We start from the raw sequence: 72,089 nt of genomic DNA, 5'->3' as shown, positions 1-72,089 counted from the left end.
CCATTTTATTTACTTATGTATTTTTAATCAGTAAATCCCAGTGATGCTTCACCTGTTTTGTCTTTATCTTTTCTGGATGACTTGCCTCTTCTCCATGTATGACTGCTGTGTTTTTGTTTGTCCCTTTACAATCCATTACATAATACTGCTTCCTGCATTTTGTTTCCCAAATTGCTTGAATGTATATGTAAAAATGTTTATTTCTTTTTGTTGCTCCATACTACTGATGAAGTTTCCTACACAGACAATACACAGTCATTTCTTTACAAATTAGATAATTTCAGCTACTGGTTGTGCTAAGACTTTTTTGGAGCCTATCCTAGAATCAGTGGAATTCATTTCTCCTTTGCAATAGCTTTAAAAATTGATTTTATTCTCTCTTTTAAATAAAACTTAATGTATAAGTTTCATAAATGTCTCAGTACATCTCCTCTCATTGTAAATAACTTTCAGTTGCCATAACTTCCATTCAAAAAAGGCTCTATCCATATACTCTGGGAAATTTTCTTTTCCTTCCTCCAGCTTTCATTTCTCTTTCCTTTGTTCCACTCAGCTAACCATCTTTCCTGTCTACTGTAACCCTGCTTACTGGTTTTCTGACTCATATTTCTCACCCTGCAGCCCATTTCTCCAAATTCTTCACTCCCTTTCTCAAAACCTATGGGAATGATTATGTTTTGCTATAGATCTGTTCCAAGTTCACCGACCTAAACCTCCTGAATTATCTTTACTGTCTCTTTGAATATAACTCTGGTTCTTCTGCTGAAGTATGGTAGCTTATGTCTTTTGGCAGTATTTCTGACTTTTCTCATGACAATATTCTTGCTGTAGGTAATGGCATTAGTAGCACAGATATGGGCTTCGGACTTCCTCCAAGGTGTTCAATCAGGCAGATGTAATGTAAAATCTACAGGCAAAATATAGCCCATACAGATGCTTACCTGGCTTTCCAGGTTTAAAGGCAGGATAAACAGGTTTTTCCTAATGACTGTGTTCTTCCAAGGCAATGTCAGAATCAGCCATAGAATCAAGCCAATCATAGAATCACAGAACGGTCTGGGTTGGAAGGGACCTTAAAGGTCATCTAGTTCCAGGCCCCTGAGCAGGTCATGGGCAGGGATATCTTTCACTATATGTATATATATACTTTGCTCAAAGCTTCATCCAGCCTGTCCTGAACATTGCCATGGACATGGTATCAACAGGTTCTCTGGGAAACCTGTTCCAGTGCCTCACCACCCTCACAGTAATGAGTTTCTTCCTTAAAAAAACTGCAGCTCTTAGTGGCCTCACCATAAGTCTGTGCAGTACCCGTAAAAACTCTGAAGTCATATTTTGTGTCGTTGGGCTGACTTTGCAGGTGTCTTCCAAAGGAACCCAATTAACTCCCCATCCCCAAAACTGGTATGTAACATATGCCCTGAGTTGCAGGAACTGTTTCAAATAATCCTTGTTTGTTTAGGGAGGATTCCTTCTTGAAAAATATTTCTTCCACAAAGGGGGGTGATGTGTATTTTTATGACTTTAACCAAAAGATGTGTTCTGAAAATACATTTTCAATAAAAATAGTTTATTTTGGACTGACACAGCATTCATGTTTTTTAGCATATTAGCAAAGTGATCTAGTATTTCTGAGTCCTTGAGCATGCATCCGTTATTAGTTTTTTTCCATTGCAGAGAACATATTAAGACAAAACCATTTAAAAAGGCATTTAAGTGACCTGAATGTGAGAAGAATTCAGCTCCTTGACCTATTCTTACTTGAAAGCCGTATTTCTTTCTCCTCTCCAAACCAGGAGACCCCAAGTCTATGTGACAACCAATTCACTACCCCCCTGCATCTTGTTCCTCTACTCGCCACTGGCTGGCCTTCTTTGCTAGTCCTAAGCCAGAAGTGTAAGTAAGTCTGGCAATGGCGATCTTCCTGCAGACCCTGGAGAGCAGACAGAGTCACTAGCACATACTACAGCATGTATAAACAAATGTAGCAAATTTGAGACTTTACACAGAAGACGCTGCTCCTGCAGTATATGCCTAGGGCTTTGAAACGTGTGGTTCTTTCATGGCAAATGTACCAAAGCTTGAGAACCTTTGGTATGAAAGCTCAGCTATGCTAACTGCTCTAGACACAGTAATACCCATCGCACAGTGAGGAAATAAGAATGTGATTGGAATAGCAAATAAATATATACAGAAAACAAGATGTTTTATATTGTAAGAGAATTTATTTTCTTCTGAAGTGTTTTCTGAAAGTAAAATTAGGCTCTGTGACAGCTGGCATATTTCTGTGAACTATTTTTATCACTGTAGACACTGGAGAAACAGAAAAACTGTCTAACATTCCCTGCTCTATTGACTCAGCCTGAGCCTTTTGGAAACACTTTAGAGTCATGCAACAGGTGATAACTTATTTGATGCAATGTTCCTTTTGACCAAGAAATCAGAGATCTAAATCCTAGCCACAGAAAACACCAGCTGTAACTTTTCAGGTCTCAGTTCCTGAACAACAGCAGGTCAGGTTTTCTGTGTAACTGAGACATGAACAGTCTCACAGGTGTAGGGCACTGTATGTCTGGTATGTAGGTACTAACTTACCTATAGTTTAGTTCCCTTTCCTGCAAGATGAAAAGAGATTTACTTGATTAGTTCTCAAGACTACTGTACAGCTTAATAAATAAAGCATTTTGAAATCATCACATTGGAAAATTCATGCCTAGGTTAAATATTTTTTTAAAGAACATCAATAATTAGTTGCAGAATTGCATTGGTAACATTTTAGCACTGAATACTCCTGCACTTTTTCATTTATTTAACTGTGAATGTGTCGCAATAAATAGAACACTGAAGCCAATATTTTAACATACTTCCTATGTAGAATTTTATTTAGCTATTCAGATAAAATCAAAATGATGCTACTTCGGAAAAACCCAAACCAAACAAAACATCAAAAGTAATTACACCCAACCTGCTTCATCATATAAAAATAATTGCAAAGTATAAAAGTAGTTCATTAAATAGAGTAGTTAGTTAGCTCCACATTTTTCCCTGGTCTCGTAATATTGAGAAATGGCTATTTTTCATCCCTAGATTATCTTTCATTTGCTTTGCTTTGAAACAACAGATGAACAAAATGGCAGTGTGACCTGATTAGGCAGGCTTTGTTTCATCAAACTAAGCCATATATGTGAACTCAAAGAAAAAAGGCAGCTTCTCCCTTTCCCAGTATTGTATGCTTTCACAAGCACAACTCTGGGAGATGTAATAAAATAAACAGTTTGTTTTTAAACAGATGTTCTTGTGCTGGTCTGCATGGGAACAGCTGATATATGAGGGAATAGTCTAAGACCCAGTACAAAAATAATATTTAAATTGGAACAAGTGCTTTTGTGATTTACACCTAACTTTGCTCTCACTCTGACAACCAGCCAAATATTACAGAGAAAATATCCAATGTGTGTTCTCGTTTTGAAGCAGCACAGAAGATCTGTAGAGAGAAAAGCAAGAAGGTGAAAGACACCACACAGTTACCTTTAAGATGCAGTTCACTGTAATGGTCATGTTGACTACAGCTTGTACAAACAGCTACTCTCAAACTTTTTAAAACCATATATATTTTTAGTAACTAGTCTGGCTTTAAGACTAGGAGTTTCAAAGGTGTCTAAGAGAGCTAAATATTAAATTCCTTTTGAGTTTGACTCTTGAGTTACCATTCAAAGAATCTGATCCAACAGGTCCCCTGGGAGCTTAGAGCACAGAGGATGTTGCTGGACCAAATTTTATGTCAGCTTCTAAATCTGTCCCACACTGTGCTAGCTGCTAAAGCTGCACTCCAAAGAGAGATCACCTTATCTGTTAAAAGCACACTTTTAGTGCTCAAGAGAAGCAAGAGAATCTACCAGATGGAAAATCAGCATGGGGGATACTGGAATAGGTTGTCCAGAGAAGCGGTTGATGTGCCATCCTTGGAGACATTCAAGGCCAGTCTGGGTGGGGTTCTGAGCAACCTGGTCTAGTTGAAGATATCCCTGCTCATTGCAGAGGGGTGGGACTAGATGACCTTTGAAGATCCCTCCCAACCCAAACTACTCTATGATTCTGATTGTATGATCCCATGGAAGCATGAATCAGTGATGGGTAACATCGTGAATACAAGAAAAGTTTGTCTCACGAAGGACAGAAGTACAGGTGAGCACAGGACATGTATGGAATTGTAGAAGAAAAGTAGGAGAGCTGTTCCTGTGAGTCTTCTGTTAAATTAAACAAAGAAAATGTGCCCAAGCCAAGGCCATGCTAAATGGAGGGACACACCAGTCCCCCACTGGATCCAGTCTGTAACACTGTGGGGCTGGAACTCAGCATGCAGAAAACTTTATTCCAGGCAGGACAAGGTTGCTCAGATTTGGGACAGGCTATAGACTACATCTAATTTGGCAGAATTATTTAGACTGATCCACAGTGCAGAGGACTAGCAGAAAGAAATTAAATTCCCCCAAAGAGAGAATTTCAGTAAAGGACAATCTATAAAATCCAATCTTACAGTTGGTCATTAGAGTGCTAATACATAAATAAAGGTATAACCATGCAAGTATTTAAAACTTTTTCATTTTGGAAGACTCTGTCATGGTGTATGTGCTCTATTCATTTATGAGCTCAAAGTTTGATGTGATGAGTGGCAGTATAAACGTAATTATAAGTGTAAGTAAGTGTAAGTGTAAGTATTTGTAAGTGTAAGTAAGTGTAAGTGTAAGTGTAAGAAAGAAAAGGCCTGCATTCAAATGAGAGAATTTTCTTAGCTTTATTTTATGAACTCAGACATTTCTTAGAGCTCTGCAATGAGCTTTTGTAGAGGTTGACTTAGAGATCAGGTCTGATGGCAGGTCCTAAGTTAATTCTCTAGCTGTTGCAAATCTCTCAGTGTGTCACATTGTGCAGTGCAGCTAACCTGGACTCTAAGGAAGTGTTTTAGTAATGTTTCTGGAGTGGCTAGTGCAGTGTATGATGAAAATGCCCGTGCCCCTGCCAGTATGGACCCAAACCAAACATACATAAGCCTGGGTTACCCTAGAGTTGATCTTATTACCAAATATCCAAACAAAATTTAAAATATTACAACTTCCTTTTTCCTCACTTTTTAAAAAATATTGAATGAACTTTTTAGAAAGGAGAGGGGAAAATTATAAGTGTAGAGAAAATGTTGCATGATCCCTTAGCTACATGTCTGGAAATCAGTCAGCCCTTGAGAAAATCTTGGACTAGAGATCTGATTCCTTTATCTTCTTTATCTCCTTATTCACGAGTCTAGTTCATATAAACACAAACCAAACTCAAATGCTACCTCTGAAGACCCAGAAATGTATTCCAAATATTTCTGATTGTCTTTCTTGGTTGGCAGGAGATGGCAACCTTGGATAAAATTATCTTTCTAGTCTGAGCTACTCTGCAGTTTGCAACAGAACTGGGTTTTTTATTTGTTTTTCTTTTTAAAGTGAGGATTTTTCAGGAACATTGTTGATTCAAATCACTTGGACCCATTTTGCCTCCTGCTTTTCACCTCCTTAACCTATCATTCCACAAAATCACCATGAGATAGCCAAAACATTCACATGCTCTCTGGACACAGTTCTCTAAAGTGCTCTGAAGAATGAGAGAGAATGTAGATTTTGCCATTTGAGCTCTGTGTCACAGATTTTCTTATAACCCAGGGTATGCTACAGGAAGTTCTTTTATACTTCCAGAGCTGAGGAATCATTTAAATAATGATCCTACCTCTGAACAGTGATGGTAAAAATGTAATAAAGAACTGTATGTCTTTCACATGGACATAATCTTTCCACATTATTCAGAGGAAAAAAGTGCTATAAGATTCTTATGCTCATTCACAATTATTTTTCTGGTTTAATTTAGTAATCTGAGCCCTGTATGTCATCTCACATTAATATTATGTTATTGAACAGGTTAGTTGACAAAGACATATTTAAGAACCTGAACGTGCACAAGTCCATGGGACCTGATGAAATCCATCAGTGGGCCCTGAAGGAGCTGGCAAATGAAGTTGCTAAGCCACTGGACATCATATTTGAAAAATCATGGCAGTCAGGTGAAGTTCCCGATGACTGGAAAAAGGGAAATATAACCCCCATTTTCAAGAAGGGGAAAATGGATGACCCAGGGAATTACAGACCAGTCAGTCTCACCTCTGTGCCTGGCAAAATCTTGGATCAGATTCTCCTGGAAGGCATGCTAAGGCACATGAAAAACAACAAGGTGCTTGGTGACAGCCAGCATGGCTTCACTGAGGGGAAATCCTGCCTGACAAATTTGGTGGCCTTCTATGATGGGGCTACCAAAGTGATGGACAGGGGTAGAGCAGTTGACGTCATCTACCTGGATTTGTGCAAAGCGTTCGACACTGTCCCACACGACATCCTTGTCTCTAAATTGGAGAGACACCAATTTGATGGATGGACCACTCGGTGGATAAAGAACTGGCTGGATGGCCTCCCACAAAGAGTTGTGGTCAATGGCTCAATGTCCAGCCGGAGACTAGTAACGAGTCGTGTACGTCAGGGATGGGCATTGGGACCGGCCTTGTTCAACATCTTTGTCAGTGACATGAACAGTGGGATTGAGTGCGCCCTCAGCAAGTTTGCCGATGACACCAAGCTGTGTGGTTCGGTTGATACGCTGGAGGGAAGGAATGCCATCCAGAGGGACCTTGACACACATGTGAGGTGGGCTGCTGGCAACCTCATGAAGTTTAACCATGCCAAGTGCAAGATCCTACACCTGGGTTGGAGCAATCCCAGGCACAGTTACAGGCTGGGCAGAGATGAGATTCAGAGCAGCCCTGTGGAGAAGGATTTGGGAGTGGTAGTCGATGAGAAACTTAACATGAGCTGGCAGTGTGCGCTTGCTGCCCAGAAAGCCAACCGTATCCTGGGCTGCATCAAAAGGAGCGTGACCAGCAGGTCGAAGGAGGTGATCCTGCCCCTTTACTCTGCTCTTGTGAGACCCCACTTGGAGTATTGTGTGCAGTTCTGGTGTCCTCAACATAAAAAGGACATGGAACTGTTGGAACAAGTCCAGAGAAGGGCCACAAGGATGATCAGGGGACTGGAGCACCTCCCATATGAAGATAGGCTGAGAAAGTTGGGGCTGTTCAGCCTGGAGAAGAGAAGGCTGCGTGGAGACCTCATAGCAGCCTTCCAGTATCTGAAGGGTGCCTACAGGGATGCTGGGGAGTGACTCTTCATTAGGGACTGTAGTGATACGACATGGGGTAATGGGTTAAAACTTAAACAGGGGAAGTTTAGATTGGATATAAGGAGGAAGTTCTTTACCATAGAATCACAGATTCATAGAATAGTTAGGGTTGGAAAGCACCTTAAGATCATCTAGTTCCAACCCCCCTGCCATGGGCAGGGACACCTCACACTAAACCATCTTACCCAAGGCTTCGTCCAACCTGGCCTTGAACACTGACAGGGATGGAGCATTCACAACTTCCCTGGGCAACTCATTGCAGTGCCTCAACACCCTAACAGTAAAGAACGTCTTCCTTATATCCAATCTAACTTCCCCTGTTTAAGTTTTAACCTGTTACCCCTTGTCCTATCACTACAGACCCCAAGGAGTCACCACCACAAGGATGGTGAGACACTGGAATGGGTTGCCCAAAGAAGATGTGAATGCTCCATCCCTGGTGGTGCTCCGGACCGGGTTGGACAGAGCCTTGGGTGAGATGGTTTAGTGTGAGGTGTCCCTGCCCATGGCAGGGGGGTTGGAACTTGATGATCTTAAGGTCCTTTCCAACCCTAACTATTCTATGATTCTATGATTCTAAATAATACCAATACTATAATGTAATGTGTGTAAGGTTCATTCAGAAGATTCAGGAACTGTTTGATAAATACAATCTCAGTCTGAAGATGCATTTCCCACAGGTTAATGATCATGATCAAAGGTGGCTTTTCACATCTCGGGCTATTATTGCCTGCTACCTATACAGTCTAATTTATAGAATAGTAAAAAAATTCACCTTGCAGTGAAAAATTCATTTTGAGAGTGGCAGTGGCATCCAGCAGTTTCTTTTGTACGGAGCTAACATCACTTAGGTAGGATGTGGCAGATTTGTGATGTGCTCAGTATAGAAAATGAACAACCAAAGAGATGGACCACTTAAAAGTACCCAGGTGTTGATGGAAATGTTTCTTCCATAATAATTCTGTGGCTTTTAGAATTATAATATGGAACTTTAGCAGTGATTTAAAATATCATTCAGCAGAAAATTAAATTTGTGTCACAGGGATATCCAGTGTTGGAAATCTTCACTTCAGGCTACTTTTACCACTGTCTGTGGGTGGAGTTTGAACGTATCAAACTTCCTTCCAGTTGTCACTTGGCAATGTCAGTGTAGTATCATCACATTCAAACACTTGAAGGAATGCTGATGCATTTTACATCTGATATGGCTCTGTGTGCTGCCATCAGTTTGGGGTAATTGTTTTTTTTTCAGATTTTAGTAATTATATTAGCTATGCTCATTACAAAGTGTTTTTGAACTATCTCGTCAAGTATTTTTCAGCTTTTGAAGCACATAAGTTACAATTAAGTGCCGAAACAAGAGCAAAAAAGACCTCTTCCTTAGTGATGCCAACCAAGGTGTGAGAGTAACAGCACTGAATTTCAGCTCAGGTTTCCCTCAGTTCAAAGAGAGATGAAAAAATGAAAGAATAGAAGAAATATTTTTCAGCACAAAATTTGGTGTGACATAAATGGTATTTATTTTCAGCTTGTTAACACCTTCTTATAACCTTCTTAACCCCTATTATTTTAAATTACCTAGTTAGAAACATTTTAGAATTAAATTACAAGGGATACTTCCAGTTAATATTTGTAAAAGGTTGGTGCTTCTCCTTAAGCCAGTTCATGCGTCATACTGCTTTCATTTGTCCAGCTGCTAATATAAATGATCTGTTGAAGTGCATCCCTCTTGGCAATATATAAAGCTGGCAAGGATTTCTGGACAGTTGCGTGCATTTACTTTATGAACAAGCACACCATTCTGTATACCAGCACTCACTGCATTGCATTAAACAGTCTTGCAAATACAGAGTGACTTTCTGAGAGATTTAACTGAGAAATCTTTAGTTGGAGGGATCTAAGACTTGCAGCGATTGTGACTTCTGTTTTGCCAGGGCTGACAAGTTTCTTTGAAATTTTTGAAAGGGAGAAATTAAGCTAATTTGAGAATGAACAAAGGAACAAATGGCCTCCATCATATTTACCCTGTACCATATCTAGACTGACTGTAAATATATGGAAAGAACCTATGGTCATATTTAACAACAGACATCCTTTGACTTCAGTGAATTCCAGACAACATCATTAACATATAGTCTTCTCTGTTCTTAGAGCAAATTTCTGCTACCACTGGTTAAACTGACATAGTAGCCAATTTTGACATAATGTCTTATAAGTATGGCTATGGGACAGCAGTAATACTTTTTATGTAGAAAATCTTTTGGACCTACTAATTTACCCTGGTTGATAAACTGCTCCACAGGGTGGAGATAGGTGCAAGATCAGACCCCGAGTAATAGAGATTGAGGCCTGTACTGGGAAGACACTATTTATATGTGGTTTGGAGTGCCATGTTTTCACTCTCTTTTTAAACTTTGAGTTGATTGAAGGCTATTCTGTGAAAACGGGACCTTTTTCATGTCTTAGAAGCTAACATGTTACAGCATAGATTGGAGTAGTCTGTGTTTCCTTGTACAGGTTATTTTCTTAATGGAGAATAATAACAATGTAAAGAAAGGAAACGTAAAAACTGATTTTTGCATTCTTATTATGTAAGTTTTTGCACTGTTTTCAGCTTAGCCTGTTCATCACTTATGCTACAGCATTTGTATTCTCATAGCCTTACAGAATCATGCGGAAAGACTAGAAATGCTTTTTTGAATATGGACATAATTTCAAATGATGCTTTGGAATGGAAAATGTTGTAAGAAAAATACCCATAAAATGTAATTTTCTATGTCAGTATATTTATGGCATCACAATGCATCGATGGCATAGTACAGTGTTTATAAACACAGCAGTCAGAGCTTAATCATTCCCATCAGCAGTGATTTTGCTCATCCTCAGACATCCTTAAGTGTACCATTTTTAAGCTGACACAGCACAATCTACCAGTGTTGTGCCTATATATTGAGTCTATAATATGCTTGTAACTCTAGAATTTAAAGGAACCTGCATGGTCACCACCTAACTCCTGGTATAATGTTTTTTCACTGCTAGAGAAACTGCACAGGCATAAAAAAGTGTTCAAAGTAAGATTAAGTGCAATATGAAACAGTGATTTAGCTAGTTTCACTTGTGAGTAATGAAACACTGACCCAGCATCATTTTGGAGGATCAGATTTTCCTACAAAATTTGAAACTGAGTACCTGACTAAGTATAGTCATTAAAGACCACACTCAAGTTTGCAGAAGAGTGGAGGTATTTTCATGGATGTTTTAGCTATATTCTCACTTGGATACTTGTATTCAGCCTTTTTATATTTCCCCTGCTGATTGACAGGAAATAGTCTAGTTTTTAATCTATTATTTTTGTTTGGGTTGGTTTTGTTTGTGTTCTTTGGTTGGTTGCTTGGTTTGGTTTTTTGGTTGGTTTTTTTTTTTTTTTTCTGCTGTGTTCTGATGAAAGTATTTTGTGCTGACAGGGGCCCAGCTGGCTTTCGCACAAAGAGTTGAAAAATCAGTTCAAGATAGCAGTGTTGGATTGTCAGGTTTGTATTTGAGATTAGCAGTCTAATGAAAATAAGATGCTTATCTTCCTATTTCTACATGGAGTTTCACCTACGAGTAACTGTTGACGAATTCTAGCAGATCTAGCTGCTAGGATCTTACTGGTATCTGATGTAGGAGTTTTAGTTTCACTAATTTTCAGTGTGACTCAAGTGATGTAGACACCTTTGATGTTCAGTGAACTCAAATTGCAGAGTTGCAGGTGAAATAATTTGGCTGAAGGATTAAAATATTTGGAACAAACCCATTGAGATGACTCTTTAAGAATGAACAGGACACATTATCCTTGTTTCTCTGAAAATTTCCCTTCATTACTATTAGAACTGTTTTCTACTATAAGGGTAAAGCAACATAGTTCAATTTATGATATGTTGTATTACTGGAAGTTCCTCCCAGTTGATGTAGAGTACAAAAATTGCTCAAGTAAGCCTATATCTTCTCTCTAGTGTACATTGACTTTGATCCACCACTTTTTTACGTTTTGAAGAACTGGCAAAGTCAAGTTGTAAAACATTTTAGGGTGAAATTTGCTGACCTGAGGCTGTCCTTTCCAAAGATTTCTGTTGAAATACAGATTGCAGTTCTTAACTTATGTTGGTATAGATCATATCATCCTAACTTCAGTGTTGCTTCCCGGTCTTAAACATCTCTTAAAGGTGAAAGTAGATGAGAAACCAGTAATATTATTTTTATACAAGTACAAATTAAGTTACAAGTTCAGCTAGCCTTAGAGCTGTGTTAGAATATTTTGAGATGAATGGTGCTTAAGGCTTTAGCTTTCTTTGTGAGTACCAGACATGCAAATGGTGTCTCTCAGAAGGCCTTAGCTTCACTGATTCTTTAATTTCTGCATCTGCAATTCTCAGTCTTTCTAGCATTCAGAAATACTTGATTTAATTTTTTTTCCAGAAGTGAAAGATGTTAAGACATAACAACTGTGTAAGAACAGTTCATTGAAGGGTTATGACTGTTGTAATTAAGGAAATCCAAGGTGTATCCCTTTGTACGAATAGAAGTTGTTATACATGGAGTAAGCCACTTCTGTTTTTAATATGCCGAGATACTTTCATGCTTAGGTAGCCTAGACGTGCCCTTCCATGTTTCTACATCACTGTTTTCTTTAACATATTCAGTGTTAGCTATTAAAAGCCTAAGGTTTTGCAGTCATCAGAAGTGCCTGACTTCAGGGGTCAAAAATGCCAATAGGAGGAGAACTGAAATAATAGTAGCTTTTCAGTACTTAGAGAAACTATTCTTGTATATACCTTGTAAAACACATTATAATCTTCCTAAATTAGGGTCATTATGCAGTATAAAGTAGTTCTTAGCAAATTAATAGAAAGAACACACACAATAACCATGCAAACATAGAGGCTAAATAAAACTCCAGTGTAATAAGTGGAACTTAATGGATTTCATATGCGCTGTTTCTACGTCCACTTTCATTAAAATTAGTCATTTATGAAAGTGCTTAAAAAGACACTCTGATTAGCATTGTACCAAAATTTCTGATAAATCAATGACTTTGTTTTACTAAAGTAAAGCATTTTAACATCAGAATTGGTTATATTTTATGCAATTGAACTTTGGTCAAGGAAGGAATGTCATTTTCTTACCAAAAGACCCGCGTTGTTGTATACAGCTGGAAAAAAAACATTCAGAAGGGCATCAAAGAATAATATTGTGCTCTGTCTCTTGTTCATACAGAATCTGGAATTCCAATTCGCATTTGCATCACTTGGCAAACTCACTGTAAAAACAAACTCAACACCACCATTCCCCTTTTTTAAAATATTTTGTCTAGTTGTATTACCAGAGATCTTTGTCAGAGATCTTTGCTTGAGGTCAAAGAGGCCATTGTATTGCCTGTATTCATTAAAGTGTAAATAATCTAACAGGACATAGAAGATTGACATGAGTTGATGGTGTCTCCTTTAGTTTTTGCCAGTTTTTTTCTAAATTGAGTGCAGATGTGTTTAGGGGAAAACTACTAATGACAGAAATGGTCTCAAAATAAAGCAGTAAAAGAGTCACCCTTCCAGTGACAATTTTTTGAATTCAGGTGATGTAAATAATTGGAATGCATCTCTCTTCAAATCTTTTAGCCCCAAGGAATAAGTGGTATTAAATTAGTTGAAACAAATCAACAATAAAAAATACACCTTTACCCAAGTCCAGGATTTTAATTCAAAATCAAACTTGATAAAACCATTGCCACCATTTCTGTTCAGCAGCAGAAAATTCCTTTTACCCATCCTGTTTGACTCATAAGATATGGTTTCCCCAGAATCCTTCCAGTCACAGGTTCACTAACAACTAGAAGGTGTCATTTATCCTTTTTCCCTAATGGATGTTCACATAAAGATGCTGTGAACTTTCTAACAGTCAGTAAGTACCACATGTCTTGCTTAAAATTGAGACAGTTCATTGCAATTTTCTAAGCAGATCAGAGGACTGAGCTTCATTTCTTCTATCAATTTTAATAAGAAACATAGAAACAGATGTGAAAGTTCTTTAATATGAAAGGACTCTTATTTCAAATGGAGCACTACATGTTTGTTTCCTATACAGCGTACCTTCCATCTCTTTGTTGAAAGTAAGGCTTCTACATGCTGTTTAAGAAAATATTTTGTGAACCACATTTAGTCCATGGGCTGCATATTTCAGTTTATATGGAAAATACAAAACAAATGAAAAAAGTTGATCTACACAGGTCCCAAAGTGACTGAGGTACGAGTACCAAAAATGTCAATACTCGGGAACAAATTCATGTAAAGTGAAGCAAAAATTCCAGAGGTAACCAATATCAAACATATGTCTGATGCTAATATTTTTCTCTTTCTCTCCATTTCATTAGAATTGGAATTGCCTGAAATGCTTATAACAGCATTTAACAGAAGATAACATAACCATAAGCAGGAAAAGAAAAATACAAAACATTTTTCTCCTAACGTAAATCTGATCCCTTGCGGAATACTGTTATATTTTTCACTTCACAATGAATGTTGAACTATAGGAAAGCAGACGAAATAAAAGGGGGAAAGTACATACATCACAAGCTGCAGACAGCTATCCTTCACACATCTACAAAGGGGGATTCCTCATCCCCCTTTATCTTATCCTTACAGGAAAATGACTGAAGCAGACATAATATCACCTCAGAAGTGGACAAAAAGTAGAAAACAGTTTGATTACTAATCCTTCGCTGCAAAGAGGAAGAGGAGAAAAATTATCCAATTTACGTGAACCTGCTCCTTTTTACAGAGTATTTGTAAATGATAACGCATTCACATTTCTCACCATCTTTGCTGCATGCACACCAGGTTAAACTATAGTCACAGGAGTGCCAAATCCTGCAGAGCTGCTTTTTGCTCTATTAAAAGGTCCTTTAGATGGCAACTTCACAGAATATAATTATAGCTGGCTAAGTAGTCTCTATTATCTCAAGCAACTAGAAAATAGGAGTGGTGTTTTAAATTTAGAGTGGTTCAAATGAATTTTTTTTAATGTCATTTGACTACTTTGTCTATGGATGAACCATATGCTGTACTTTGCCTATGGATGAACCAATGCTGTACCACATTGTGAGCAAATAATTTTATTCAGTCTAAAGCATGGTACTGAAAGCACAGCATAGCAGGCTCTTCAAAAGTTTTGGGAACCAAAACATGAAACCATATTAGAAATCAGAGTAACTTGACCTAAGTACAAAGAGATTAACCAGTTCTTCCTAAAATGGAAAGAAGCCTTCTGTATATAGAGGGTTCTTTCCCCTGGGTTCTAGTATCATAGGGTTGAGATGAAGTTCAAAGTCAGACAAAGTCAGTATCTTTGACATTCTCTTAGCAAAATAAACACTAATGGTGTCAGTAACAGCTCAGTAACAATGAATGTTTTTCTTAAAGGGTAGTCAGGACTCCACTCTCCATTCCTGAGACTGAACTTCTTCCACAGCTTGAACACTGCACTTTAAGTCACCTCAGAAATTGAAGGATGTCAGTACATTGGTGTGGTTAGAGCAGCTCCATGGACATGAAAGAGGAAGAAGGAAAGATTTTGATCTCATCAGTCTTGTAGTTACTGAACACAAAACCCAAGTTCTTGATTTATGACTGTATATCATGAAGGAGAATCTTTAAAGAGGCTCTATTCCACACTGATTCCCAGTCTACCTTCTCTTTATCATTTGCTCAAAAAAATGTTTCTTCATTGTGAAGGTTTTTCTAAGTTTGTGCAAAATTTTAATACTGACAGTTTTTGTAGAATTTCTTCTATGGCATCTGTTCTTTTGGCTTTTCGCTGGCTACCTTTAATCAGTTTTACTTGCCATTAACCATACTTTTTTTTGCTTCCTATCTTCCCGGTTTTTTATTATAAAGCTTTCAGACAGATCACATGAAATAATTCTGAGCCTTGCCTTTCAAAATTTTTATTTACCTTTACATTTAGTAAGTAATAATGATTCCACAAGTGACTAAATATTGACCATATTCCAGGATTCCGGATTTTTCTGTCACTTTGACTTGACGTTGGATATAACTGTGGGGTTGTGCTTTACAAGTCCAGTCTATAGTAATGCTGTCTTGCTTTTCTTCTAAGAACTAGGTTTAGCTTTGCTCTGCAATCATAGAATAACTTAGTTTGGAAGGAGACACAACGCAGAGTCAGCTCTGAGCTCAGAGCAGGTTACTTAGTTATTCGCTCAGCTGAGTCTTAAAAGTACCCAAGAACGGAGATTGTCCAAGCTCCCTGGGCAACCCATTCTGTTACTGGATCATCCACATGGAAGAAAAGCTTGCCAGTATATTCTGACTGAACACCTTTCAATTTATATCATTTTCTCTTGTTTTTCTGCTGTGTACCACTGTGAAGACACTGGCTCCACCTGATCAGTTACCTCTTCATAGCTTCTGCAAGACCGCCACCAGGTCTTTCCAAAGCCATAACTCCTCCAGGTGGAACAAGCCCTACTTTAGCCTTTTCTCAGGCCAAATGCTCCTGACCATCTTGGTGGCCCTCTGCTGAAGTCACTCCATCTTACTGGTGTCTTGTACTGGGTGGGGCGTGTCTGGGGAAACTGGATGCACTACAGTATTCGAGATGCTCTCTAAAAACTGCCAAGCAAAAGTGAATAATTGCTTCTGTTCCTACATCCCAGGAGGCTGTCAGCCTTTGATGTGAGGACACACTGCTGGCTCATGTTCATTTTGTCTACCAAATCCCCAGGTCCTTTTCCACAGAGCTGCTCCCTGCCAGTATCCCAGCAAGCCCAGCTTATATCAAAGGTTTCTTCCCAGATGAATGATTTGGCATTTGTCTTTGCTGAGCTCCTGCTGGCCCATTCCTCCAGCCTGTCTATCTTTGTCAACTTTGTTAACCTTCTCCACTTCCAATCAGTCAAACATAGCAGGTTGTGCAGCTGGGGTTCAGTCTCTCATCTCTGCTGGGTCTCTGTCATCTTCCCAGATGCTACGCAGTCTGTTCTTTGCCCCACATCTCCTTCATGTGATGACTTGACTCCTCAACCAGCTCATGGATTCTGCAAGTGAGAACACAGCCTCTCATCATGTCAACCTTTAGGCTGGTATGTGGATGGCCTTTCCTCCTTCTGCGAGGGTCAAGGCTTCTGCTGTGCCAGAGGTAGCTGCTCCAGATAGGGCGGGAGACAGTGCCCTATGGTTACCAGTGCCACATTATCTTCAGTTACCCAGCTGCACAAATTGTTGTTCTAGGAGTTCCAGTCAGGGTCTGACAGTTATATAGGTCTATTCCTAAGAGTAGCTGGATGGCTTCTTGACACTTCCAAATCAGGAGGCAGCTGCAGATAAATGACATATTCACCCTTTGAGCATAAAGAGCTGACAGAAGTGTCTAGAAACTTTGACTTGGTAGAAGGGAAAGGGTGGAGTAGCTGCCATTTCCCAGCAACATCGGGCACAACACTCCTATAAGAATTCCTGTAAGTCCCCGAAGATATTAGAAGAAGGTCTCAGAATATCCAGAAGAACCTGAAAACTGCTCTGAAAACTATTGTGCCTGTTAGCTGCAGTTTGGCATAGTTGAGTAGTTAACATTTATGTTAAAGTCACATTCTCCTAGCAATCTTATTCTCCATTTTGGAGATTCTTATTCTGATTCTTATTACAATTTAGTCTTGAATTAGGGATTCCATTTAACCTCCAAATTATATGTTTAACTCAACAGTCTCAAATCTGTTAGATATGTTTGAAAAGTTTCATCTCCTTTTTGAGTTTTCATAGGAAACATACATTTCAAAAGCCTCTTTATCTTTAGGTGTTCTGTTTTCATAAAATATCTGTAGTACAGTCTGATAACTGACTTATGCCGTTTCACTGTTCTGTAATAATAAATGTTTCTCATAGCTCTGGCACAACGATATATATATAAAAATATATATACATATATATATAATAGCTTTTGCTTTTCATTTTTAGGTTGATTTATTCATCCTTACGAAGAGATGAAATCCATGCTCAACTTTTCTGCTGCATTTCTGAGGAATTTTTACTGCATTCAAATTTTTAGCTTATTAACTATTTGGCATTTAATAACTCACCACTTCATCTTTCATTTCCTTAGATGGTGGTCTATGAGAAGCTTGTGTCAATGTCTGACAACATAATGCTGAGCAAGTTAGTCACGTAAAAATAAAAAAGTTGTAAAGGTGAGAAACAGAGAGATCTAAGCAGACCATTATCACAAAAAAAAAAAAAAAAAGGTTAAAAATCACAGTACTCACAGGACACTATATTCTATCCCAGACCTCAAAAAATAATCTGTTTAGTGCAAATAAATGAGACAGAAAAAAGAAAGGCAGGTATTTAGAGACACAGATGTAGACTCTTGCCTGACACTGTAAGCAGTAAACTCATGCCCAGAGTCACAAATTAGGCCAGGAACTGCTCCAGAAATTGATGTTACATTTTCTGCTTCCAGTACAGTGAACTGGTCACTAAACCATATTGCCTTCAAAGTAAATATTTAGAAACTTTTTCAGGCTTAAATTTAGTTTCCTTAAGCAAAGTTCATTTGGGCATATTCATGTCAAATATAATTTAGAAGCTTCTTTTGCTCACAGAAGTTGAATATGAAGAAAGATGAATCCTCTAAAGGTCAGGAAAAATACTGCAGAATGTACACACCCACTCTTCAAAACTGGTGCCAAGTTGCTATGTATCTTTCCATTAAAAAAAAAATATTAAAAGTGTTGAAAATGACACAATTCTAGAATAAGAACCGGATTTGCAGTCATCAGATGTTGAACACCCACCCAAATATTATTCTTTTTCATTTCAATACCCTTCAAAGTTCTAAAAAAGATGCTTCAATCCAGTAGAAATGAAATGTGAACTTGTGCACTTGGAATAAGAAATGTTGCCTTTTTTAGTATTGATATACGCTGGATTTTTCAGTTGCATTTTCAATTATAAAGATGCCTAAAGCACCATATAAAGAGACTACATCATCAAGGATCTGTGAGAGAGCACACTAAAAAATGCTTAGGTTTGGTCAGGATGAGCCCACAAGACAAGCACTGCAGACACTACACTGATGGTTAGAGAGATTTTGGTTTATAATTTATCTATCCAAAGAAGTGAAGCACTGACACATTCATCTGTTTTTATTATGCTGGTTATGATAAGATTACTAAGTAATGCCCAGAGTAGTGAAATGTGACACAATAACTAAAAGAAAGTCTGCAAAATGTATGCTTAAATATGACAAGTACACTTGGCCTAGTAAATTCTTAACCCTTCTGCTTCTTTTCACTGTCGCCAGTGGTTTCTGCTGATGCATTAGTGGGATGAATACTGATTTTATCAGTACCTTGAAGTGTGTTAATTACCTCATTTCTAAGAAATGTTATATTATGCCTGGCACAGTTCTTTAGCATCCACTCTACTCATCAGTCATTTCTTGGCAAAGCAGACTTCTTGCTACATGTAATTAGCATTTCCTCCAATTATAAATAATTGTTCTTTATTTTCTACTAATTCTTTTCTAGGCTGTTGATATATTTCCAGCACAATATATGAACCTGAGCAAATTGTTTCATGAGCCTTCCATATGCCAATTTTTTTACTGTTGTCACCCAATCCTGTGCCATTGGCTCCACAGCATATTAAGAATATTAATGCTTGTGCTTTTTGGAAGTTACATCTTAAACTTATTTGGTTAATACTGAGAATATGGTTGTCCGTATTGTACTTATTCTATCTTTGTTTAAAACTTTGATATCTGAGTGTGTCCTGGGTTCAGCAGTAGCAGTCATGTTTCTCCTTCGTGGTAGCTGGTGCAGTGCTGTGTTTTGACTTCCAGCCTGGGAACAGTGCTGGTGATACCAATGTTTTCGGTTGTTGCTAAGTGATGTTTACCCTGACCAAGGACTTTGTGAGGCTCATGCTCTGCCAGGGAGGAGGGGAAGCTGGGAGGAAGCAGAGACGGGGCGCCTGACCCAGGCTAGCCAAGGAGGTATTCCATACCACAGCACGTCATGCCCGGGGTGCGGGGTAACTGGGAGTTACCTGGAAGGACACGGGCTTCCGGGTGGGACTCGTTTCTTGGCCGGTGGTATCGTATTCTCTTCCCTTGTTATTTTCTCTTATCATTGTTGTCATTGGTGGTAGCAGTGGTGATTTGTGTTGTACACTGGTTGCTGGACTGCTCTTGTCTCAACCCGTGGGAGTTGCACTCTTTCGATCCTCGTCCCCGTTCCTCCGGGAGTGGGAAAGGGGAGAGCCCCGGGGGGGGCCTTGATTGCTCTCAGCCTGGCACCACTCACTGGGAGTGAGTGAACAAGCTGTCTGGCTAGGGTTTAAACCACGACAGAGTGCAATATGGATCTCGTACATGTTGATATATTGGATAGAATTCAGTTCAAGACGAAGACACCAAAAATAGTGTCTATATAAGCTGCATTCCTAAGCTCCCAGTGTAGCCCACAAAGATATGGTCAATACAGTCAAGGACATTTAAAGAGCTATTAAAGCAACCTGCCAGGGTGGGTGTCTCTGATGCAACTTGAGATGCTCCCAGCTGGTCACCTGCTGTACTTCAAAAAGGCAGCATGGGATCTTAAGTCCCATGTCATATCTGTGAAGCAGAAATATCATATGTCTGGGCATCTTAAATGAAACTAGAAGTCTATGGCTGGGCAACAGAAAAACTACCTTGGTAAGCTGAAATTGTTTTTAGGCTCCACTGTTCCTCAGCTGCCATTATTTTTTCAGGAGCTAAGATAGCTCTTTGGACACTTACAGTTAGTTGTTATGATCTTAAACTGATAACTATCACTATAGGCTGGATTGGCTTGTGATTTCAGACTTCGTCTATAGCACTGCTGTAGTCAATGACATTTCTGCCACCATACTGCCAGAAGGAGGTAGTTAATGCCAAAGCATTATTGAATGAAGGATGTTTCCTATTCTCACTTCACTCTCTGCTAAAAAAGCCTTTTTTTTTTTTTTTTTTTGGCCTTGAGATACAGTTAGGAAAGTTATCTTCTTTCCCAGGATGATCCAGAGTTAGAAACAGGTCTGTAGTACAAGTGAGAAATTTGAATGTGTGAGGCATTTTGATCTTTACTATCCCTGGGGATATATATGCACTTACAGTTTGTCTGGCATTGAAGTTTTAATTTCAAAATTGGAACCCCAGACAGGTATTTCTAAGGTAGTAAGTAGCAAAATAAATTATACTAAGTGTTTCAATCTTAACTGTCTAATGTTAGCAACCAGCATCACATTAAATTGGTATAAATACACTATTCTTAACAGATGACAATCCAGCTTCTATACAGTCATAATTCATTTACTAAAATAAATGTCAGTCAAATTATAAAGTTCATGCTACTTGTCAAGTAATGGATGATTAGAATATCAGAATTTAGATTCTTAATCCAAGGGATACAGAGAAAAAGAACCATGAGTGTTGTGAGTCATCAGTTTTATTGTGCAATGAAGATAAAGAGGATGTATTTCACAGGATATATAAACATATACCTTGCTCTCTTCCCCCCATTGCCTCTGTACAGCTTATCCTCCAGATAAAATCTAGATCTTATGCTAATAGATTGTATCCGTTTCTGTTTTTTCCTACGTGTGAGCACTGTTTTTCTGAAAAAGTGGGTATTTTCTAGCAAAACCTTAAAATCTAGCCTATTTCATAGAACTAAGAGAATCTTCCAGAAGGTAAACTGAATTGTTTTTAATTCTTAGTTTCTTCTACATTCTTTCTTATTCTTGATTGTATAACTTTTTTCATTGCTCACATTTGCTGACATTAAGTACAAGAATTATTGCACTTTTTTTTCCCCAGGCTGCTCAGTAACCATGTTGTGGCTGCCTCTGCTGGCACATTCTGTTCTTAATTAGGTTTACAGATATTTTGACTCATTCCATGGTCTCACTAATGTCTGTCTCTGGCCTGTAATCATCTTTTGTCACTGGTTTGATTGTTCTCTGTCTTCTCTGAGTGGGCTGAAGAGCAGGGAAATAGTTCTTTTTGTGTATGTTGCAGATGGTTCCACCCACTTCTTACTTTTCTCCTCATGAGCTTGCAGACCTCTTTGATGCTTCTTTTCTTAATTTTTCCTCATTTTATCCATTCCTTCCTTGGGGTGGACCTTCATGAGGACTTTAGTGTGGCTTCATTGGTCTTGCTTGCCAATTTTCACTGAATGTCAGGTCATTGACTCATTTCTTTCATAAGAAAACTGAATGCACACATGCATATGATTATCTAAGGTATCTCAGTTGTCAAGCTTGAGAGTTACTATTGCTCTTTCATTATTTGCCATTGGTTCTTATTTGAGAACTTAATAGTACAATAGGCTTGGGTCAAGACACTCTCATGCCCTAAGGTCTTTCATGTTCACAACATACTTTCTGTTATTGTGCCTGTTAGCACTGCTCATAAACTTTTTTTTCTACATTTAGATGAGTAGTTACACTGACTTGCCTGTTAGACATGGAAACAAATAATTAAGCAGTAACCACAAGCAATGGAAATAAAAGAAATGTGATAAGCTGACTTGTTCTTAAGTGCGTGCAGCTCAGTTTTACAGGTGTGAACGTTATGGCTATTTTACAGCATTTACTTGTCCTAACTGTTCTGGGTAGAGACCAACATCATAACAGCCTCCAAGTACTGCCACAGGGTGAATATGAGGAAATAATTATAGCAATCTAAAATGTGACTAACTAGTAAAATCTACCCTCTGAACTTCCTGAGATGTTAAACTGGTATCATCTCTTTTATAACTTGTTGCAGTTCAGATGAAATCAAAGGACCTGCAGCAATTCAAAGAAACTGAGATTTCTTCCCATTGTATTCAAACAATGGGAGGACAATTCCTGATGTTAATATAAACAAATATGCACCTCATTACAGAAGAAAGAAAATGGAATGAAATGAATCATCTACAAAGACAAATGATGTGTTAAAGCTTCTTGTAAGGAATACCAGCAGCTGCATTGTAAGCAGCTGTTTTGGACAGGCTGGATATGCATATAGTAATATAACTAGTGATGATATTTTACACTTAACACCTTTCATCACAAAACACATTATCAAACACTAGTTATTTGGGCCTTACAATATGTCTGTGGAAGACTATTATACCATTGTAGAGATTGCACACAGATTAAATGGCTTGGGCTAGGCCACACAGCGAGTGAGTAGCAGAGCCAAAAGGAGAGCGTGAGTGTTGGCTTCCAGCCCCTGTGCTCTAACTACTGGACTTTGCTTCCTTAATACTTCATTTCCATATTGCTTCTGTAATAGAGCTACTGAAACGTTTGAGCACTCGGGAAGATTTGGTGTAATATCAAACCCCTTGTGCTTCTCTCTTCTAGCTTCTTTGTGATGTGGCAAAATGTTGTAATTACATTTTTAAGGGTCTCCTTTTAGCTGCCCCAGGTCACCTAGCTCTAGTCGGGAGCAGCCTGATACTGTGTTGCTCTCATCCCGTCCCCAGTACACAACTGCTGGCTGCTGCTGCTTCTCTCTGCTAGCTTTCATCATGGCCTCAGTGTTATGCCCTTAGCTCTGCTGTGTGAGTGGCTGGACCATTCTGTGCTTAAATAATTCCAGCTATATGCTAATATGAAACAGATGTCTCCCAGCCACTGGCATGAGCTGTTGGTCCTGCTGCTCCCGTAGTTTCTCACGAGCGTTCAGGTAACTGATACTGGCTAGCCACAACCTGCCTTGAGTTTTGTGTGTCTGAGGGATAGGAGGCAAGGGAAAAGGATGAAGGGGGAGTGAAGGGGGCGACATAGTGGTGAGGGGTAAGGCGCAGCACCTGGGGCATTTGCTCGGCGATGAATGGAGCAGACACTGCTCGCAAGTAGTGCCTCTCGCCTGCCCTCCCGCTGCCAGCCATGGCGCAGCCCCCCCGCCCCGGGCAGGCTGCCCCACGAGACAGCACGGGTCAGGCCGGGGGGACGGCCTTGTATAAGTTCCGTTTCCTGTGAGTGGAGCAACAGCGGTTTGCAAGTCCTCTGCGCTTCATGCTGCTCCGTCAGTGCTTAAAGAGCTGCGTAAAATGTTTGTCAAGCCAGCATGATGCTTGTGAAATGAGGAAAAAAAAACCCAAAACCGAACACGGAGGAAAAAAAAAAAAAGGTAGGAAATACTGAAAACAGAGACTCTTACATGTTGCCTCTTTATACTACAGGAACTGGGGGTGTGACTGAATATCTAAACCACCTACACATCAGGGATGCCACCCAATCCCTGCCTATGTGCTGTGCAGAGCTCCTCCCCTCTCGTTTTGGCTAAGCAGACCTCTAGAGAAACTGCCTGTTCTGGCTCATACGGACTGTAACATATAAAAGCGGTTAGCAGCTCGTGAGGCCAGAAGTTTCAAAACCAGCACAATTTTGTTCTTTGGGGGTTTATAATAGCAGACACTCCTTCACAAAGGTTCATATCATCATATAGGAGAGTGCTGTATATACTGGGAGAACAATAGGCTGTATTCTTTTTTTTTTTTCTTGGTATTATCCAGAGGTAAGCCATTCAACTCAGTAAGTTTGCTTTGCATGTAGTTTTATCAATGCTTATCACATTTTGCTGAAGTTAAGGTCTGAATGCTATTTCTAAGATGTCCTGCTTTCATGCTATATTTGTTGTCTTTTGCCTACTAGCTTATCTGTGCCACATTGTGTCAAAATAATCCATGCATATGGGATAGGCATAGCCTAGGATATATTTTTCATTTTCACTGGAAAACATGCTGTGAGGTTCCTTGAAGTCTCCCCATTTAAGATTTGTAATGTGTTTTATGGACTGATCCAGTGTGATAGCACTGTCCCTATTTCAGGAATAGCTCTGATTACGTAATTCATTGTGTAATGATACTTCATTTGGTGTGATTGTAGTACAGACATATTAGCCCTTAAGATGGTTATTGGAAATTGCTCAGTAGCACATGTTCTGACTGGATTGTTGTTATGATTGAGCTGACAAGACAGAGTCATTTTTCTGCTCACAGACTGCTAGTTCACTTTGTTCTGCTACCCAGATGTACAGAATCACATCTTTGACATCTTCTCTTCTACAGATTTGTTTTCTACTGCAGAGTACCTAAAGCAGAGTCCCTCTGTGGCTTATCCTTCTCCTTTGGCCCCAAAATGATAGTAATCACTGCAATCAGTTGTGCTTTCTTATTTTCCATTCTCTGTGAAACAAGTGCATTAGTGTTACCCAACTCCACTGACCTGCTCCTGTCAGACCATAATTTTACTGACATTGAGACAGCTTTGGCAGCTCATCTGGACTCTGCAAAAATTCCTAAAGCCAGGCGGAAGCGCTACATTTCACAGAATGATATGATTGCCATTCTTGATTATCATAATCAAGTCAGAGGCAAAGTCTTCCCACCTGCGTCCAACATGGAATATATGGTAAGTGAGCTTTGTTTATTTCAGAGTAAACCAAACTGTAAATCAGTGGTTTGTTTTTCTTAAATTGTGAGGGTTTAGTTAAGTAGATAAATGATTTTTAGCATTGTTTACTAAAATGTTCTTTCCTTACATTTTTAAAGTTGCATTAACATAAGCAAGCTAAAGCCAAATACTGAACTCTGAACCTTTTACTTGCCTTGTTGAATTTTCATTTCTATGAGTAGTCCCAGTGAAGCTTCTGAGACCCAAGTAAATGAATCTGTGAATTAACTGTTTGCTGGCCTGAGGAATAGTTTGTGTGATCACAAGATGTCCTCACACACACTCACATGTGTTTAAAGTACTAATCATTAGTAACCCCATCAGTTTTGTGGACTTCATTTAAAGTCATTGCCTTGACTTATACAAAAGGTAGCCAGTGACCATTTCTACTTTCTTTCACACATAATACTTTTGGAGGCAAAATGGTAAAACTGTATTTGTAAAGTAATTTGTCTGATGCACTGTTTGTTTCATGCTCATGTATTTTACTTACTGCATATGGTCTGTGTGCATCTAATGCTTCTATTTTTCCATCAGATACAATGCTGCTTTTAAATGTTTCTCTAATATGTAGGATTTCAGTGTACGCAAAATGTTATGTTTGTGGCAGGCGCTTTTTACCCTTATTGGCAAATACTCATTATATGAATTATCTGTTCCTGCAGGTATGATAGGAGTTATTCATTCACTGTGATTTCATACTTGGCAGTACTAGCTAAAGTAGCATGTTTGCTATTTGTGTTCCAACTTTGAATGCATGCATAGTGTAGACCTCTAATGTTAAACATAGGCTGGCCAAGCATAAACTTTTTTACCTTCTAAGTAGGGTATTCACCCTGTTCTAAAAGCACAGACAAATTGTGTCAGCACCATGTATCTGCTTGAAGTCACAAGAGTTTCTCATATGACAACAGTTAGTTAACAGGTTTGAGAAACAGGATACCATCAGCTTGACATAAAAAGGGGATAAGAGTGATAACAACTCCTCCGTTTTAGCAGCTAATGACTAACAACTTGGTGACCTTTCTATCACAGGTGTTACTTAAATCTGGATTTGATTATAAAATTGGCTTAGCACATCCCAGCAGCACCTCAAAATGCGAAGTGCACTCAAAACATATCAGGATGAAGACCTGTTGCCATACTATAGGCTGAGTTTGAAGTTTGGTTGAGTGGAAAGGTCAGAGACAGAAAAAACAGAAAGGTCAGAAGGCAAGCTCAGTCATCATTTTCATTGCTGTGCACTCCACTGATGTTTCCTTTGACTCTGCATAAATAAACTTTGTTGTAATGTCTGAGGGAATGGCAGCCTACCATGCCCTTCCTTGGCTTCTGTGCTTTAGCAATGTGCTCCTGCAGTTTGCTTAACTGAAGCCAACACCCTGTCATATTCCCAAGAGTTTTGTAAGTGCAGTGTTCTTAGCCTGTTCAGTAAAAAACAAAAACCAAAAAAAACTTCAAAAGAAAAAGCAATTTTAATTTTCCTTGATTAATTTATTTTAATGCACTCATATGCATAAACTGCCTCGATTTTATCTGTATTAGTTGGGTATTCTGCTGCAGCTCTGCTCTGCAATTGTGCTGTGCAAGGTTTGGTACAAAATTAAGACTGAAGCCTTGCAGCTTATATACTAACTTTTTCTTTGCCTTTCCTCCTATTGCTTTTACCATTACCAACCAGCTGTGGGTTGTGTTCCCATCAGCATCAGCCCAACCAGTAGTCTCAAGGGCAGGTTCTTAGGCTTTCTTTCACATTTGTCTTCCCAGTCTGAAAGTACTTCATAACTTCATGCTGCAGAATTCAGAGCAGCACCTCAAGCTATGTAGGTAATGATCCAGAGCACAACTTGAACTTGGATTCTGAAGTGGCAGCCAATCCCTTTGCCACCAATTGTCTTCGAGAATTTAATCAGTCTGTGTGTGTTCCATGTAAGAGAGCAAAAACCACAGTGAGCAACATTGTACATAGCTTGCTTTGCCACCTTCTTTGTAGCCATGGCAGCATCTGTTTAATTTTTCGCATCTGTGGCTTCAGAAAGGTTTTGGTAGGAATGTCTTGAAGATGACATGTAAGCCATACGAAGACTGGGAACCCCTGTATCAGTAATGTTTGAATTTGATTGGTCCACTGTTAGGTCTCTGTATAGTTTCTATGTATGGCACAACATCTGTTGTATCTAATAGGGACTTAAGGTTGCTGCTGTTACGTATAGAAGATGTTGTGTTATTTGGTACTCACTTTCATAAATAACACAGCAAACACTGTCATTACCAGCAGACAACAAGTGCTGTGCTTGAAAGAACCTTCCAGAGTGTGTGTTCCTGTCCTGAATACTGTGGAAAAGTTAGTGGTAGTGATGAAAGTGGCCTTTACCGTTTCCCCTAACAATGACTAAAAAGGATGTCTCATGTTAGAGAATTACTGGAATTACTTACAGATGCAGTAGGTTGTGGAAATCTTTTGTCTTTTTTAAGTGTGTTGAAGTAGAAAAAGACTAAACAGTTTGGAAGGACAAGAAAAAGATGTTTTCTCATCTTTTCTCTGTCCACAGTCATATTAAATTGTATTTTGTTCTTTTTTTTCCTAATTCTGTTAGGACCTCTGTACTTCTCATGAATTGTTGTATCACATTCTCAGTTTTGTACAGTCCATTTGCTTTTTCTTCTCCACTGGTAAGAACTCAGGGTTTAGCTATAAGGGTGGGTTCTTGTGATTACATTCTTCACAGCCAACCTTTTCTGGGGCTTTTTCTCCTTGACGCATTCTGTTCCTTTCCTTGATGCAGTCCCCTTCTCACGCGTTCATTGCATGTCCCTGCCCATGGAATGGAGTTGGAATGATATAATCATTAAGATCGCTTCCAACCTAAACCATTTTATGATCCTATGATCTATAGAAAATTAGACTTCCTTGTGCATTATTTTGTCTGTGCTTACTGTCTGGGAGGTTTTTGTGCTCTAGGACTTTGGACAAGAGGTCTCAAAAAATGGCTTTGAAGGCACATAGAATCGTCATAGAATACTTAGGGTTGGGAAGGACCTTAAGATCATCAAGTTCCAACCCCCCTGCCATGGGCAGGGACACATGTGTTAGGCAGGGGAGGTTCAGATGAACACTGCAGTAACAGAGCTGGGGGAGTGTTTTAATTCTCTTGGAGAAAGGTGTACCTGACTGCTGCCCTGGACTGTTGTATGCAGTCCCTAATGAAAGCCAACAGCCAAGAGGAAAAAGCAGTGATGGGACACACAGTTTTATTATCAGTCCTTAGTGAAAGAAACCGGTGTGCTTTACACAGTTAGACTTTGGGAAATCTTTCTTTTGGGACATTAGTACCCTTTCCATCAGACTTTAAAGTAGTCCTCCTTTTGGTTCTGGTTCTGGTATTGCTGAAGCCATCAATTGGAAGTTTTTCTGCAAGTACAAATCTAGAGTCAGTGCAAAGACTGAGAGAAAGTGAAAGAAATGAAACAAGGACTTTTAGACCATTAGAAATAATGACCTCTTAATTTAATTTGAGACTTATGACATCCTTCATTCTTCCTCAGCCTGTGACTGTCATTCTTCAGTGTTCTAAAAGCTGATGCCATACCTGCAGAAAGAAAGATGACACCATACTTTTGATCTGGCAAAGGGTCAAAATAATCCACTTGGCTTTAGTTGTTTGTTTGGATTTTTTTTGTTTGTTTGTTTTTTTCTGGAGAAAGCAGAAGGATTCCATTAAATTCATGGCTCAGAAAAAGTGAGGTGTGGAATTGCCTGCATCTCTCTAGCGTGAAAGGTATGTAAACCTGCAAATCCAGTGGAAGTCTGTGTACAAGCAAATCCCTTTTTCTGAATGCTTGTTCTGTACTACAGAAGCCTGCCTTGCCTTTCTGGAATATCTCTGCTACTTGGTAGGCTAGTAAAGATTTGAGCTGTTGCTAGCTGAAATGTGAGTCTCATAAAACTTATCATTTAGTATGCATTGGTACTATCTTTAGGCTCCCAAAACATTCATTAATGAGATGTCTGTTCCTATGAGAATCAAATGTTAATTATACCTTCCCTACAATCACCCCGCTTGAGGCCAGTTTTTTAAAAGTCCATATGGTCTTTATTGTAACCCACATCACTGTGTGCATGCAAAACTTGGTCAAGAAGTGCTTACATGCAGGCATGCTATTAACAGCTTCTCATGTATCAAGCAGAAGCAGTAACTCTGATATAGCTGGGCTTTAATGAGCATTGAATACTGTCCACCATGACTTTCCCACAGGGAAAGTGGGGAAAACCTATTCTAAAGTACTCTGAAGTGGTTTGAATAACTTGTTGAGGAGCGATACTGAAAAACAAGCTGTGAGTAGTTCACTGTTGGCTCTGCAAGGGTGAATCCTGAGCCCAGTACTGATCAACATGGTCATTAGTAGACTGGCAGCAGCATGTCTGAAGTATAATAGATTGCATGCTCAAAAACAAGAAGGTGAATGTTTGTGGAATGCTGTCTGAAGATTTTAAGAGCAGAAAAATGCTCTAGATAAACTTGATCCAGCTAATGTATGGAAGATGTTCTGATATGCATTTTTTTTTGTTCAGTGATTGCATAAATGCACTCCTATATTTGGCAAAATCTGCCCCTCATTGAATATGTCACTTTGTAGGACTCAGAATAGTAAAAGATTCCCAGACTAGCCTGAAATGAGTTTTTTTTTTTGGACACGCAGGAGTTATTTCATGGCAATATAAAGAGATTTCCTCATGAGTTGGTGGCAGAGGAGCCAGAAGGGATGGAGAATCTGATCCTATTAATTTCTAGTAAATCCACATGAAAGACCATTATAAAATGGACAAAGGAAATGAACTATTGTTCTAAGATGAAAGTAATTTTGTTCCAAAAGAAACTCCTGTAGCTGTGTGAGGGAGTCCATATGAGACACGGGAGAAATCTGTGCACTATGTGTGGCCTAGGAGTGACCCTTTTTGCTCAGGTGATGGAGACTTGTCTGCAGCTCTTCATGGAGAGGAAGCAAACTTACAAAGTCAGGTCAGAGAAGCAAGAAAATACCCCACTTAATGGTCATAAATGTAAATAATTGGTTTATTATTTCACTCTTAAAATTGAAAGTCTTGATAATATTTTCTTTCTGTCAAAGTGATCTTTAAAAAGGTGTTCTGTGAATATGCCATAGGTAATGGGTAAAACAAAATGAAAATCAAAAAAAACCCAAAACAACTAACCCCAAAAAAGAAAAAAACCTACTTCAAGTTTTCCAAAGTCCTAAACCTTTTATATAGACATGGAAAAAGTGAATTAATTTGGTTTTCTCTCAAATTCAGAAGCATTTCTGCTAAATAAGCTTCTCATCTTGTTTACCTTTTTTTTTTTTTTTTTTTGCTGTTGTCAATGTGGTTTATTACAGACCATTCTAAGTCTTAGAGGACATTTTGTTCTTGAATTGTTTGCCCTGGCTCATCTACATGGTCCCACTGAAATCATCCACGTCTGTGGGTGAGGATTGTAGGGCTAGTTCCTTCAAGATTTATGTCTAATGAGTTGGATAGGAACTCCTAATTCATATAGTTTATCCCTGCCTTGTTGCAGGACGTCCTTCTGCATTAAATACATATGGTTTTCATCTTGTCTACTACTGAACACATATAGTGATGCTGTCTCAGTCACATCTCTTGGCAAATATTTTACCTTAGGAATAGAAATGATTTCCAAATGTCTAACCTAAATATTTCCCTCTAAACCTCAGATAATTAACCTTTATATGCACTTTTTCACTGTCTAATATAATTTCTCTCCTGTTCATTTCAAACATTACCCTTTACCTATTTACTGATAGTTTTCTTGGTATTAAGATACATACATGCATGCATATAATCTTTCCTTTTTTCCATGTGCATGTCTTACAACGCTTCTGTGTATTGGAGCAAATTACACTTGCATTCCATTTACAACTTCTTTGTTAAATCGGTGAGTAGCACCCTTAAATGTCAAAGCAGATTAGGCCCACAATGCAATGGAAAATTTACTATGGAAGTTACTGGCAGCCTTGTTCCCTTAAATCCTATATACATGATGAAAGTTGGAATAAAGTAATCGGATGGTAAGTCAGGGTACAAAGATCTTAATCTGATTTTCATCATGCCAGAGCACAAAGTAAATCTAAGTATAGCTCAACCCAGTCTTCTGGGAGGAGAGACATCAAAGTGCTGAGAGCTTCCCCAGTGTAGTCCACATATCCCAGTTTGCCATAGCTTTTAGCCATGCAGGGAATTTAAAGTGAGGTGAGAACAAATGAGAAGGAGTGTAATGGGGAAATGTGTTCACTGGTTCCAGTTTGACCCTCCTATAATTATGTTTCTGTTTAGCCAACTGAGTATGTCCCTTCTGCCTGGTGCCATAACCAACACCAGGAGTGCCTAAAGATCATGGGCTAATGAACTCTATCAGTCCTTGGACACTTCGAAGAAAACAGAAAGAATTGATGTCCTTTACATGCTTGCAGTTAGGGGTGGCTGTCTGCATGACAGTATTGAAAGGAAGCAAACATTTTACAGCATACTCAACCTTTTTCTGCAGTGGGGGCAAAACATGGCAACTAGCACTAAGCTGAAAGAAAGTAAGAGTAGTTGAGCTTACTTTCTGCTAATTTTGCCCAACAGAGTTACCTGGCTCTTTTTCCTCACAGGTGAGTTTATCCACTTATCTATTTCCTACTGCACCACTGTCAGTAATGCAGCACTATACTACCTGTAGGCTATCGGTAAGATGCAGGATGATGCCCATTTTTCTAGTAGACTTTCATCTGCAAAAGGCTAGGAAACCCTATTAAAGCCATCACTTATGTTCAGAGTGAATGACAGAAGGCTTGTTCAAGAGTTACATTACACAGAAAGGAATTTTCCTGGAAAGTGTTCCTTGAAAAATCTGAAGAACTTCCCCCAAAATGCTGTTGTTGATAAATATTGTGATAAAGAATGACTGTGTTAAACTTGCTTTGGTATTAGAGCTCATTTCCAATGTTTTATGTATAAAAATTTTAAAACATCTATCTAGATGGTGTTTTGTAATATTTACATTATTTAAGTTTAGTATTAAAAGAAAGCCTTCTAGGAATCTAAGCAAACAAAAAAACAACCTAGTAAAGTCTCTGCTAGAGAAGCAGCCTGGCCAGAGCCATCAGAATTAGACATTCCTTTATTATTAAATGTAGCACCTCTTGAACTTCTTGGCTAAAAACAGAGACAAGGCATTTTTCACAACAGTCTTGATCCAAAGTACATATCGCTTTGTTTCAGACATGAATGGAGATGATAGTAACCTTAAACCTCTCGACATTTTCATTCTTTTCCCATACCTGAAAAGAACATAGTCTACCCAGGTCTGTGGAAATGTGTATCATAAAGACAGCAAAAGATGGAAACTGTAGGGCAACCACTTGTTTGCTTTTCGTGGACAGAATACTGTCTTTAGCACAGGCACCACCATGTGTGAATGCATCTCCAGGTGCCCTGGGATGGGGTTTGAGGTCTGTTTTAACTCAACTAAGAATGACTTGGGTTTGCAGCTTGTATCTGTTGCAGTATCTGTTAATCTGTATCAAGAAAAAGAATCTTAAATTGAGCTTTCTTCTTCTGAGAATAAAGAACTATTGTTTTTCTTCTTTGTCCTGAAGAAAGAAGCTGATATGTGTTTTCTTTTGTCATGCTGCCATATCTTTCAGTCAGAGCTACTTAGAAAATAAAAGTATTTTCTTTGAAAGCTTTTACAGATATTAAGAACATTTTTTTTGTTTTAATGAAAAACTTTAGTGGCCTTTTTTTTAAAAAAAGGCAAAAAAAGTAGATTTTTTTTTTTTCATCTAGAATAGAAGCAAAACACCACAAAAGAAATAAATTTTTCATTCACATTTTGTGGGTTTGCAAAAGGCAATTTGCTCTGATTGTATTTAAAATGATGGAGGTCAGACACCTTCCTCGTCAGACTTAGGACCAATTGTCAGGGTGACATGGAACTAGACAAAGTTTGGTCCGTGTTACCACTTCCGAGATAAGCTCTTGCCAACTAAAATATGCCTTGCAGTAGGTTAGGAAAGCACTGAATATTTTAAGATATGTAGCTCTGATATTTATCTTTCCCAAAAGCTAAACAAATAATAGCATATCAGTGAGGCTTATTGTTATTAAATCTGATAGCCTACCAATTTTCTTTGTTTCTCATTGTTTGAAAGCCTAGTGCCAAACTTTAAAAGAAATGCAGACAACCTTTAGAAGAAACAAATTGACTACTAACAGTGGTCAGGACTCAAATGATAGCACTTTGAATTTGTACCAAATAGACATGCAGGAATATAAACTTCTGTATAAATTACAGACTTGAATTTTCATACGAAAAGAATTTCTGGCAATGAGGTTTCTTGAACATATGTCTGGTGATGCCCTGATTACTATAAGAGAGACCTTCTAGTACTGAGCCCTTCAGAAGTGTGAATCAGATGTTTGGAGGTTTGGTTATATGAGAGTAAATTGGCTATAAAACATTGCACAATTTGAGTTGCAATGGAGTATTAGACAAGCAGCTTGATGTATTAACCCTCTATTTATGTGCAAAAAAATGAAGTACAGAACTGTGATTCCCTTCAAGGTTTTTTTCTCTAGAGAGAAGATGTTGGCAATTTTCTGTGTAACCTTTCAAATTATTACCTAATGCATTTGGGAAAGGACTTGCACATATGGTAGGCACCATATGACAGTATGCAGAGTAAAACTTCTAACAGGTGGTAGGTGAAAGCAAAAAGTACTCATATTCTTACACACAGAGAGAGAGACAGACTAGAGACCAAATAAATATTTAAGTTTGCCAAATCTGTCTATAAATTCCAATGAGCTCATATATTTTCATCCACAGTATGTATTGAAAAAAGTGAAGGCAAAGAGACGAGGCTCAGTCACTCTGATGAAAAGGCATGCAGGCAGAAGGGCTGGTAGGTTGTTTAATTAAGCTTTGTGGGGTAGTGGACATGGTGGGGGGTCCTACAGGAAGTCTCTGAACCTGAAAATGCTACAGGCTTGACTATGCAAAAGAGAAAAGGAGAAGCTGGGCAAGGGACTCTGGTGTGCTTTGCATGTTGCTGTGGGATTTGTGAGAGATGGCCACTGCATGTGCAAGTGGTACGGCTGGTGCAAGGCTGCAGGCTGAGTGACCCATGAGGACAGGATCTACATGTTGGATGACAGCAGCCTACATCTGCTAATCCACTCTGGGACTTGCACTAGCAGCTGTGGAGTGCAGCTGCACAGATGGGCTGGACACATCGGATTTCATCCATCAGCTTCCCAGTGTTTTTCACACAGGAAGAAATCACTTGGGTTGAAGTTTTCTTCTTTCTCAATTGCTGTCATTCCAGAAGAAAGAGCTTCTGATCTTCAGCTGGGCAAACAGGCAGAAGTACAGGGCTAATGGATAATAGAAAGGTTAACTTTTTGTCTGAGTGCTGCTAAAAGAAGGTCCTACTGGCGACCTTTCTGATGTGCATGTGAACCATTGTGGATTTGTGTCAAATAATAATCTGAAGCTGCTAATAAAAAGAAGGAGGAGGGTGGAAGAGGAGAGAGGTCAAAACAGAGTATTTCTCCTGTTTGCTCTGGATTTGTGCTCAAACCTGTACCTGGTGCTTGTCACTTCAGCTGTACAAGCGGTCTCAGCCAGCTGACAGGGAAGGTCACACCATGGCTATTGTGGCATTATGGGCAGCAGTTCTCACACTGCTGGCACTCAGGGAACTCCTAGAAGGGTAGTGAGTAACCAGGATGTGTATGTTTTGTTTAACCACTGAGAAATATGCAGATTACTACCCTATCTGATATGTCATTATAACACAACCAAACAGCAAATTACTGAGGGCTGCTGCTGATATTTAATATTCAGAGCAGTGCTCTGCAGAGTTTCTCTTGTACCCTTGTGCAAGAGAAGGGAGCTTCCTTGCTACTGGCTATAAAACTGGGCCAGGAAAGATTAAGGATTGTGATGGCACAAGAAGAATGGAAGCACAGTTCTCTATTGCTTGAATGCTTTAAAATGATCATTAGCAGACTGCCTAGGCTGCCAGGTTAAAAACATGTCTTTATGGATTCCCCAGTTAGCCCATATCTTCTGTCTAACAATCTGTCTGCTGGCAATTCTCAAGGAAGGAGCACTCCTAGTTCTCACATTTTTTTCATAGTTTCTTTGCGACAGTGAGGGCTGTAAATTTAAATGCTTCTAAAAACATCCACGTAGCACAAAGATATCAACACAGAATTAGTGTATCACTGTGTATTCTGCTCCTTTTGTATTGAGAACACAAATTCTCACTACCTGCTGCCATTAATAACTATTTCAGAGTACTTGCAGAGAAGGGGGAGTTCATTGCCATTTGCATTGGTAATGATGTCTCTCATACAACAAGGCATGCATAAACAAGATTTAACAATACGGAGACAATTTCTTTTATCAGTGTAAATTTGTATTCTGAGCTTCAGGAAAAGTATCCGATTATTCTGAGAACATGTTTTTTTTTGTGTCTGAAAAACAGGAAATAAAAATTAAAAATGTTTCAGCTTTCTCATGGAAAGTCATCCTTGACTAAACGGTCATCCCCATTAAATAATACTTCTCCTTTTTCCACACCTTGCGTAATGAACTAGACTATCAAAGGTTAGGTTGATATTTTTTTCTCAGTCCCCATATTTGTCAGGAATAATGGATCTTAACTTTATCTTCTTCAAAATTCTGAACTTTAAGAACACCTCACAAAGGGGTGTAATTCCAGAGGACAGTATCAGTCATTCCTTCTTAAGTGTGGCAGCTGTGGAGCAGGCAACTAAAATGTTAATTTTAAGTTTACCTTTCAGTTCTAATGATATTACTGATTTAAATACCTGTTGGGAGGTATTCTACTGCTTGAATCAGTCCTTTTTGTTTACCTGTAAGAAAACTGAAATAAATATTTTATATTTTTACTTTTGAAACAGTGAGTCATGAGAAAGAGTCATGAGAAAAAGACAATATAACATCACTCTCACAGAAAGTAAATGCAGTAAAGAGACAGATGTTATTGATGACTTTGGAAGAAGCCAGTAATCACTTTCTATGGGGACAAAAAAAAAAAAAAATAAAAAGAAATCACAGCATGTTTTGCAAAATTTACCAATCAGATCATAAATCTGAGGGTAGGTATCAGCAACATGGAAAGTTTGAATTATGAGTTGTCAAGTCTTCTTTTCTTTGACAGTGTGTTGAAGATATGAAATAGAAACGAATGCCTATTTTAATATTTATAAAGCGCACAGATTTTTTTCCCCAATTGTAAACTATGAAACATTCACATTCTGCTTGTTCTTCAAATAGTGAGGAGACATCCTCTTACAGAAATAGGAAACAAGTAATTAACATGTTCTAGTATGCATAAAATTAACTTAGGAATATGACATTTTTACACTTGCAGGGGTAGGAATTTTCTGGTTTTAAGAAAAACATCCATCAAGGGTCTATGTGAAGTTCCCAGATATTTGTTCTTTCCTTACTTGGCTTAGCTAGTGATACTTTGGATGATCTATAGCGTCCGAGAACTCATTTACAACACAGAATATGAGAGGAAGCCTTAGCAGGCTAAGGCAACCTTCTCTCTCCTTTCTTCCTGCTAGATAAAAGTTTTCTCTAAAGCAATGAGAAAACTTAATGCATGTGATCAAAAAGCTAAAGTAATAGACATGGACAGCCATTTCTATATTGAGCTTTTCCTCCTATTTCAGCACATGATGAAATTAATATTCATTAAATGCATTTCTGTTATGTATAATGTTCATAGCTCTTCCTGCTATGGAAAAATCTTGTAAAATGATGTGATGCAGCATTTTCTCCAGGTGTTGGCATCCTTTGGATAGACAAGCTGAGAGACACGCACTGCTTCCTAAGGTCCTGTGGACTACAGAGTGAAATCTCACAAAATCAGCTTGAAACACAGGGTTTTAATATTGGTTCCAGGCAGAAACTTTGTGGTGCCTGTGTTTGCACCATCTTACTAAGATGGGTTAGTTTAAGGAAACGGTCGTGTTACAAGCTTCACTGACATCCAGAGTTCCTACATCAGACCTTATTCAGGTAACTGGGAGGTGCTCCATGGAAATAGAAAGTCTTTAGGGAGGTTCACACATCAAATAATTTCAGTTAGTCATTCAGAAGGCCTGTAGTGAATATATGACCCCTACTTTAGGAAAGGTACAGATCTCAAGTGACACAGTTTCTTGATACCATCAAAATTCCCAGACCTGATGTTTCATTAGGACCAATGATGGGATCTAGGCCCTGAGAATGCTGCTTCGAATCTCTGCTTTGTTTTAGTCAATGTAATTTAACTGCAACTTCATATGCCCACCATTCATAGATGTTCTCAGCAAAGTTTGCATGTTCAGGCTGTGCATGTTGCAGTAGTACACTTAAATCTAGGAGTATGAAACTTTTAACTTTACAAATGTAATTACTACAGGGTGAAAGTAGCCAGAGTAACAGTATGTTTACAATAATACAATGGTCTTAGAAAGTTTGTAGTAAGAACAAATGATTTGGATTAAGAGGATTCCATTCAGTTTCCTCTGGTATACTTGTTGAATGTTTTCTACTTACAGATAAAGTAGTGAGGTTGCTGTCAGAAGTAGCTTGTTGTTTTGAGCTTTAACTCCTGTTCTGCAACAGGATTTGTCCCCTAAGACATGTCAAGAGAGAGCTACTCCATTTAATGACTGATATTAGGAGTACAATTCTAACTGTAAAAATGGTTATATACAGCATTCCTCAAATTAATACATAGCTATTAATGTGGGAAAAGAAGAGCCAGTTATTTTTCAACAAGTGTTATGGACAGATCTTTTTAATTTTGTGGTTGTTTTTTTTTTTTTTTTTATTCATCATATATTTATACAGCTTCATCATCATTTTAATACCTGAGAGGATAGTTGCGACCAGGGCCTCCTGTTCCAACAAAGCTGTTGCGACAAAAGGGCAACTCCATCCCTTCTACAGTATAAATTACCTAAGAACAACTGAGAGAAAGCTATAAAACAGCGATAGAAACAGAGAATACAAAGAAACTGTGACCCACAACATTAAAAGACTTCCCCTGGGGAAAGAAGTCTGTGTTCTGGGCTTCAAGAAATTTCATTCAACATTAAAGATATTTAATTTTACACTCCATTGCTTATTTATACTATGGGAATAAAATAATTTTACTATTTGTTTACAGAGTGAAATAAGCAAAAAAACCCACAAAACTTGGGTGAAATTCTGACCTCACTCACAAAATTCCTGCTGACTTTTATTTACACTAAGATTTTAGTCCTAATTCTCAACCAGCATGTGCTGTATGAGTTCAGAGAACAACGCACAGCTGCCTCATAAAGTGTTCTCTCATGCTGAAACTCCCCATGTAGAAGCACTGGCCTGTTCTCTATATTCAGTCCACTAGTTGATTTTCAAGTGTAGTTTTGCAGTGCAGTTTTGCTGGGAGGGGTGCAGAGAGCGCAGTAGGACAGCTTTCTAGGAAAATAATCTTTGGCTGAGGAAACAAAAATAAATTGGCCAAAGGATGTTCACTTCAAGTTGCCAGTGGAAGTGTGGTGAGACGCTTTAACTCTATCACAGCTCAGTTAATCCTAGTTGAGGAGTGGGGAGGGTTTACATGCTGGACCAAATCAGTGATCTGGAGAGTTCGGGAGGGAGTATTTATGCTGGGTGGAAGGAAGGTGACTGCTTCCACAGTTACTAATGACTTAGCAAATCAAGATTTGCAGTCACCACAGAGATAATGAGCATAGCTTGGCACTAGGCATTTCCTTAAATCTTGACCTGCTGAGTATGCAAATTTTTCTGCTTTTTTTCCTTTTGCAGTTTTATGTTCATGCCAGGCAGCTTTCTCTAACATGTTAAATAGAAACACTGGATTGGCCATCATTTCAAAGTTTATAATTTTGTTAATAGCATAATTTTTTAAAGTCTTTGCTAATTAAGTTGGGATTTTTACTTTCATATGTCATGGTTTAAACTCAGCCACACAATCTCTCTCTCATTCCCCCCCCTTCCTCCCCCCAGCTCCCGGAGGCATGGGGAGGAAAATCGAAAGAATGTAACTCCCACGGGTTGAGATAAGAACAGTCCAGTAACTAAGGTATAACACAAACCACTACTGCTGCCACCAATAATAATAATGATGATAAGGGAAACAGCAAAGGAAGAGAATAAAATCACTTACCACCCACCGACTGATACCCAGGCCGACCGAGCAGTGATCTAACCCTTCCGGGTAACTGCCCCCGGGCATGACGTGCTGTGGTATGGAATACCTCTTTGGCTAGTTTGGGTCAGTTGTCCTGTCTCTGCTTCCTCCCAGCTTCCCCTCCTCCCTGGCAGAGCATGAGACTCAGAAAGGCCTTGGTCAGAGTAAACATTACTGAGCAACAGCTGAAAACATCGGTGTTACCAGTGCTGTTCCCAGGCTGAAAGTCAAAAACACAACACTGCACCAGCTACTAATAAGGAGAAAAATGACTGCTACTGCTGAACCCAAGACATCTTATCATACAGAAACTTTCCTTTTGGCTTTCAGGTTACTTCACTTTATCTTTTTAGGATATTTTTCTATTTCTTTATATGTTATTTATCTATACATAACAATGAAGCCTCATGGTTAAAAAATCCAGGTGTCTTTGCCCTTTTCTCTTACATGCCCAAAACAGGGGACTTAACTGAAATATAAATCAATACAAGTATGGACTCAGGATCAGAATTCTTTGAAAAGGGGGAACTCTTGCAGTTTTAAGATTTAAAATATTTTAAGTCATCGTGAGATAATTTCTGTTCATCAGCCTATATTAATTCATCTGTCTTATTCATGAAGATGATTGAGAGCTAGTCTTAGAGGGACTGAGACCACCTTTTCTTCTAGGAAAATAAGGAAGGTGAAGCAGTCAGTCTTCTTCCATGAAATAGAAATGATCTACACGGCAGGAAGGGACTCTTCACAAAGGCTGGAATGGAGGAAATTAAAAGATGCTGCATATGATCCCCTCACCTTATTTCTTATTCAGTAGTTAAGTTCTTCTTGTTCTCGCTTTTTTTTTTCCCTTTTTGTTTGCCAAGTTTCTTAAGTCCAGAGAGTGGTCAAGAGTGAATAGATAATGGAAAGCAGAGCTCACTATGTATCACAGTAATGCTTACCTGCCAAACCCACAACTTTTTAACTGAGTTTGGAACAACCCCCTGAAACTTTACAAGTGAAATGCTTCAGAAGATTCCTGAGAACCAGAAAATGAAACTAAGGAGAAATGGAAGTGGACTAGCAATGCTTTCACTGTCCAGGGCGGGGGCCATGCCTAGTTTAGAGAGGGCATTAATAGTAAAAACCTAATCTGGTCTTCACATTTCTTTCAAACACATAACATGCAATTTTGCAAGGCTATTTAATATGCAAAAATGTGCTGGATGGACATGAGGAGCTTGGTGCTATTTGTGCAAATACAGTACACATTTAGATTATTGTGGGACTGCAGCCAGGTTACTTGGGAGCAAGAACGCAAACCTCATGTTCAGCCTTCTGGCAGGGAGCACTCACGGCAGAAGCATGATTAATCCCAGCAAAGGAGGGTGTTTATGGGGTGTCACAGTCCTGGTGTAGCTGCCCCTTATGGATGCACGCCAGGCACCTGTGTTTGGACTTGTGCTGGATCCTTGTTCTCTGTTCCCCTGGGCCTGGGCAGGCTCTGAACGCTGACTGTGGCCCTGGCCTCTCAGTCACACTTTTATGCTTGCACCTACTGTTGTCCCCTCCTTTAACCTTCTTTTTGGGATATACCACAGAGGTTATAAAGGGGTTTTTTACACTATCCACATGCAGCTAGTTGACTTAACATCAGAGATCTGAAGCAGAAGAAATGTCTGTCCACTGTTTTCTTCTCCTTGGGACCTGGAGCATTTCCTGGGGTTTGGATGGTGCCATAGCAGTCTTACATCCCCTCCCTTGTACCCTAGTTCTCCAGCTTACCCTTCTCTTCACAAGTTACAGACTTATCTCTAACTCCTCTGAGAAACTCCCCATCATTTTTCAGAGCTCAAGTCAGTGTTCCCTGGCTTAAGACCAGTCCTTCTTAGCCTGCTGCTTCCTGACACTTCTCTGTTTTGTCCTTTTACTGGCAGTTTGTTTTGACTTTATTCTGGGACTCTTTATAAATAGGTGTAAAGTAAATATGCCCTGCTTTAAGCACCATCCATCTTACTTTTCCTAGGGTGGTTCAACTTGAATGAAAGTTTGTTTGCATTAAAGGTTCATATTGCTCTCTGTTGTGATGCTTCAGTTTCAATCTAGGAGGTACCCCACCTGCTCAATATTAGCAGTTTCATAAAATTTACTGAATTTTGTCATTTTCACTTAGAGAAATTTCACAAAATACCAGACAGAGTCAGGACATGAATTACTTTCCTGGTCCGTGGTCTGTGCAGTCTGCTCACTCTGCAGGTTGCAAAATTAAAGCTGTGAATTCAGTGTTAGAAATCTCATGATTAGTTCATAGTACAGAAAATATCTGTGGCATGGGCCACCTTATCCTTTGATAAGTTAATTTCTGATTTTGCCTCTTATTTCATACTTGAGAGAGCATACTCTTTATTTCATAGCCACTCGAGATTTATGAGTTTGGGTTTAAAAAGCTGCACTGGGCTTGGTAAGCGCATTCTGTTCCTGCCTTTTTACTGGAAGTTCACTAAAACTATCCTGCATCAAAACACTCCACTCAGGGTATTAAAAATTTACATCTAACTCCAGGATCTACAGCCTAGTTGGATATCACTTAAACACTAAGTTATAGTAGGATTTATGCATACTTGTGATATAACAGTTTTCTTTATCTGGATGTCCAATAGTACAGCAGATTCTACTGCTGATTTCTCTGTTATTGTTGATAGAAGCCCATTTGCTATGTAGAAGGCAGCAGAGTTACAAATTAAGAATTTGAGCAGGCGAAGCATATAAAGGAGACAGTATTTAAGTTCACTTGTCATGTTCCCATCATTGGAGAATTTAAGAAGTCAAATTGTCTCTTCTTACAGAGTTGTTATTTTTTTATTCCAGGCAGGGAGTAATGTCAGCTCCTGTGCAGAATAAAGTGGTGAAACTCATACTGCACCTGGAAACTATCCATAGTCTTTGCATTTGTGGAATCCCTTTTCTTGACCTTCTGTCCTCAAATATGAAAAGCTGCCACACACACTCTCTCTCGCTATATATACTCTTGAGATCCTATTTCAAATGTGTTGGGGTTTTGTGGGGTACGTAATACCTGTGCTGAACTGTTCTTCCTCGTGTGCCTCTCCTTCACTTTGACTTTCTATCTGAGTCTCAGCCAACATTTCACTCCTCTCTACACATGGATCTCATCAACACAGAAGGAGAAATGGTAGGAGAATGCCTGTTCAGTAAAGGGCTTTTCCAGAAAAAAAGGGAGAGATCTGAATACTTGGCTTCCTCTGATGTGGGTGGGAATTTTGTCCAGTATTAGGGCAAATCCTGCTACAACCTGTACATGCTGCCCCACAGTTTTCTGAATTGAAGAGCTGTGTGCCTGGTTACCCACCTGGTGTGTTATGATAGTGTATTTGTGACTTAAGCTACTTGCTTCTTGTGTTCTTGCAGTGTGATCACTATCTGTTTTTTTTTCATTCTACTGTATGGATATTTTATTTTGTCAGGTTTGGGATGAAACTCTTGCCAAATCTGCAGAGGCTTGGGCTGCTACATGCATTTGGGACCATGGACCTTCCTACTTGCTAAGATTCTTGGGCCAGAACCTATCTGTAAGAACTGGAAGGTAGGCAGATACCCTACAAAACAGTTATTTTGTCAGTCTTTGAACACCTTTTGAGATCCAGGTGCAAGTTGTCATCCAGTATTCTAGCAATAATTGATATCTGTCTGTGTTCATTTGGCTTAAGAGTATTACTGCTTAATGCTGTGCCTCTAGTGATGCATGGAGAAATGTATATTTAGGTGACTTGCATCAGAGGAATTAGCAGCAGAAAGTTCCAAAAGACTTAAATCTAAAATTACATGTTTTTCTTTCTGTATTTTAAACAAACACAGGTATCGATCTATTCTCCAGCTGGTAAAGCCATGGTACGATGAGGTGAAGGATTATGCTTTCCCTTACCCTCAGGACTGCAATCCCAGGTGCCCCATGCGATGTTACGGACCCATGTGCACCCATTACACACAGGTTATATGAATTACATTCTTCTATTCAAAATCTGTCGTCCAAAGCTGGACTTTTCTGTCATGTATTTATAGCTCTCTCTCAAATAAATGTGTGTGTGTGTGTATATATATATATATGTTTCCTTTCAATTTGGACTTCACCAATAATAAATATTTATTCAGATGGTTTGGGCCACTTCCAATCGTATAGGCTGCGCAATCCACACATGCCACAATATGAACGTCTGGGGATCTGTTTGGCGACGAGCCGTTTACTTGGTATGCAACTATGCGCCAAAGTGAGTTGCTTTCTTTTAAATATTGTTTACTTTTATACTTCATGCATGTTTTGGTCCTCTCATAGGATTGCTTACTCCTTTTTCTGCAGCTTGACCTCTTGTGCTTTTTCTGCTGGCTGCTCCTTCGTTCTAACTTTACAAATGAACATACAAAAAAATTCATGACTTTGGTATACAAGGAAGAAAAGGAAATAACTTGATGTGTAAGGAACAAACCCAAACCCTTTTTTTTCTGGATTATTATTATCATCTTCATCATTATCTTCCTTCTTTATGCTGACTCCGCTTCACTTTCAATTCCTTATTTCTTCATTCTGTTAAATATAATCATGGTGACCTAGTCTTCTTCAGGTGAGCAATCCCACTGTAGTTCAGACCCTTGATTTACTGTGAACACGTTGTTGCCCACAAGATGCTTTTGCTTATGACCATGCTGCATAAGGGTATCCATAGCATAGGTTTCCTACAAAGTCCATCTACCTAAGCTCAGTGTCTCCAAATCTCATCTTGCCTTCCATGTTAGGGTCCTTCAAAGGACAGCCATAGGCAGCCCTGTATCAAGTAGCTGTGCAGACATGTGTTAGGTTGAAATGAAGAAATTAATTTTCCCCCTGCATTTCCTAGATATCATCCCAAACTTATATCTGGGTGCAGAATGGATCAATAACATGGCTCTGGGAAAGGTTCGATTTGAGTTCTGGTTTGGACCAGTGCTTCGTAAGCAGCATGGGCAATGTAAATGGCTGTTTTCTCTGACTCTATATCAGGCAAAGCCATAGTTCTGTACAGAAATCTAAGTATAATTAATTGAGCATGTTTTCCATAAACTCACAGTGGCACAGGTCCATTTGTGGCAAAGAGCATGCAAGAATATGTCATTATTCTAGCTGTTACATGAGTAAAAGAATTTTTAAAGATTCTGCAACTTAAAAAAAAGATAGGATTTAGTAAGAAAATGGAATTCAGGGAAAATGGCCTGTGGGAATCAAAAAGATTTCTCTGTCATTTTGTCTTTAATATCTAGTAGAAAAGGGTGATAAGAAATGTATATGAGGAAGCAAAGATCAGGCAGCAGAACTATCTGAATTTTAGCTCTACAACGTGGACAAGGTGAAATCAAAGTTTATAAGAGAAACCCAAATATTACTTATGATGTATCCTAATTAAAAAAAATTTATAAACTTCAAGAGTACATCTCTCATGTACATATATAAGAAAAGAATAGGCTTATACATTACACATTATTGAAAACTGCTGCATTGTTTGTGTATATGTTAACAATCAATTAATGACATTTTACATTTTCTCAGTGTAAAAATCCCATTGTTTCTCAAACAGCAAACCAAAGTCTGGAGTTACAAGCTTCTTCTCTGGATAAGATTTTGAGTAGAACTTTGGTTTATAGGTAGTAGAATTGGGGGTTTCCTATGTACTTATTGCACAGTTACAAAAAGGATACTGAGCGGTCTTGTTTGGCTTAAGTTCATATTTCCAAGAATTAATTAGATTGAGTTAAGTAGATTTGGTTTAGAGTCCTTGGGCACACATGCAGAATTTTCTTTGCCAGTCAATAGACTGTGTCTTTCTGAGTAGGGAACTCCTCTAAACAAGAAGAGGGTATTACAGCTCTGACCCAAGTTATTGAGGTTGGAATTTGGCAAAGATTTAGGATTTAGAACTCAAATAATTTTCACTGATACTATGCTGTAATGCTGAAAAAAAATCTATGCTTCTGAAATCAGGAAAAAAGTTTAAGAGGGTAACTATAAAGTTTAAAAGTCCCTGCTCCTGCTTTTCTATCAGAATCACAGAAATCAGCCATGTGTTGCATAGAAAATGAAGCAGAAATCAGCTTTCTGGATTTCCGTATCTGTTATCAAATTAAATATATTTCCTGAGCACTCAGCCTGCTGTACCCATTTGGAAGAGAAGTAGGAATGAGAAAATTATTTGAGAGATTCCTACTTTATTCCAAGGCACAACCCAGACCAGGGCTTTTGATCCAATGTTACTAGCTTGGAGGTGGAGGATGAGAAAATGTTTCATAAATAATTGCATTACTCATTGCTATACCATGTCACATGCAAACTAGAGGAGAGTTGCCTGCTCAGTGAGACATAACATTTAAATCAAAGTCTAATTTTAACTTTCTTTCTGCCTACATCATGAATGTTACATGAATCTCTAAAAGCCCAGGTGTCATATAAGCACCTAAAAGTCTAGATGTGTTTTTCAGATGTTCTTAGATATTTCAGAATAACCTCTTTTCACATGATCAGTTTCCAGACTTGTACCCCTTTCCACTCAGGCTTTATTACACCGCACTTCACCAGATGGAAGTCCTCCTTCTCCTCCCATTAATGAGACCACTATAAATGCCCAAATACAGTTCTTAATATATTACTGTTGAGAATAATTTTCATCTTACCTTTTCTCTAACCATGGATTCTACCTCAGAGCTTCACAATGTGGACCTGGGGTAGTCCAACCTAAGAACAGGAGTTCACTCAATTTATTTTTCCACTTTTCAAGAGTTGCCTTAAAACCAAGTTTTAAGATAACTGCCAGACAAGAAACTGCTCAAGGAAAACCTTGCACCAATGTTTATGTTGCTAAGGTCTCATAAATACAGCCCTCCAGTGAAAAATACTCCGTTCCAGGCTCAGAGAATCAAAAATCACTTGGCTGAAGCAAAACCAGGAAAACTGGGACTTTACCATGGAGACTAAAGGATATAGAATTGACCACTGGCCTGGGGTGACATGGTCATTCTCCTGCTGGTTTAGGGGAATTGATAGATCAATACTTGTCAGTAACCTCCAGAAATATATTAACGTATATTTTCGGTAACAGGGCGTTTATGGGGTATCACTGAAGACAAAACCTTTAATTTCTCGAAACAACTATGTTTAATGATTATTTTTCTTCCTCTCTGACCTTACTAAGAATTCATTTTCCTTTATTATTTTCAGGGGGAATTGGATTGGAGAAGCACCATATAAAGTAGGAGTCCCATGTTCAGCTTGCCCTCCAAGCTATGGAGGTTCTTGTACTGACAATCTTTGTTTCCCAGGAGTAACCTCAAACTACTTATACTGGTTTAAATAAGTTAAGGTTTACATTATTTTGAAAAAAAAGCCCCAAACCAAACCCCAAAAACCCATGGATGAGTAACAAGAAGCTTGTATATTGAATTTTGCACATATTATATATAGAGAGATATTGTAATAATACTCTGATGTTTTCTTTTTGTATGCTTTTGTATAATTAGCTTTCAAAGTATAGTATAATTTGGTTTTAACACTTTTGGATATAAGACTCGCATTAACCCTTTTCTATTAATAATTTGTTAAAGGAGAGCAAAATAATTTTCACCTTAGCAAGTGTAGCTTCCTGAAGATTAGGCTCTATAAAAAGCACATTAAAAGATTAAAGAATATGACTTCCTTTAAAAGGTAATAGCTCCAGAAAGAGAAAGGTCATTGTTTAATACTGTGCTTTAAAAATGGAGTGTGACATGCAAAGCAACAAATTGTTCTCACACTCTTATTGGTTCCTCTCATTTACACTGGTGCTTTCACCTGCAATGTCAATGGGACTCTGAGCAGAGGAAAACAAATGTGCAAGAGAAACTGCAGGATTACCTACCTCATGCACAACATCAATTTGTTTATGGCATTTGAAGAGTTCAGCACATGGCTGCTGCTGTCATCGATGCTGGTGTACAGACAGGAAAATTAGAGATAATGAGGAACCACACTAGCCAAGATGCAGTGGCTGTTAACTCACATGCCTAAAGTCTTACCTGGGTAGAAAGCTGCATCACTTTAAATATTGGTATAATAGCACAGCCTAATTCTAAATTCCTGTGTTTCTGAACACAGTCATGATGCATAATGGTGCTTTGCAGCAGTATATTTATTCTTGTACAGGAAGTGAAGAAATATACTGCTGCAAAGTAACATACATCAATACATGACATCCATACTGTCTTTTACACTGTTAAGTTTGCCCGTATATGTGTTATCCCACTGACTGAAACTCAGCCAGGTAAACTTTCAAGGAGAGATCAGATTTGAAATTAGATTATAGGATTTCCAAATAAAGGACATTAGGCAACTTTAAACTTCATACAGATTTTTTACAGAAATTCTAAATCAATATGTAGTGTCCTTTAGTATATATTGCAGTGTTTCTTGAAAAGATGTGTGTGAATTAGTAAAACCCAAATCTTTTTATTCATACCTTTCCTACTAAAACGTGAACACTTGTGGGTGCTTACTAGAACATTTATAAAGAGGACCTACACTTTAAGATGTAATATTATACAGGTAGTTTTCTTGAAAAACAGATTATGAAAAGGAGGAAATCAATTATCTGCCACAACTACTACTTCATTGAAATAGTCTTGAGTTTTGGCTTTGTATTACAGGCCAGAGTGTATTCCACTTTAAATATATGTGTTTAGTCTGCTCGCACTGCTACATTTAGACCTCTGAAGTTTATGAACTTTGAAAAGCAATACAGAGCAAGCAGAACAACAGAGGATTTCACTAATTCAACATATATATGTGTCCTTAAGTCACTACTTCAGTCCTTTTGAGGGTGTTTGAGATAGTCTGTCACCAAAATATCAAGTATCATATTGGTGATATAAAAGGAAATACCAGAGTTTGAATTTTTCATGTATATTTTTAATCCACCAAGATAGCTGGGGGGGGGGGGGGGGAATGGGCTCTACAGATTATGAAATGTTGCTGCCACTCTCCAGCTGTCCATAATCTGATCCCTTAGAGGATGTCAGCAACTGACCTATGGGTCTTCAGGCATTTCTGGTTAGTGTCACTTCTGTATCTGACAGGTCAATAACTAGACAGGTTTATCTTTATCCATGTTTAAAAAGAATAACACTTGTCATAGTCTACTATCTTTCATTCTATCAGTTATAATATAAATGGTTTTCCTTTTGGTTTAAAAGATTCGGACTTGGACAGTGCTCAATCAGTCAAAAACTTTGGTTGAGTAAAATCCAGTCCTGTTTTGCAAGAGAAACACAACCTTTTTTCATCAGCTATGTACACATTGAGAATTCATTGAGACAAAACTACTAGGTGGAGCACTAGCCCTCATCCAGCCCAGTTTTTGAAAAAGATGCATGTGACAAATAAGTTTTTGTTCTGCGTAATAAATCTTCTGTAGTGGTAAAGACAACACAGTTAAAACAGTGTATCTAGCTATTTTCAATTTTTTTTTTAATAGAAGATAAGCAGAGCATAAGCAAACGTTCAGGTTAAGCCATGGACCCTACAGCAGTAGGCCTAACAATAAATTACTATGCACTTTGGAACTTGCAACTTGTATGTTGTATGGTACATTTTCCAAACAGGACTAAGACATTGTAAATTAATTTATAATTCTGTAATTCAGCTGAATTTATCATAACGGGTATATATGTTATTGTATCTGTTACTTTTTAAGTTGCTACAAATGCCTTGATTTTGTGGAATATTTTGTTTTTCATGGACATAGAAAACTTTGCTTTTAACAAACAGTATGCAGGTTTTTTCACAACATCCCATAATGGTGCTAGGGTTTAACTATTGTAATCACACTGTAACTGACAGCAGTAAAAAATGATCTGGATATAAGCTACTTCATACGAGCAGCTCCTGATAAAACCAGCCACAAGCACTCAAGCATTAGCTGAATGTTTTTCACTGAACAGAGAGGATTACAGCTCATCATGTATTTGATTACCAGATGAAATTTGCCCTTCGACTGTGTTTGATAAGTAGTTTACTGAAGGCCTTTCTGCATTACCTATTTGAATCAGCCCAATTTCTACCATCTTTTTTCTCTTGGACTAGGTAATGACAATAGCCATAAAGCTCTACTTTGGTTGCCAGTGTCAGTGCTGCCTGCCTGATTACCTGACATCAAGTGCTGCTAGAACAAAAGTACTGAAATGCGCAGAAAACTTCAGATGTCTTTGGCAGTATATCTTCTCTGATACACTCTGAGGAAAATACTTGATGAGTTCAAGGCCATGCTGAGGCAAAATACTGCCATTTGCTATTCTGATAGCCTTGCAGATTTGTGTTAATTCCGTCCAAGTAGAGTGGTATGCCTTTAAAGACAGAGAAATTAGCTCAGACTTCTGTTCTAAATATAAAATTATGGAAGTATACACAAACTAAAATAAGCCTAAAAATATTTTTGGTCAAAATACTGTGAGAGACACAAGTGCAAAAATGAGGTAATTAATATCATTAAATATTGAGTGCAGCTGTTTATAATGCCTGCTTGTGATTTTTGCCTCATTTAAACATGTAAGATGATGGGTAACAATTTATACCTGTTGGTGCTAACCTCTATGTTCTGGTGCTGAAGTTATACATTATTTTTTGTGGACAATGATGTTTACTTCCAATATTACCATATACACTCCAGTGTTTGTGAGGTCTTTTTGAGCTAAGCATATGATTTGCCACTAGGCTAGGTTTACTTTCAGAGTTTCTTTTTACGGTTGTTTTAGGCTGTAATGAGAGTTTTATGTGCATCAGAGAGGAAAATGTATTCCAGTTCAAAACCAAGACAAGCAGCACCCTCCCCTCATCACAAAAGTGAAGAACTTGTGGAACAAATTGTGGGGAGAGTAAGACCTCTGACAGTCATAACTTCAGATTGATGCTGAGCAAGTTTGGGTTATCCCAAATCCTCTTTCTGGGGTAATAAATGATGTCAGAAAACCTGTGCTTGACCTTGCACACTTATCCTGGGGATCTCTTCTCTGAGAGCAGTTTGTTCACCTCTGAATTTGATATGAGTTGGGTCAGGCTTCAGTGAAAACCGTGTGAGGTTTAACATAACTTTTGTAGGACTGAGAAAGTTGGACTCCGTGAGAGCTTTATGGACAGCAAAATTAGACTTCATGTGCCATCCCCCATCAAACTGGGAAATATTGTGGCGCTCTGAAAGAGGAAACCTTCCAGAGCAAAAGTGCTCTATACCACAACTGGGATCTAACAGAAAGAGACAAATCTGTATCTATATCCATATCAATGTCTACATGTAGATGGATCGATGTATCTTATCTTCCGGGATCAGGTTGCAAGCATGGATGCCCTCTTGTGGTTGAGAATTCCGATACTGGTTTGATTTCATAGGAATCCAAGAATTTTTGCAAAATTGAAAAATAGAAAATTCACATGTTGTGAGATCATAATTGGTCTGATGATCTCAAAGTGCACAAACCTTCCCATTTGGATTCATCAGGAGAACACTAGACTTCTGTTAGTAATAACCTGAAATAAACACAGCCTTCTCAAACTGCTTTCTTTCAATAGAAAATAAATGGAAAATCAAGAAAAAATAAAGCAATTGCTCATCTGGTTAACTCAACAGATGGTCAACAGCCCATCTGGTTAGCTCAATAAAATAAACTCAAATTAAAATAAATTAAATCATTACTATTGGTAATTTCAAGCCTTTCTTTTTGATTAATTTAATTTACTGAGTTTCCCTCAGGATATTGTTATTTTCTGTTAGAGAAATTTCTTTTTTATACTGCAAGGCAGTGAATTTTGAAATTCACACAAGTCAGTGGAACGCATATAAACTTTCCATCGTTATGCGCACTCTGCTGAGCTCTTCTGAGTGTGGCGTGTGAGCAAACCAGATTGGAATGGCTGAAATGTAGTATTATCTCCTTGTCTCCCGCCAAAAGACAAAATTCAGAGTGGAGTAAGATTTTGAAACCTTATTGTTTGGCAATCGGGTTGTAAATTCCTCAGAAATCCCTCAGACTGACAATCTGTATAAACTATGTTTGAGTTGTTTTGGGTTTTTGTTTGGTGGGTTTTGTTTTTTTTTTTTCAGCATAAGAGAGAATATCCCTAAGGTTATATATGTTTAGCTCACAACAGCAACTGTTACTCAAATCACTGGGCTATTCATCATGCTCTAAACTTGCTACAGTTTCAGTAGATCATCATATAAGTCAGGAAGTATCTTAGATGCAATATTTACATTAATAAACTTTTTCCTTAAGAGTGAATGGTAATATTGGAATCTAATAGCTCTGTGGAGTTAAACAGCTTTGTTCCATGTAGGGTGCTCTTACGTAATTGAAATGGTGCTTAAAGGCAGGGTTTGTTTAAGAAGCAAACCATCTACAGCTGCTTTTTTTTTCCATATGCAACAAGGAAAGATTTTTCTGAGGACTGAAGATGTTAAGGGTTGGAAAAAGATGTTCCTATGTTTTCTATGTGAACCCAAGCCAAAAAAAAGAGATGTCAATGTTCATTCAGTGAAATGTCCTTTTCTCCCCCTCTTATTATATATTGTCATAATTTTTTGCTTAGATTTTTCTTTTTATAATTGTGTGGGTGGGATTATATCTGTTTTTTTCAGAGAAGAAAGCTTGTTGTGTAACACGTTGTGCAGTGAACTTATCAATACAGCATTTCTTTCATATTGTCATATGATGCTATACATGTTATACCTGAGATATAAGTTTGTATCCCTGTTTCAACTTCTAATGCTATGAAACTATAAAGAAATGTACATCATTTTGATCTATTTTGTAACATCTATGCATTTAAATAAATATATAAAATTATCAGTATTTACACTTGATGTTCTTTTGATATTTCATCTGTTGATTTATTCCCTGAAGAAAACAAGTTTTCAGGGAGGTAGTAAAGGACATATCTAAACTGAATTTTTGAATATATTTATATAAGTGCATATGCTTTGCACCTGAGCTCCATTATGTACTTGAAATCTGTCTTTATGTGTCCACCTATATGAATAGGAGCCTATCTTTTGGTATTGAGAGCCTGAACTCTCTATCAGAATTAGTGTTCAGGGGATGTTTTCTTATGTGCCTCTGGCTGAGAAGAAAAATCTGAACTGTGACCAAAGGAGATAACCACAGAAAATAACGAAGGTGTCATTGTCAATTTGGCCTTTTCTGGAAGGACCAGTATTGTAGTCACAAAAAACAGTAATTCTTCACTACCTGAGTTATTTTATACACCATTCATTTAGAGATACAGCTTGAAGGACACAATCTCACCTAAAATGGGAAAGAATAGAAGGAAGAGCAGATTCTTTCAGAATGCCACAGTACATTTTTTCTAGTATTTTTTCTCTCTTTTTAAATGACATTATATGCTTTTTATCATAGAATTACAGAATCACAGAATAGTTAGGGTTGGAAAGGACCTAAAGATCATCTAGTTCCAACCTGTTTGTGATGTAGAAGTTCACTGAAATATGGGATTAATACTATGTGTAATTGTGAATAAATACAGCCCAAGGTGTTGCCACTCTCTGGGCAATTGTTATAGGATTATGTCAGATGTCAGAAGCTGGCCGACAATATTCAGTTTTGGTGCTTGTCTTTCCCTGATCTGAGCCCAGTACTGTTTGGGCTACAGCAAAAAGAGCAGTGGTTATGCCTAATGTCTTCTGGATGGACTTGGTTTGGTTTCTTTTTCTGTCTTTCTATCTTGCTTTTCTCCCATCTTTCCCTTGACCTATGAATTGGGGTGCTGGTTTTGGGAAGGCAATGCTAAGGCACATCAACCCACTGTATTGTTTTTCATTTTCTCTCTGTTACCTTTTTATCCAGATCTAAGGCTGAAACAGAACTAACCACTGAAGATTTTCACTTGCGTCTTGTCTCAGTCTCTCAGTTTTCTAATCTTGGTTTCTATCAAGCCTTCACACCTTGGTTTTTCACCTACAGAGCCTAAGACATGGAGGAGCTGATGTATATGTAACTCTCACCCTAATATGGAGAGTGGATTTAATTGGGGTGTGTGATTTCAGATGTGGGAACTTGAAATCAGTAGCAGAGTTCAAAGTTCAGACATAGCATGAGATGCTCTAAACTGTGACTTCAGCAGGAGGAATGGCATCACTGGTGTCAGCAGAAAGCAAGTTATAGGAGCACCATGGTTTGCAGTGCCTTTATGTTATTGCACAGTAGTTATTACCAGACTGAGAATGTCTCATATAACCTAAGAGATTGTTTCCTTTTTGTTGGCTTTTTTCTTTTTTTTTTTTTGAGAAAATATCTGCCATGCCAACAGGGTATATGTCCTCAGGGTGACAATCCCATATATCGACAGATGGTCAATGTGGCATCCCAGGCATTTGCAAGCTTGGAGACAGGCAAACAGCTTCTTTCTCAGAAAATCAGTGTCTGAGAATCCATTTATACCAGTTTTTTGGGTTTGGCTTAATCTCTAATTCTTTAGTTCCCTAGTGACTGACTTTGATATTATAGACATTAATCTGGTGTTCTCTGACTTTTTTTTTCTTTTTTTTTTTTTCTTTCGTGTTAATAACACAATAACCTGAAAATTACACTGTCATCCAAGACATTATTCCTATGTCTTTTAACATAGTCCCTTATGTCTGACTGGGGGACCATTGAAGTAGTTGCATTCCTTACACATATGACAGGCCTTTACAGCAACATCATGTAATGGAAAATTACATAAAGAGTTCTCCTTGACAGATAATAGAGACTGAGATATATTTTCTCAACTTGGCAGTGCTTATAGCCTTTTTTACTTTCTCTGGGTTTTCATCTTGAGTTTTGAATCCCCTTTTCATCTGAAGCAAGACAGGTTTATTTGATTTTGTCTGTGAAATCTAGCACTGGACTTGCTCCACTGCATTTTTTTGTCAAAAAAAAAAAGAGCTTAAAAGTATGTCTGTAAGCCCAAAGCTCTCTGAGGTCTTGCTCAATTTGCAGTCCATACATTTACAGGTACAACCTTAGAGTGCTGTTTTGGAGACTTCTGTAGACATTGGCAACAGTGAGTTGGCGGTAGTTTCAACCAATAAGGACCTTGCATAATGATGCAAGAATTTTCTCCCCATATCAAATCCAAAGTCTCCTCTGTAATTGAATGTATTGAAATTCACTTTTATTAGCAGCTGTGGCATATGAGTTTACACTTGACCATATTGTTTTACAGAGAGGGATGTGCTAATATCCATGTAGGTGGTGAATAAATAGTTTACATTATTCAGGTACTGTTTTATCTTCTCTGAGCTTTTAATATCCCTGTCTCTGTTTAGGTACAGTAGGACACTTGGCTTGTTGAGTTACGTAGAATTTAATTTTGGCATCATTTTTTTCTGCATCAGTCTGTCAAGAGTCTTTGTATTTCCTCCTTGTTTGCTGGATCAGGGGTGCTGGCATATTATGATACTTACAGATACTTACTGTGATCTACTTGCATATCTTGCCGTATAAACTTCTCCTCATGTTTACTGTTTCATTATGCAGAACTGGTGTTTTTGCTTTTTTAGTTTTTCTCAAACTCTCCAACTTCCTATAGCTGCATGAGCTTCTTCACTCCTCCCCAGCAGAAAGTCACTTTCTCTTTAGCTTGCTGTATACCACCAACATTTTCTATTTTCCAGCAAAAAGCATATGTGCCAAACACAACTGAGATGGCAGTCTTCAAAAACAGTATCTCCCTATGGGTGTGTTGAATGTGCACAGACATGTGGTCTTTTTTCCTATGGGCAATGCCAGAATCCTGCTGATATATCAGAAATGGAAAAATATTTGGCATTAGCCATCTTTTCAAGGATTTTTCCCTTCACAGGTAGTGGAAAGTATTCCTTTTTTACATATCTATTTGATTATTTTGAGTATGTCTGGAAGCAAAAATAAGCACACTCGTTTTTAGTGAGTGAATCTATTTTACATTCTTCTAACGCCGGTGTAGTCACCTGGAGCTGTGTACCAAAATGTAATGCAATGAGCTGGGAGTGAGAGATGCTCCAAAAGTGGCTCAGAAGCAGATGTCTTTGGCAGTCCCAGAACACTTTTATTTCCTTGCTGAACAAGTCCACATGGGCCCTACAGTTGGATCTCATGATGATGTTGTGATATTTACATCTCCAGAGCCTGTTTTGCTTCCTTCTACAGACAAATCATGAAACCTTCCCAAAGTAGCCTTGATGGTTGTATGACAAAGCTCCAGCAAAGGGTCTGAATGTAATACCTTTCAAAATGTATCACAACCATAGAGCCATAGGTGAAATACATCTGTTTCATTGCTGGTACCCTAGTACCTTTTGAATCTCAGTTTATGGTGAACGTACTTGTCATGGGTATCCAGACTGACACAGCCTGGCTGGATGGTGCACAGCAGTGGAAAATTCTCACTCCTTGAAGACAGTGTCAAATTCTTCACCTGTTTTGCTTCTCTTCTTTCCGAAGCATGAACTTTCTCCTTAAGACCAATGGAGTGACATGCTTTTAATACAAAAATAGATGCTCTTTACCCAGGTTCTGTTAAAGTTTCTATAAGTTTCATTTCTTGTTCACACAGGCTTGTAATCTGTCTGCTCTTTTGTGGGAATAAACTAAACCTGAATTGTATGTGCTTTTCTTCTATTACTTATAGCTTCTCTGACAATATTGTAAAGATTGTTTCAGGAAAAATCAAAGCTAACTTTTTTCTATCTTTCTTTTTATGTGAATCCATTTATTATCTTTATTATGTAAAAAAAAAAAATATACAGTCTGCGATCTTTGATATATACATAGTTTTTCACCTTTGCTGGCTCTTTGCAAATTTTTATTCCTCTGTACAAGGTATTTTAAGTTCTTTTAACCTGTATGCTACTCTGTGTTTCCCAGAGGTTTATGGTGGTCAATACAGCTTTTGATGTATATAATTCCCCTCTCTTCCAACCAAGTTACCTATTTGCCCTCAGGCATCATCTCCCTATTTATGTTATCTTTACATCCTTTCACTCATACTCTGTGGATGTTGATGTCATTGGATCATGGAATAATAGAATGGTTTAGGCTGGAAGGGACCTTAATGACAACCTAGTTATAACTCCCCTGGCATGATCAGGGACACCTTCCACTAGACCAGGTTGCTCAAAGCCCCATCCAGCCTGGCCTTGAGCTCTTAAACATATGGGGTAGCCACAGCTTCTCTGGGCAACTTGTTCCTTTCTTCCTATCGGCAATCTCTGCATATGTGTAGAAGCAGAGCCTGTTCACCTCTTTTCAGTGGTAAAGACAAAACTGAATTTTGACATCCGAAGCATGAAAGGCTGGAATCTTCTTCCCAGGAAGTAACAGCAGGCTCAGAGAGCTAGAACATGGGGTTTTGTCCTTCTGCTGGCCAGGGAGAAGAAAAGAGGCTAAAATGGTTGCAGCAAGCGCTTAGTGTTTATGGTTGGTTTGGTTTTTGTTTTTTTTTCATGTTGTCTAGTTAGTTAGATAACCCATACGTGAAGCAGGAGTCTTAGAGTTAGTTTCTTCCTCATCCAGAGGGTATTCAACCCCTCTCTGGTACTTGCATTGTAAAACAGTTTACATGTTCAGAAAAGCTTTGTTAAAAGGCAGGTATGCAAGCAGTAAGAAGCCGCTGCTCCACTAAATATGGAGCTAAGTATGTAAGAGTCATGCAAGAGGCCCAAGGGAAAACAAAAGTGGTGGTTTGAACACCTAAGTAGAAGAGTTACAGATTTCAGCCCCTGTTCCCAGGACCGTGGCTCCTATAGACAGTGATTTTGGCATACAAAACATATAACATGATTCATTTATTTTTATTTATAGGATGCAAACTGCAATATCCCCAGGAACACATACTAGAACCCACTACCTGCTATGGGACAGTATGTGCATCTCCTCAGAGTCAGGATATCCCTTTCTAACCCTTACGCAGGCTGGGCAAACCCCCAAGAGAACTAGGTAGAAGCTATCTCTGAAATGCATTTTCACCTTATTGATTTATGCAGAAAAATTGAGAAAAGCAAGTAGAAATAAACCCATGTGCTTGTTAAACATAATGAGTATGCTTTTTCGGTTGGTTTGTAAATTTAAACGAAGGAATGCCTCGTCAAATAAGCATAGGTCTTACTCTACATATATAAGACAGGAGAAAGTGAATTCTCTAGTGCTAGGGTCACAGAGGCTAGATTTTGCTACTTTTATTCCAGCTGTGTAGTTGAAAGTGTTACTGACTGTATTTAATGTAATTAGTGGCAAAGTAAGATAATACAATGATAAAGTCATAGTGACAAAACAAAGACTGTGCTATTTATCTGTGTGTGTAAAAGTATATGCAGATCTGCATGTATTCCCAAGCTTTTAAATTCCACATTCATGAGAATTTTTGGCAAATCTTAACATTACTGAAAAAAGTATGTATCAATCCGTAGAATTTACTTAACAACTTTTTCGTTTATGCCTTAGCCAAGGCTAACCATGTGTGTGCATTAGAAACCCTTGACAAAAGGCAGCTGAGGGCCGAAATGTTGGGAATTTGCCCTCTTCACCCTTATGAATAAATCTCTCTTTGAAAGAAAGGAAAAAATCCTGTTGGCTTGGAATATCTCAGCATGCTGACTGTGCACAAACCAAGGCTGGAATAATCATGCGTTACTGTGATTTGTTTTTGTATTGCCTCCTTATCATGTTTTAAAAAAAGAATACAAGTAGTATAATTTCTTATTGCTTATTGCACCAGGTGGTTGCCAGATAATTAAGGAGGGCCAGCTGTTAGCTTTCAGGAGATGTCAGTGGAGGGACTGATAGACTTATTTTAACCAATGCATTCAAAAACCTATAACATTCCTGAAAGTAGTAAAGCATTTGCTTGTCTTGACAAGGAATGTTAGGAAAGCACGGAATGCTGTTGTATCTGTCTTTTTAGTGAAGAGTAGAAAGACAGCAAAATAGATACTATGTGATGAGCTAATTCTTCATGGACCACCAGTGAGTGCAGTGCAAGCTACACTTTTAGACCTGTTTCTGTAAATGATGACAAATGAAAGCACGGTCTGGTAAAACCAAAGAAAATGGTTCTGTCTATCTCAACCTACCCATAAGCTGTGCCATGAAAGTACTTTTAAAAAGTGCATTTAATAAGTAAATTTGTTCCACTGCTGTCTCTTGGCACCTAGGTTTATGAAAGCTGCAGGTCCATGAAGACAGTTTAGAGCAAAAAGAACCTGCCATCAAAAAAATCTAAGTGCAAGTATTATCAGTGTTATTAAAGCAACTATTGCAACACGCTCTTTTTAGTTTTCCTGCAGTTAAAACACTAATTATCATTATTCACCACTTGATTTATAACATCAGCTAAGCTTTCTCCTGTTCATGCAGATTTTTTAATAATCAGAGCTGTTCTTTCTTGTTCTATCCCATCCCTTAAATTAAAAGGCTTTCAATTAGGCACAACTCCATTGATCTGATCTGGCACTAGCCCAGGCAGCAAAGTTTGCAGTGACGCCGGTGGAAGCTGGCTCAGCCCTCCCCAGCTGTGTGTTACGGAATGATCACTGCACGTTTCTCCCTTCCCTCTCATGTCACACCACCATAGTAAGGGTTTGTAGAGGTGATCAGAAGGAGGAACATGGATGAATAAGGCCACAACTTCATTAACAAAATACTTGTGGTATCTGAGGAGGCGTAGAGCAAGGCTACAGTGCTTCTACTGTGTAATCACAAAGTAGCTTTTCCAGAGTTTCTAACACCCCAACTCTCCTCCTCTTCTCTTTAGTGTAGTAGTGGAATAGGGATCTCACAAGGCAACACCTCAGGACTTGTGCTTCTTTACGTTTAAGGTCCACTAGCAAGATCCCAGTACTCTTTTTCTCCTGTTACTTAGATCTTTTATTTTTTTTTTTTGTACAAGCTGCCTCTTAGAATAACCTAAAATGTTCCTACAGAAATGACCAACATTCAGGTCTAAGTCATTCACCAGTCTGTCTTTTCCTGACATTGCGAAAAAGACAAAAAAATTGCCAGTTTAACAACAAAACTAACTGCTGGCTACCAAAATTCATCACTAGGCGGAATCAAAGTTTTTTAATACTATATTATACAGAAAGTCAGAGAGTCTAAACCCTGAAGAAACAATTTATTAGAGGGGTAATGAAGAAAGAAGCAGTTGCTCTCTCTCTGAATTGTGGCAGACAAGCCAGAAGAGATAGGATCCAAACTATGTTCTCTGACTTGGGCTCTCTCTGTCCTTTTAGACATAACCATGGGATGGTAAATGTGTTCCACTTACAAATCAAGTCTGTAGCAATCATTTCATTTGAATTAGGAGGTAAGCTGACTGTGACTATAGTCAACAGCATAATGACACCATTAGAAGCTGAAATACTTAGCAAAAATGCACATTCATAAAGAAGCATCAGAAAATACTTGCTTAAATACAGCTGGATAAATAGCTTATGTAGATAAAGAGAAAAGAGATTACAGATCCTTGCATCTGGCCAGTCTCATTCTTCTTTTATGGTGCACTGAAAAGTAAATAGACAAATCTATCCCAAATAACCTTTATATCCTTTTCTTTCCTGGATAGTTTCCTGCTCTTTCAGCAAGGTAGAAATGACTTTCTAAGACACTTTTTTTTTTTTTTTTAAGAAGAGAAACTAGCCCAGTTATTAGAAGGAATCTTATTTTTCATATTTTTTTGAATCAGTTCTGATATTCCACATACACAGGCTCAGGTATGTTAACACACACCCCTCCTCCATCCCTTCCTTCAGCAGGTACTTTCTCCTTTATATTTCAGAAGCGTAAGATTTGCGAACATCTAAACTGTGCACCTAGACTCTATGTAATCTAAAAAGGAGAAAATAAGATCCTACTGATATCTTTTTCCTGTGATTTCTCTCACACTGAACCAGAAGGTGATTTTAAAGACAAAGGAAACAATATGAAAAAAAAAAAAAAATACTGGATATAGGAACTAGAACTTGAGGAATAAATAAAAGATATTGTTCAGAAACATTCTGCACATAGATAAATTTGTTGATAGATTTTGCATTAAAAAAAAACAAAACAAACAAACAAAAACTGGTAGATCAATACGAGTAAGGAGGAGCAAGACATAAGGGTACAACTGCAGGGTTTGATAAACAAAGCAGGATCAAGATGAAGCAGAGACTGTCTAGAAGCCAAGAGCAGGCAGAAATCAGAGAAAGTGAGAGAAAGAGGAACTGTATAAAGGCAGGAGGCAGAATAAAGATGATAGAGACTTGCCCACTAAGTTTAACTGAAGTGAGAGTTAAAAGAAACCTCTAGCTTAGATTATCTGCTGGCAAAGATAAACTATTTTTGTTAAATCATTTTTAATCCCTGTAACTTGTAATTCTATGGCCCACTTTTGCATACCAAAATAAACCTTCTCCCACATTTCTGTATCACTCTATCATTAGGACTGTTATTTCAACTTTTTGTTTTGAAAAACATTCAGCCCTCTAATAGCCAGCCAGGGACACAAGATTTATGTTATCCCTTTTTAAAAAGAAAGTGGTCTTAGAAGCCAAAATTTACAGAAGTGCAGCAGAGCAGTTTCAATACACACCAGTTTTTCCAAATGCAATGAAGGTACAAGATAAGTCAGTCACATGAAGCACAAGACAGTACTGAACAAAAGGAAAAAGCGATATATCGTTGAGACCAGTTCTGCCTTGGCTGGGAGACAGTTCTGACTTCTACTATATGACAGCTCTTCTGACTGTAAGCAAGTAAAGAAAAAACCTAAGGGGGAAAATGAACACAACATTAGGTTGAAATATATCCCCCAGAGAGGCAAAAGGTAAGGCATAGCTCCTTCCTCCAATGTGCATGTAGGACAACATGTATTACTGCTTTATCTTTAAGACATCCCACCTTTTTTCCTGGGCTGTTAGCTTGCTTCATTCCCCTAAACCCAGCTTCAGTTAGAAAGAATGTACGAGAACTTTAGCATTCTCATTTCAGGTTTTCACCATCTTACACCAGTTTTATACCACTGAGCTTTAATCCATTCCTTTCAGCACAAAGGAATGGAGTACACATTCCTACGCCTGTATGAGAAGGAAACTAGAGGATCTAGATACTTTGTCTGCCTCTCTAATTACTGATTTTCTTGCTGTCCTGCTGCAGAATTCAGAGCCAACACCTATTTCTGGTGACTGAGGATATCCAGCGTCTTGGTCTAGCCTCAAACACCCATTTTCCTTTATTCAGGAAGAAGCTGCCATTCATTCCTGCACCTAGAATGTTACTCCAAGCACACATATATCTGCCACTGCTCCTGACTGAGTTTGTCCTTACAGGTATGGAGAATGATACTCATCCCTTACCCAGTATTAAAAAATTAAGGACCTTAAAATAACCATTCCTCATCCCAATACTTCTATCATTATCTTGTTGTATTTTACATTTCTCATCTGTTTATCAGTACTGGAGTGGGCTTTGTTACTGACCTGGGTGAGATAAGGAGACCCCTAATGGCTAGCCTTCAAGAACTGACAAATAAGAACAAATTCCAGCTTGTATTCAACATAGTATATGAATTATAGCAATTTGTGCTAATGGGGTTTTATTGAAGGGATGATAAATTCACTTCCTCAACCGCTAATTCAATCAATCAATCAATCAATCCATCCTTATTTTGGAAAAAATGTTAAATCCTGAACTTTTAGCCTACCAAGGAAGGCCTTTGAGGAAGTAGGAAGAGTCATAGTCCTCCCGTTTCATCATAGGGTGTTCCTGTTCTTTGTTTTAAGCAGAGAGAAGAAGCTGACAGCTTTGCCATCAATGTTACGGTGATATCCAGACATGGTCTGCTACATATAACCATTGTCTGCACTCATGTATAGGAAAGGGAAAGGGATATGGTACATTTTGTATAGACTGAATGAGTTATACTGGAAGAGCTAGTCCCTGTGGACCACAGCAATGTGAATTCAATCTGTTTAAAAACACAAACCAAACCAAACCCAAAAAAAACCACCAGATTCAAATATTTTTGGGAACGATTGAATTGAGAAAAAGAGAGCTATAACACTGGGTAAGTGGATACAGGCACATCTGAAACAAGTGTCATTAGTCTGTGTGGGTCATGATGATATCTTTTATTTTTTTTTAATACACATGCTGCTTTTAAACAAAGGAACTATTTATTAAATAGTTTCAATTTGAAAGGTTAATCAAGCTGATTTAGTGTGTTCTGGCTGTGGTCTCGTGCTATATTACTGACATGAGTCCATCTGTAGGAGCTTAATGCTGTAGCTTTAATGGAGAGAGCATATCACATTCAAATGACTTGAAAACATGAAGACAAAAATTTCAGTGTCTATACTAAGGTTTGAAACGTAATGAGACTTCTTGTTCTCTGCCTGCTCACTGAGGTGTATCTTGAAGATCATGTGAAAATCGACATGACTAAACAAAGGTAATTTCACCACCCACTCTTTTTCCTTAGAACAGTGTTCTAGACAACTGCATGTAATCCAAAGTATACAGCAATACAGCTGTCATCACATCAAGTTAGACAGTATAAGAACCATCTTTTCAGAAACTTTATTAACCAAGATGTATGTTATAAGTTTTTATTGCTGCTTAATTGTGTGATATTTGTATTGGACTAACAGTACAAAGTGTTGAGATTATGCAGTTCATCTGTACACTACTCATGGAGTGTTGATTGAGTTTGTTCCAATTACATCATTCTAGTTGTGCAATCTTCAAATTTCACCAATTTACATTTCCTTTCAGTATTTATTAACATATCTTATAATCAGATATTACAAACTCCCATAAAACAGCAGACTGTACAAAACATAATACTTATTCTGTAAATAGCATGTCATTCTTCACAAAATAAACCCAGAATAAACACAAAAATAATTTGTGTCCACATGGAAGAAGATAGTAGCTTTAGCAGTCCAGCTTGATCTTCCCTGCCAATGCCTTATAACGACAATTTGTCAGATGGACCTATGTGACAGCCCAGCTGATCCTTCTGACAGATGCAGTGAGCATATCAGGTTTCATAAGATATAGAGGAAAAACATCTCCAGCCCAATTTTGCAAAATTTTCATCTGTAAGTTTGGTACTGCTGAAAAAAAGAGTTTATCTTGGAGCATCTTGGTCTTTTTTTTTCTTTTGGAAAATGAAGGCATTTTGGGAGTTTCAATGTAAAGTTTTCTTATGATGTTTTGTAAAATAAATATATTGTCATAATAAATGTAGTCATCAGAACAAAGTATTTTGACTGATTCAAAGATAGTTACTTTTTAAAAACTTATTTAAAAAAGTTTTAATTCAATAGAAAGTTGTAAAATATCAGATTTTCATTTTAAGCTCTATTGCCATAAAAGTGCCATTGAAATAATCTAAGATTCACATTTTGTAATTTTTGAGTGCAGCATGTGTGAATTGCCATTCTGTTTGAAAATACAGATGACACTGAGTTTCTTTTAATGTAAATTACCTTTTGCAAGATCTTTGGTAGAAGATAATTTTATTAAAAAGTGGGCTTTTTTCAATTTCTATTAGGGCGAAAGGTGGCAGGAAAAGCTGTTATGTTATTAATATCTGTGACATGTGGTAAGCAGTATACTTTAATCTGCTCTGGTTGGCTGATCCATGCCTACCCTGCAGAATAATGAACAACTACAACCTTTCAGCACATTGGAACTGTCGCTTCTGCTGGTCTACTCTACAACTGTAACACTGTTAGTTGAAGTGTTGGCTATGACCTGCAAAGAGCCATGTCTATGGAAGACACAAAACTGGTGTTCTCAAAGAACACAGTTTGCTGTGGCCTTCTTGAAGGAACAGGACCCTGGCTCCAACTCCCTTCTGCAGCATGGAAACAAATTGAGGTCAGCAGTATGAGAAGTGTAATGGAATCTAATGGTTGCTGCTGCCTACTACTAGACCTACCTACGTGCCAGCATGGGAAGGGACTTCCTGTTTTTTTCTATCCTCTCTTCTCACCTAATTTAGGAATTGCTGATAGAATAATTAAGGTCCTTGGATTGTGGACCCTATGTTCCTACTTGCTGAGGACCCACTAAAATAGCTGAGCAAAAGGGCTTAGCTATATTGAGGATGAGCACTGCAGCATTCCCTAGAGGAATTTATGGCCCTAGTGTCATCAGTTTAGTGAGTGAATGGGAAGTATGAAACAGCTAGTACTGAGTAAGAGACTGTCTAAAGTATCCATTGGAAAATGCTGACATAAGAGGGAAAAGGGCCAACCTAGAACATTCAGAAACAGAAGTATTCATTCAGGGTGCAATTCCCTTTAGAAAGCAGTGTAAATGAAACCCTTACTGATCGCATTCGAGATGACACTATTTACGGGACCTTTGAGACAAAATGAAAGCAAGTATATTTTTATCTATGACATCAGTGTTTTATGCTAAACCTTATCCTGGATGTTTGCTCTCATAGTTAGTTGCTTATTAGGTGAGTGGCTTGATTAAACCCTTCACAAAAGACAGAAGTAGGAAATCACAGGAAGAGCATAGTGATGCTTTAGCATCTGTTCAGCTCTATCAAGGTGACTATCCACCTCTGAATTTACAGAGAAAATGTGCTGTAACATATCAGTTACAATAGTATCTGAAACTCCATGTTTTTGATTTAGCTCTTAAAGGACTCCATTTTTTGCGGATCAGGTGCAGGCACCGGGAGAACTTGGACCTGAAGTGCTCTGAAGGAATAGTTTGAAAACCAGGAGTAAGCTCAAAGGAAGTCCCCTACCAAAAAATGAAAGAGATGTTTATTTTCAAAGGAAAATAGCAGTTGCTTTCAAAACAATTTTGTAGTTCCAACAGAGTTCTTTGGAGGAGAAAAGGTATGAAAATATAAGTACAATCACAAGAATTTAGAGTGAAGGTAACAACAGCAAGATTGTCATGAAAAATTCCAAGATTCAGTCTCCCTTGCCAAAACATACATAAATATATATAGTGCTGTTAATGAGACATATACCTCTAACACCAGACAGTATAATTATGTCTGAGCTTTATTATCACAGCTAAATAGGTGTTAATTGAATATTTCCTTTTTTTTTTTGCTGGCCCCTCTGCTTTCCTCCAAGATCATTAGCTCCTTGGCAATTGCCTTGTCCTCTCACCACAAGACTGGAGGAAAGTCCGGCAGTCAAGAGATGGAAAAGGCCCAGCTGTTCCTCCATGGAACTCCATTTGTAGTGCTGAATAGAAGACAGTCTCTTGTAATAATAATCCAGCACCTCTGTTTGAGATCATGCCATTGCTCTGTAGCTGTTACATTCCCTGGAGCTGGCAGAAGGACATCATAAACACTGTTCATTAAAGGAAAAAATCCCTTCCGTGAACTAAAAAATCTCTATCCTTCATGTAGGGACAGGAAACCATCACTGGACTCAAACCTCCCATGGTGTTAAGCTAGCAGTATCTCATTACAGAGGCATTAATGAAGAGCTGTATAATCACATTTTTATGGTTTAACAGTTAGAAAAGTAGAATTTAATACACTTAATTGCCTCTCTGAAACAGGCAGTGACCACTCCTGAGTGACAATTTCCATCTCAGGTTTATGTTGTGTATTTCTTCCAGAAGATTTTGAGTGTGTATGATAGCGAATTCCTGGAACTTCTCAGGTATCATTCAAAACTTCCAAAGGAATGTTTTTGTTGTTATTTCCTCTGCTAACCCAGAAGAAAAGTATGACCCAAACTATTTCACTAGGAAAATTTATGTTCCTGTCCAATGTTTTGGGGGACTATTTTGTTACAGTATACACACATTAAATATATTACCCTATGTATACAAAGTATTACTACATGTTTTTCAGTCGTTGATTTAGAGACATGTATTTGAAAACAAAATCCAAAATAAATTAATACATTTACTATTTTTATAATGGTACAAATCAGCAAAAATAGTATTTTTTAACTCCATAAGCCAGAAAAAAAAATTATTGTTACTGGAATAAATAATGCGCTTGCTAAATATAAAGTGGAGACAAAATAATAAACTCTCAAGAATTTTCTGGTTGATATTCAATCTGAGTGGATAATACAAACAGATCAGTCCTTTCCAAAGAACCAGATCAGGATATGGTTTTAATAATATGTCACTTTTCAGTGTCCTTGTGTTGTGTATGATGATGACTGTCTTCAAAGTCTAGTCCACTTCCTTGCCTGAATGGCGCTTAAAATCTTAGCCTTAGGATGCTGTATTAATGCAGTGACTTAGTGAAAGGCCTTACGATAGCCTTGGTGAAGCTGCTCCACTTTACAGAAATAATTTGAGTAAGTAAAGGGTCTCAGTCTGCCTTTTCCAGGGTATCTTTTAACTCATTCCACAATCATTTTCACTTTTTCATGCCTTTTCTCCTTCAACATAGAATTAGATGTTCAATGTAAAGGACAAGAGAAAGTGACAGAGAGACCTTTCTGGAGCATACCACAGCCTGGTGGTTAATGTCATATTCTGAGAGTACAAAAAACTTCTGTTGAAGGATGGATCAAAAATACTAACAACACCCAGAGTTTTTAATGACTGGCCTATCGGGTAAAACAGGAATTACTCTTTCAGCTAGCTTGGGAACATGTGAGAAGGGGGGAATGTGGGTAGGTGTTGATAAGCACGATCATCTACCAAATCAAACTATATTTTGAGAGAAGTAGAGGAATGCACATTTTGTGAGCCCTGGAGGAATTGAGGTATGAGAAAGGAACTCTGCAGTTTGCTGCTGTCAGATTACAGGCAGATATGTATATACCTTGTAAAAAGGTTCTGGTACCATAGCAACATTAGTAATGGAAACATAGGCTAATTTTTGGTAGTCCTAGGTGGGTTCTGTGACTGCCAGTATTGACTTGAAAAAAAGTTCTGGAATTTACATACTTGAGTAACCATTCAATGTCTAATCGTCAGGTAAGTATTTAGCAGGCAAGAAAAGACTGGAATGGAGAAGCAAACAAGCATTAGAGCTGTTTTAATTTTTTTTCCCAGTAGTTCTTCCTGAACTAGCTCAATTCCTTCCTGATCCAGAATGACAGGATCAGTAGAGGTCTGATATTTTATACCCATTGAAGATCTGGCTTTTACTTGTTAATTTTATGAGGTTTTCACTGAAACTAGTTGAAAGTTTTCTGGAAAAAAAAAAAAATGTCTCTGAGGAACACAGGCCTCCCTTAACAAAACTAAGCACAGAGCTAATTAAACAAGATGAACATACTCATTTAAAAACATTTGGGAATAGAGACTTTACTGTAAACATCCAGGGAGTATGTGAGCATACTTTGATGACTTTTATTTCCAGTGTTTTTTTAACTCAGTTATTTACAGCTAATCACATTTCTGCAATGTGATGGCATCATTTGCTTTCTTAAAAAACTATATTGTCTGTAAATCTAACAAACTATGGTGGAAAGAATCCTAAATCCTACACAGATTTCATCACAAGAAGCATTTAAGTACTTGAAGGCCAGTTTGCAAAGCTCTGTTTAGCTGTTGTGAGTCTTTCATTCTTTCAGTTTCCACCAAAGCTGACTTGTTTTTCACCTTCCTCCTCATTTGATTTTCAGACTTGGTGTTGAAGTTCTGTAATTTTTGTCTCTGGCTAAGTTTATTATAATAGCCACACAAGTGAATTGAAGAGTGTGACAAAGTCTCCTGGTGAAGGCTAGCCAGATGAAGCATTTTGCTTTCTGCAGTTTTAATATGATCTTGTGGTAACCTGACAAGGAAAGAATTCATTGCTGGAGCTGATAATGCTGAATGACATCTCTTGGTTTATGAAAATTATATCCTTTCGGCCTTCCTCCCTTTTTAGGCTTTGTTCTTTTTATTTTCTTTTTTTCCTTCCTCAGATAAGAGTCATGGGTTTAACAACTTTATTGCTTTGCCTATTGAACCTTTAATTTTTTGCAGTATGTCTATTACTTTCCTGTTTATTTGGCTCTATCACGGCACTCCACCTCCCTTTACGAAGACAGAAAACAGTGAATCATTATGAATTAGGCAGGGCTGAGAAGCGGCTCCAAAGAGGACACTAGCCAGGGAGAATACTCATCTATTTAAAAAGGGACCAAGCATATCCTAAGACTGCTGTCAAATATAGATTTCCCTCTGTACAGCCTCTGTCTGTGTGTGAGAAGCTTCTATTTTGCTTAGCCTTCTGGTACCTGCTAATGATGTGATCACTGAAGTACACATGTGCTGCAATGAAAACATCATGCACCTCCTCATGTGTTTGTTCACCAGTCCCCTCTATTAGCTGATCTAGTAGAGTTGCTGTTTTAGCTCAGTGGGTGGAGGTTTGTGGTTTTGGAAGCCACATTTAAATCCCAGTGCTGTGTTTGTGGTTGGCTGATGATCCTGGGGTCAGTTTGTATGTGGTTACAGATCATTACACCCTGTAGACAGTAACAGTTATACCACATCATCAAAAATTATACCTTGTGAAGACAGTCATGTCTTCTGAACCATCTGAATATTTTAAACTACTAATCTTTTGAAGACTGTACATGCTAATTGGCTTGGAAAAGACACTTTAAATGAATTTTATCTTTTTGACATGTTCTAAGAATTTTGTTCCTACATATAGCAATTTTCTCAAGTTTGTTGTTGGACAGAAGAGAAAGTATTTTGTATTAACACATCACAAATAAAGTAATTTGAGAGCATCTGTTATGGAAAAAGAACATAATGCTTCCACTAACTTCAGTAGATGTTGGATCAATCCTTGAGTACAACAATATGTCAAATTCAAAGCAGGCACAAAAATAACAAACAGGCCAACTCTTGCTCTTTTTCCTTATACTGAGTATTAGGAAAGTTAGCTACATTCTTAAATGCACATCATCAAGTTCTCAACATAACTGATTCTTATATCTCTGCATGAAAGAGACATAGAATCAAGTCAGACAGCTTCTACTTTTGGACTAAAGTGAAAGAGCAGACACAGCAGGCTGCTGTAGTTAGTAAATATGAACTGGATGTGCTTCACAGGCTTGAAGACGAAGCTGTAACTTGAAGTCACAGCATATGTGACTCACAGATCTGAGTAAATATTTGTTTGTTGGAGTCCATTTCTGCTTTACCAGGAGAGGCAGAGGCTTTCGTACGAGTCTCTGGATGTTCTGCAACTTTCTGTAATTGCTGGCTATCCATGTACAAATGCTGGTTAAGATGATCCAGCATATGTGAGTACACTAACCAGGTTTTTTTATGGATGAGGAAATAAGACAAAATAGTAGGATTTTTTTTTTCCTTACAGTTGGTTTTAAAAACATGGATAACTTTTTAACACACGATTTTAACGACAGGATGTAAATACATGTGTTGGAGCTCAAAGCACTTAATCAAAGAAAGTTTGAATTTGCTAATCTTTTGCTCCTCAAAAAGTAGAAAAATGTAATGCAAAGTTATAAACTAGTTGGTTTATTTCCCAATCTATCAGGATTCTCAAGAGTACCATACTTCAAACATATTTTCTGGAAGAGAGATCAATGCCAACATTCAAAAATGCTTTTATAAATCAATGCCATTTCCTCCAGCTGTTATCTTTTAAGGGGCATATTTTGTACATGCTATGGATCTATTAATAAAGTAAACACAGTAGAACAACCAAGCAACCAATCAAAAAACCCAGGTACTTCAGTGGCAACGTATTTTGGATTGCATGCATGCAGACTATTATACATTGTAAAAACATTTCTCAATCCCAAACCCCAGATCTGAACAATTTAAATTAGTTTACTATTAAGTGGCTTACTTCCACGCATAAAATTTTTCTCAAACTTAACTGCTTTCTAATAAACAAAAAAATAATAAAGGCCTCTAACCTTGTCTCGAATAGAATAAACTCCATTTTGTAGTAAGTTTAATCATTTTAGGGTTAAGAAGCTAGGTTTGGAAGTCATGTTTGTAGCTCCTCTGTTTACAGGCTGGACTTCTAGGCAGGAGCCATCAGGTTAGCAGCACTGATTCCCTTGCTGAAAAGAATCTTGTTAGGATTTGCATCTTTTTATATTTGAACACAGGTTATTAGCCTAGTTGCTTCACTGCTGCCCACTGTGCTTATAATTTCCTACCTAACTCAATGTCCCTGGCAAGTCTCAGAAGGAAATAAATCCCTCTTCAGCATTAGGTCCTGTGTCTCTCCATCTGGTTCTGTCTAAATCCACTCTCACTTCTGAATGCTCTTAACTGTTAGCCCCCATGTCTTAGTGTTTTGATTGGTCTTGTTCAGGCACCTGCCTATCCTGAGCTCTTCTAGATGCTCCCCTTCATCATGCAGCCCAGAACAGCTGAGTAATCTGTAGTCTAAAACCAGAGACATATTACACTCACAGAGTGCCTCTGCATCTAGGTATGCCAGCTCTGAGTTGCTGGACTCAGTTGCCCTGGTTGGAGTATGTTCAGGGTTGGAACATGTTCAGTACTGTCTGGAGAACTGACAGGGCACAGACATCCATATAGAGATATTACAGTGAGGCAGAAATGGCAGGATTTATGGATCTTATGCTGCCCAAATGATAAAGACTACAAGTTTTTTTACCACTATAGGGATGCTGGAGAGGGACTCTTCATTAGAGACTGTAGTGATAGGACAAGGGGTAACAGGTTAAAACTTAAACAGAGGAAGTTTAGATTGGATATAAGGAGGAAATTCTTTCCTGTTAGGGTGGTGAGGCACGGGAATAGGTTGCCCAGGGAGGTTGTGAATGCTCCATCCCTGGCAGTGTTCAAGACCAGGTTGGACGAGTCCTTGGGTGATATGATTTAGCGTAAGGTGTCCCTGCCCACGGCAGGGGGGGTTGGAACTAGATGATCTTAAGGTCCTTTCCAACCCTAACTATTCTATGATTCTATGAAACATGAAAAAAAGATTATTACTGTAAATTTTGATAAAAAACTCACCCCTGCAATACAGGGTGCCCTTAGGTTAACATAACAAGTTCCCTCTTCCCACCCCCAAAGAGCTTTTTTTCGTAAGACCCGGGCCCTGGCTGCAAAGCATTTAATCAGAACATCCCAAAACTCAGTGAATTTGCAGATAGAGATATTGTTTTGCTTAATCATGGAGCCAGGCAAACTATTACTGTGGTCATAAGGATTTTTTCCCAAAGAAACCTCAAAATGCTTTAAAACACTTTCAGATATTTTGCATACCATTACACAAACATAAGAGCTTTCACAGATTTCTGGATATGTGCTAAATAAGAGAATTAATGTTTCTCTTGTAGCATTCTGCAAGTACCTTTCTTCTCTCCCCATTCTCCTTTTCTTCCCTCTTTCTCCTTTCTCAGAATGTTAAAAAATGGTGCACTTGTCAAACTTCAATCTTTATTTCTCTTCATAAAATATTACCCCAGCATTCCATCCCACCAGCCATTCTATCCCACCAGCCATTTCCCCAACCCATTTTCTGGTTACTTCCCTTACTTTCAACCATTTTAACCCATTACATCCTCCTACCTCTTTATTCTTTCTAGCCATCTCTGACAGACGGGAGTATTAAGAGCATAGAATCATAGAATCATTTTGGTTGGAGAAGACCCTTAAGAGTGCAATAAAAGTACTATACTGGCTCAGTTTTCAGCTATAGTGTATCAGTAAACAGATTGCAAGAAAGTCCATACAGGTGAGTTTCTCTTTTATTCCTATGCTATCTCAGTGCAAATTTTCATGGGAAACAGCAGCATAATATCTGGTGTTAGTTTGCTTATTGCCTTTTATAAAAGGGTCTTTCCTGTGGCTCTTGAATATTTACATCGGGTGATGACTTTGCCTATAAAGTACAGTCTTCTAAAACACACATAGAATTACTATATTGCTACACAGACACTCAAGCCATCACATGCATGAAACCCAAATGCATATCAATTTTGAAACCTCAAAGTCAATCATAACCTCACAACTTTTAACCTTTTGTTACAAAGGCTA

The 72,089-nt window shown here is 38.2% G+C and overlaps 1 protein-coding gene across 1 annotated transcript; it reads left to right on the top strand.

The window, feature by feature from the left end:
• The first annotated feature begins 23,635 nt into the window (after nucleotides 1-23,635).
• PI15 (peptidase inhibitor 15) lies at nucleotides 23,636-47,497 on the top strand. The gene is made up of 6 exons (XM_061448267.1): nucleotides 23,636-23,847; nucleotides 24,401-24,743; nucleotides 42,545-42,663; nucleotides 42,936-43,068; nucleotides 43,230-43,345; nucleotides 46,318-47,497. Exons 2-6 carry the CDS (start codon nucleotides 24,471-24,473, stop codon nucleotides 46,451-46,453), a joined length of 777 nt encoding a protein of 258 aa, XP_061304251.1. The 5' UTR covers nucleotides 23,636-23,847; nucleotides 24,401-24,470; the 3' UTR covers nucleotides 46,454-47,497.
• Nucleotides 47,498-72,089: the final 24,592 nt, after the last annotated feature.

The sequence above is a fragment of the Pezoporus flaviventris genome, unplaced genomic scaffold (assembly GCF_033815535.1).
Source record: "Pezoporus flaviventris isolate CSIRO_AGI_PZ_B2104156 unplaced genomic scaffold, CSIRO_AGI_Pfla_v1 ptg000007l, whole genome shotgun sequence".
In the NCBI taxonomy this organism is placed as follows: domain Eukaryota; kingdom Metazoa; phylum Chordata; class Aves; order Psittaciformes; family Psittacidae; genus Pezoporus; species Pezoporus flaviventris.
Note: the sequence above shows the minus strand (reverse complement) of the source record. Positions and strands in the feature narration are given on the sequence as shown.

Coding starts and splice junctions, on each gene's coding strand:
- PI15 (XM_061448267.1), top strand. CDS start 24,471: ATGATAGTAATCACTGCAATCAGTTGTGCTTTCTTATTTTCCATTCTC. Junction 24,744..42,544: donor CGTCCAACATGGAATATATG/GTAAGTGAGCTT, acceptor TTATTTTGTCAG/GTTTGGGATGAAACTCTTGC. Junction 43,346..46,317: donor GTATGCAACTATGCGCCAAA/GTGAGTTGCTTT, acceptor TATTATTTTCAG/GGGGAATTGGATTGGAGAAG.